Source organism: Lemur catta, chromosome 14 (genome assembly GCF_020740605.2).
Source record: "Lemur catta isolate mLemCat1 chromosome 14, mLemCat1.pri, whole genome shotgun sequence".
Classification (NCBI taxonomy): Eukaryota; Metazoa; Chordata; class Mammalia; order Primates; family Lemuridae; genus Lemur; species Lemur catta.
The window spans coordinates 18,024,133-18,096,221 of NC_059141.1; the positions used below are offsets into that span (position 1 = coordinate 18,024,133).

General features: G+C 37.5%; 1 long non-coding RNA gene across 1 annotated transcript; it reads left to right on the forward strand.

Moving 5' to 3' along the window:
• Nucleotides 1-36,489: 36,489 nt before the first annotated feature.
• On the forward strand, nucleotides 36,490-48,692 carry LOC123649850. The gene is made up of 3 exons (XR_006739160.1): nucleotides 36,490-36,510; nucleotides 44,744-44,956; nucleotides 47,275-48,692. It is a non-coding gene; the product is annotated as an uncharacterized LOC123649850 (long non-coding RNA).
• The last annotated feature ends 23,397 nt before the right edge of the window (nucleotides 48,693-72,089 follow it).

Sequence of the window (72,089 nt, forward strand, 5' to 3'; positions counted from 1 at the left end):
TCTCAGTATAATTTTAATTTGCATTTCTTAATGACTAAGATATTGAACTTCTTTCCTATAATTTTGTGCATCTTGGTATACATGCTGTTTAAGCTTTTCATGAAATTTTCATATTGTGTTACTTATATCTTTATTATTGATTTGTAGATATTTCTTACATATGCTCTCTACAGGTCCTCTGCCTTTCGACTCATTGTGAATGTTTTTCCCAGCCTAGGTCAGGCTGCCATGCCTTTTCATTTTCTTGATAGCATTTTTCGAGGAGTGGGAACTCTTAAAGAGAATTATTAAGATATAATTTACATACCATAAAAATAATTTATTAAAAGTAGACAATTAAATTATTTTACTAAATTTATAGAATTGTGCAACCATTTATTCAAGTTTTTGAACATGGCTATTTCTTAGGAAATTAAACATGAATCCCTTTGTAGTCTATCCTCCCTCTCACCCCCTCTTCCAGACAATCACTGACCTACTTTCCACAATGATTTGCTTTCCTGAACATTTCATATAATGGAACCATACAATATGTAGCCAATTTCACCTGACTTCTTTCACTGAGCATATTATTTTTTATGATTACCCATGTTGCATTCAGTCTTTCACTTGAGTATAATGTTAACTTTTTATTTTTTTAATAAATGTACTTTATGAGATGGAAAAATTTCAATTTCTACTTTATTGAAGATTTTGCCATTATTTCATATGATTGCTTAATGTTTTTCTATTGTATGAATATATCGTATTTTGTTTATCCATTCACCAGTTAAACATCTGGATAATTTCCAGTGTTTAAGCTATTGTGGATTATGTGGCTATGGATATTTGCATACAGAGCTTTTTGTGGACATATATTTTATGAGTAGATCTCTAAAAGAAGAATTACTGTGTTGTATATTAAGTTAACTTTTAATGTCTAAGGAAACTGCCAAGATGTTTTCCAAAATGGCTGCACAATTTTATTTTTCTAGCAGCAATATATGTTGGTGGTTCCAATTCCTCCACATCCTCAACAACACTACTGCATTTCTTTTTTTGAATTATAGCCATTTTAGTGATTTGCTATAGTGGATTTAAGAATCAACTTCTTAATAATTAATATTGAATGATGTTGACCATGTCTTTATGTACTTACTATTTATTTGTAAATCTGTTTTAGTACATATATTCATATGTCTCCTTCCTTCTGATTGTTTTAGATTTATTTTTTATCCTTTAAAAAAAAACTCAAATAGATTTAGGGGGTACAAGTTGAATTCCATTACTTGTACAGTAGTAAAGTCTGGGCTTTTAGTGTACACATCATCTGAATAGTGTCATTGTACCCCATAGGTATTTTTTCATCCCTCACCCCCTCCCACTCTCTTCCCTTTAGATTCTCCAGTGTCCATTGTACCACTCTGTGTGTACTTTTGTAGCCATGGTTTAGCTCCCACTTATAAGTGAGAACATGTGGCATTTATTTTTCTATTCCTGAGTTACTTCACTTAGGATAATGGCTTCCAGGTCCATCCAAGTTCTTGCAAGAGATATTATTTCATTTTTTTTTATGGTGGAGTTGTGCTCTATGGTGTGTGTGTTTGTGTGTGTGTGTGTATATATATATATATATATATATATATATACATATATTTCACATTTTCTTTATTCACTCATAGGTTGATGGGCACTTAGGTAGATTGCATATCTTTTCAACTGAATTGTGCTGCAATAAATGTACAAGTGCAGATGTCCTTTGAATTATGAGCTCTTTGGGGGGGGGGTAGATATTTAGTAGTGGGATTGCAAGTAGATCTGCTTTGAGTTCTTTGAGAAATCTCCATACTGATCTCCATAGTGGTTACACTATGATTCCCACCAACAGTGTACAAGTGTTTCTCTTTTCACCACATCCATGACAACATCTAATGTTTTTGACTTTTTATTAATGGCCATTCTAACTGCAGTAAGATGATGTCTCATTGTGGTTTTAATTTGCATTCCTCTGATGATTATCATGTTGAGCAATTTTTCATATTTTTTGGTCACTTGTATATCTTCTTTTCAAAAATGTCTGTTCACATCATTTGCCCACTCTTTAATGGGGTTGTTTGTTTTTTTCTTGATGAGTTGGTTGAGTTCTTTATAGATTCTGGATATTAATCCTTTGTCAGATACATAGCATGTGAATATTTATTCCTATTGTGTAGATTGTCTATTTACTCTTTGGATTATTTATTTTTCTGTGCAGAAGAATTTTAATTTATTCAAGTCCCATTTCTCTATTTTGTTTTTGTTGCATTTGCTTTTGGGATCTTTATTGCTTTAGGTTTAGTTTGCTCTTTTTCCAGGGTGTTAAGATGGAAAGTTTAGTTATTGATTTGAGATCTTTGTTCTTTCTTAATTTAGACATTTACAGTTATAAGTTTCCCTCTAAGCATTCCTTTAACTGAATCCTGTACATTTGGTATGGTATGTTGTGTTTTCTTTTTTATTATTATTATTTTTTTCATTTCAGCATATTATGGTGATAATTATTCTACATTGTGCAATTCTCATATACTGTCCTGGCTAGAAAGGAGTTAGTAAGGCTAGTAGAAGAGACATTAAACAACTAATTCTGAAAATCCCTCAAACAATTTTGAGATGAGAAAGTAACACCTCTCTGGGCTAATGAATAACATTTGTAATTTGGGGATCGAGTAGGATCTCAGATTGCTTTCTCTCATCTATAGAACACAACTGGCCAGGATGTTGCTTTATTAGTAGGGTACAGGTTTGTTTTCCAAACATAACCTTTTACTCAGGAATAATAAAGGTATTTTTGGAAGAATATTCCATGGTCCTTTAATAACTGAACTAGGTAATCTGCCATTTAGGACATTCTCTTGTTCATCGAAACACTAAAATTTAATGTCTGATATAGCTGCTTTGCTTAAATTTGCTCTTATCTGAGACTGATCTATGGAATAACCCAGAAGTTTCTTCCAAAAACACATCTTATGAAAGAGTGTGTAACAGAACTTTCCCTTGGACAATTTCAAAAAGGTTTAATTATTAATGAGTAATAGCTACTCTGTTATCTTCAAAGTGGTTCCATCATAGGTTCAGAAATTATCTTTTTCAATGAAGTTACCAAGAAGAAAATTATATATATATAATTATATTATATATAGAGAGAATTTTATATATTACATATGGTAGAATTTTTACTACTTTATTATTAAAGTTATCTTTTTGGCATTCATTTATTGACTATTGACTTCATGTACATTAGGAATGCTATTAGTTTTGTAATGCCTGCAAAGGAATCTGAAGACGTTTTGTCCTAAAATCAAACTGTCTACTTGAAAAGGTTTAAATTTTTAAAACAATTCAATTTTCAAAGTCCCCTTTCCTTCCTAAGGTCTCTATTTGAACTTTATAACAGCAACAGCAGGAGAGCTAGCTTGATAGATATTATAGTCACATAATTGAAGAATTTTAGGCTTAGAAAGAATTTTAAAGGTCATTTAATCCTATCCTTTTATATTATTGTTGCCACACAAAAATTATTTTCTATTTTCATTTTAAAATAACAGACTTTAACATTTGCAAAAATAAGTTTCTTGCATACTCTTTATTCAGCTTCCACAACTATAAATATCTTACACAACCACAGTTCCTTTTCAAAACTAGGAAATTAAAAGTGATATGATATGACCAACTACTCCACAGATGTTGTTCAAGTTTTGCCAATTGACCTACTAACGCCCATTTCCTGGACTATAATCTAACTCAGGATCCCATGATCTGTTTTCTCATCTCCTCAACTTCCTTTAATCTGGTGCAGTTCCTTAGTCTCTTTGTCCTTCACGATGCTGATAGTTTTGAAGTGTACTGGCCCCTTATTCTGTAGAAATGTTCCTCAGTAATAACCCGTTCACTTTCAAACTTAGGAAACCAAGTGTGGTGATGCCACATATCCAACAGCAAATTAGTGGTGAGCACCTTGTACGCGGATAGAAGACTGCTAACTTTATGGAAAGTTCATCCCAAGATCTCAGAAGGCCTGTCAGCTACTTCAGCGGGTGGTGATACGGGTGAATCAATGAATTTGTTCAACAATTATATAAGGGATGTAGTAGACAAATGTCTCCAGTAGATAACTGATTTCCTATGGAATCTTGGGTTTTGTGCTAAGTCCTGGGACTACAATGGTGTGACAAAAACCAAAATGGCCCCCGAGCTACAGTTTTGAGTTCCTTTTCTGTCCCCCTTTCCCCTCCAGGACTTTGTAGTTTTGGAGGAAACCATGGTGTATGCCCACAAAACATTTAGGACATGGCTAGTAGCAAAGTTCTCTTTCAAATGGGATTAGGATATTAAAGTCTAATTTTAAACAGAACAGGTGCTATGGAAGGTGAAGAAAAGGGAGCAGTTGGTGACTAATGGGAAAACTGTAAACACGCGCACACAGTGATCGTGATCGCGTGTGTACATACACATATGTTTATTTTTTCCACACACAACCCCACCCCCATCTCCGCTGCTGTCCTGTGTCTCTCTCAGCCAGGACACATCGCCTGTGCTGAGTTAGATCAAAGGGCCCATTTACAGAGAGTAAGGGGGAAGAGCAGGCATCCGCCTCCCCAGGACAGTGGCTGGAGTCCCCAGTGGGAGGCGGAGAGCAGGAGAGGGAGGGCTCGTGGCGAGCGCGGTCCGATCTCAGCCCGCAGCAGCACAGAGCTGTGAGCGAGGCGCGCAGCCCGAGACCCCCAGCAGCTCCAGACCCGCGTGCGTCCGGGTCCCGGAGACTCCGGTCCGGCCCGCGTGGTGGCGCCTGGCTCTGCGCGAGCGGCCGCCACCTACCGGCGCCGCCTCCGCCCGTCCCATCGCGGCCCGAGGGGATGGAGTTGGGGTCCTGAGCGCCTGCCCCCGGCAGCCCGCCGGTGGACAGCCCCGCGCGCCACCTCGGGTCCGGGACCCCCTCTCCGCTCCTCTCGCTCCCGGATGGGACAAGGCGCGGGCGGCGGCTCCCTGGGGCTCCGTTCCTCCGCGCCCCGGGCGTCTGCGGCGACTCCTCCTGGCTCCCAAAGTGCCGGCCGCACCGAGCCGTGGGAGAGGTGAACAGGCGCCAACTGGATAAGAAGCCCCTGGGGACTTAAGCTAACGGGACCCTAAAACTTCGCGGCTTCCGCATGGAGGAGCTGAAGCTGACACAGCGTGCGTCCGCGGTGGCGACGAGTCACAAAGATGCTCGATCGGTCTGACCGCAACCGCAAGTGAGTAACGCGGTGACGGGGCGGGGTCCCAAGAGAAGAGGGGCGGTGAGTTCAAGTGGGCTGCAAGTCGGGCGCACAAGGGGATTTGAGTCTTCTGACTTGGGAAGTGTGCACAGTAAAGCCTTTGCCCCTTTCCCAGGAACTATTTCTCCTTCAGGCTGTGCCTCCGTCCTTCCGGGACCTCCATGTTTTTCTCCAAACTCCAACCCTGAAACAAACAAACGAACCAACAAAAAAACCCGACTTTCAAGTAAGCACGTAAATCTCTACTTTCTGTTACTATGGCTTGTGGAGCTGAAGACCAGGTAAAGAGTAGGGTTTTATTAAGTACCTGGAATGTCGTGGCGAAAGAGTTAACTTTTCAGGCAGCCTGACGTCCCCTCAAGTGATTTCCCCTTCACTTGCTCCAAGTTCACTGATGGCTCAAGTCTAAGAGGACGTATTTATAGGTCAATTTGGAGGAGACAAAGATCGCAGTGGGCAATCACTGCCTTCCAGTGTAGTGCCTGTCTGTGACACTCAGCTGATGGATGCAAGTTACAGGGAGAGCCTGCACCATCTTTCTCAGGCCCCCGTGTGCGTGCGCGCGCGCGCGTGTGTGTGTGTGTGTGTGTGTGTTTGTGTGTTTCAGAGCTGGGGCTTTCCAGCTTGTGAATTAATTATTGATTGTTCTCCAATGTGATCCAGTCCTAGAAACATCAATATCCAAGTGACAACTGCCTGTTCACCAGTCATTGCCTGACCTCCTCTAGTGAACAGCAAAAGTAAACACTGGACCCTTTCTTATGGAGAATGGAATTACAGGATTCCAGAAAGCTGACCCTGGGGAGAGTGGTGCGTGGTGGGCTGCTGGCAGACACAGAGAAACTAGCAGCAGTGAAAGTTGGTGATTTTTGGCCATGCCAAGGGAAATTTTAGATTTGGAGGAATGAATCTGAAACTTTTTAATCTGTCAAAGCTGTCAATTTAAAGTGAACTTGGAAACTCTTACTGGCAGAAATACTAAAACAATAGCTTTGTTGGTGATGATGAAAGACCATTTAAAAAGTATGTGAAAGTTCTCCAGGCTACCATACAGCGGACAGTGGGAACATTGTAACCAAGGATGGGTAAAAATTAAACATATAAGTAAATATGCAGAGATTAAATCAAGAAATGGGAGAATTTACTCTTGGAGATGTGCAGAGATTACCCTGCACAGCGCCTGTCACCATGTCTTCATTTGTACTGGAATTGCCAGAAACGTTTCCAGAGACCCAGAGACGTGACATTTCAGCTATGCTCGTTGTTAGCTTTTGAAATAAAAGTGGTGAACAATTTAAAACAAATAATTACTCATTGGGAATTCTGTTAGTACATAAGTATAGATCGTATTGAGGCAAATCTTAACAGCATTCACTATCTATCGATGGCCCTGTCCTGAAAATATCTTCCGCTGCCCTAATAGCCAGCCTTCAAGACATAGGTTCTGTTTTATTCTATACAAGTGTGTTGAAGTTATTTCAGCAGAGAGTCCACCCAGCTCCTGGAGACCTTTGCCCTTACTCCCTACCTTAATAATCACATCTTTAATGTCAGTGTTTAATATTATTAACATATCACCACCAAAATACTCATCTCAGTTAAATTTGAATTTATAAAACTTTTCTACTTCCTTAGGTGAAACTGAAAGTTTCTGCCTTCAAATGTACACAATATGTAAGTACCATGAAACAAATAAGTTTTGGACTAGAAATATATGCTGTTATACCAACCTGCAAATTATCTTGTAACTAGTCTTAAAAGATTTTGAACTGAATGAGAGGGGGCAAAATGTATTTTTGCCAAATCAAATACTAGTGCATTTAAGAAATGACCGAAATGTTTTGCCAGGTTTTGTGTGTGTGTGTGTGTGTGTGTGTGTGTGTGTGTGTGTGTGTCTGTGTGAATGCCCAGAGGAGACAGTGTGGGTCAGGGTTTCAGAAGGGTGGCATGCAGTAAGTCTACTAAGGCTGTTGAATATGGTTAGTATTAGTGGGAGTGACTTAATGTTTGAGCATTCAAAGTTTGCTAACTAATGAGCTCTCTCTCTTCTCTGAAGTCTTTTATTTCTCAATGCCAACCCCCAACACACAAGTACACAACTTTTTCCAGGATATATGTACATGTTTTCAAAAAACAGGGCTGATCAATTTCATCTAGGCACATTCATCTGTCTGAGCATTCTGGAGAAAGTAAAGTTTAAAGTTATTATTTTTGTAAATTAAAGTGGGGGAATCAGAGGAAACTTAAATGCAGGCAACTTGGTGAAATGAAAGCAGACTGGAGACCTGACTTCTAGTCTTATTTATTAGTCATGTGCCCTCGACAGGTTATTTTAATAATGTGGATTTTAATTTCCTCATCTGTAAAGTGGGGTCAATGCCACTCAGAACTAATCCACAGAATCAGAATCAGATATGTGTGTATCATATCTTGATACACACAAAAGGATGTTAGTGTTGTGAAGTACTGTATACATGTGCATCATTGCCTTTCCAACACATTTTTTTCTCTAAGATCATTAAAGGAGACAGTTCATTAACCCCAAATGTAAGACCCAAATTGGAGACTTGTGATTTTTCACTTAGATATCCTAACCCAGAAAGAAGCAGGGCACAACATAAAACATCCTTTGGACCTCTCAGATTGTTAGCTAAAAGCTGTGGCTAAGAAAGACTAATGACTGCAATAACACCTGCATTGGAGGTACAGACTTATGGTAGTGATAGACTGCCCATCTGACTTTTCAGGAATTCTGAATGGTTTCCTTGCCTTGTTCCTTTCTCCTTCCTGTGCGTTTTGCTGATGCTCTTGGGGTAGCCTTTTGAAGATGTCACTTTTGCTTTACCTGTGACTAGTCCCGTCCATTCTCTGTGTGTGTATATGTTTTGTGTGAGTATATTGTATATGTGTGCAGTGGAATTCCCCAAATTTGAGAGCCTTCACTTAAATGCAGGTACTAATACTTATAGCCTTGTCATATGGAACAGCCTTTCTCAATGGGAACCTTTGCTAGTTCTGGATCCAATTGGGGAATCTTGTGACATGAAAGATACTGAGTACAGATAATTTCTCAAGAGCAAGAACATGTTGCCCCTCACTTCATACATCATGTGCTATGATCTGATTATATATGTTAATATTTAGTGCTTTGCATGTGTGTGTGTCTGCGTGTGTGTATTATTCTCTCTTCTATTGAGTTACAAAATGGTAAGCAGCATTAGCTAATTATTAATAATCTATACAGGATTCTTATTAGGTAGATGGTAAGCATTAATATCTCTTCTTCAAAATTTTATACTAAATATAACTTAAATGTTTCAGTTTCTCACTGCCCACCATCAGTGTCTTTTGTACAGGCAATGTTGTTCAAAAAGTTATAAGCCAAAGATAATTATGTGTAATATATTACTTAACTTACATTATTATGGTGGTATTAATACTGCATTCTTAAATTGCATGGCTGTCTGGTCATTTGGCATCTCTGTGTTTGCCTTCAGCTATTTTTAGTCATGACATGTATCAACACAACCTTGATAATTAAGCTGGGCTTTTTTTAATGTCTTACATTTATCATGTTTTTAATTTTCACAATAATCTTATGAGGGCAGGATTATCAGTCCCGTTACACAAAACTGAGGTTAAGAAAGGGTAATTGACTTGGCTAAGATGACACAAAGGGTCAGGGCTAGAGCATGATTTGGAACCCACATTGATCTGACTTCAGACTTTAATGTGGAACTTAGAAATCAGGTCCTTTTAAGGTCTTTCTGTGAAATTATTTTTTTTGGATGGATATCAGAGGAGGTTGGGCAAAGGCAAGTCCTGGTTATGGAAGTTCTATCTCCTTTTTTGAAAGAGAAATGTTTTTAACATGTGTCTGTCACATCTCATTCCTTACCTTCATTACTAATTACATTGTTCTCACATGCTGCTCCTTCATCTTAAGTCTTAAAATCAACTCTTGGGTGATTAATTGATCATTAGGTCATCTGAAAATGTTGAGATCTGGTCTTGTTAATACATTTCTGAGTTAGCAACACAATTAAGTTTTATTTTGAAATTGGCTGTGCAAACTGGGTTGGATGATTATTTGTGTAAGATTCTTTTCACCTGACTTAAAATTTTAGAATTGGATTTCTTTAGCAAACTTACATTTGTCCTTTTATGATCAGGGCTCTGGTACAAATCAAAAATGCAAACACAACATGGAATGAAAGGCAAGATGCTGTGGAAAAACAAAGTATGAAATGTGGAGGCAGACAAACCTATCTTCTATCTTAGACCCCCTTAAAACCTATCTTAAAAATAAGGAGCCTGCCTGCTTTCTTCTTTCTGGTGACACATGGTCAGTAGCTTCTCGAAATTCTCACCCAGTTCACACTCAATATATTAGTGTCTTCAACCTGAAAGTGTTGAGCACTTTGCACTTGTAAAGTTATGGGGAAACAAAGATACCACATTGATCTATGACCTTGACTTGAGAGTGAGCAAACCTCATATTTCACATGATTAGGTCTTTCCCACCATTCATGTATAGGTGAAATTTGAAAGCCATTGTTTGAATGAGGTACTGATATTTGCAGTAAGATATAAAGGGATATTAATTTGTTTTATGTCATCTTTGTTTTGGCAAACATGTAATATTTGGCTATAAAATACATAATATAAGACTAGAACTTAATTCTTTTTTTGGAAATGTACTGATATCTTCTAGTAAAGATACTTAAATATTGACTGTGGAAATGATTTACATCTTTTTTAGAAAGGACTCAAGACTGTATAATTGGGTGCAAAAATACATGGAGTGTTTTATTTATGATATTAATAATCACAAATTTTTAAGGGGTGTTAACTCTGTGTCAGGGAAAGTGCTAACAACCTTATACAAATTATCTTGTTAACTTTTAATTCCACAGATATTTTCTGAGCACCTAATATGTTCTAGGCACTGATCTAGGCTTGTATGTGAAGTGGTACAGAAAGTTATGAACATTCATATGAAGCAGTAGAAGATGCATATCATCTGGATGACAAAAGTGCTAGAGAATAAAGGTAAGATGGGAACCTTCTGGCTTGGACAGTTATGCAGGGCTGTGGCAAGGGGGTGCTTAAAATGCACCATGAATGGTAGGAAGAACTTTAAAAGGAGAGTTTTAAAATGACCATAAGCACAAGATAGATAAACGAACAAATATAGTGAGGAGAGGGATTAAAATCCCCTAATCTATAACATCAGTTTGGAATGAATGTAGGTATATTTCATGCCCAAGGAGAAATTGGAAATCTATGCCTGAAAAAAAAAAATCTATGTTGTCCCTTAAAGACATCATTGCCCTTTTTTAAAAGAACATTTAAATCTCATCTTGGATTATTGTTACTTCTTTGTATGCTGACTGATTTCTCATGTACAGTTTTCAGAAGAAAGAACTTCCTGTTGTTTAGTAAATTCTTTTAGAGATATCCTCAGCCAGGCTGCCCAGATTGCCATTTTGCTGCATGACTCTAAATTTGTATGCAAATTCTGTGGCCCGTCTTAATGTGTATCTTAATTATTACCCCATATCTCTAGAAAATGTGGAGGATGCTTCTGTGCATCTGGCAGGGAAACAGGGCAAACAGTATCCCTGCAGTGGCCAGTGGTGATGGTGGGGAGAGGCTTGGCCAGTGTGAGGAGGAACCAGGCTCCACGGTGCATAACGTCACTCCTGGGAGGTGCTGGCTCTGCTCAGATCAAACATGTGCAGTAGTCAAAAGGTTGGCAAGAAACAGAGGTGAAATCTTACTGTGCAAGGTTTATAATGAAAGAACAGAGCCTAATTTAAAATGTAGGTAGGGAAAGAAAGGACTTGAATACTTTGTAGGAAACCCTGTGTGTGCATTAAAGATCTCTATAGATCTCCTGAATGTTTTCATACCACCTTAGATCAGTAAGGCACGTTCTCACTTTTCAAAATGCTTCACTTCTGAAGAATTTTGTTACATTATTTCAGTTTTATTCTCATCATAATCCTCAGAGATAAGAAAGACAGATACCATTATTTATATTTCATGGAAGATGAAACAGAAGAACTAATGATTTAGCAGTATGATTTACACATGCCAGTTGTTGGAAGAAGAGTAACTGAAACTTAGAATACAGTATTCTGCTGATACCTGGACTTGCTCAGAGTTTTGTTGTGGTGGTGGTGTTGTTGGTTTTGCATTGGGCTGGGGACAGACATACAACTGTCTTCACAGTTTATGTTCTGGCTGAAACTGTTCTCCTGCCCATAAGAGATCACCACTGGGGAGAAGTGTAGAGATTGGGCACAGGGCTCCTTAGTCGATGTTCATCTCCAGCTAAGAGTTACAATATGGCAAAGGAGCTCAGGGGAAGAGGTGAAAACATTCAAGTTTTATTTTTAAAGCTTACTCTGGGCTCAGGCGAGTGGATTGCTTTGGCCAATAGGATGTTAATGAGTATTAGTCATGACGAAGCTTAAAAAAAAAATGCTGTATCAGTCCACCTTCTCCTGGAATCCTGCTACCATAAGTACAAGCCTAGGATAACCTGTCTTAAGGTAAAAGGCCACAGGAAGATAGCAAAGGTATCTCACACAAACAGCCTAGAGCCAACCAACTTCCAAACGTGAGGGAGCCCAACCAAGATCAGCGGAAATGCTCTTGCTACCTGTAGCTGAGCCAGACACGCAGTGAGCCCAGCTAAGTTTGGTCTAGATCAGCAGAATTGCTCAATTATTCCATAACCTCATGAGAGATAATAAATGTTGACTGTTGTATGACACTGATGCTTTGTGGTTTTTGGTTACACAGTATTCATGTGGCAATAGATAACTACTGCACCCGCCCATGGAAAGTGGTCAATAAATGTTAGCTGTTTATACTCATATTTCCTTGAATCTAAGGTGCTTGGATGATGGTGCCTTTTTGCTTTTTCCAGAAGCTTTCTGTGGAAAGTTTTTACACAACAGCACTGTAACTACCATCTAGCTGACAGTGACTATTATATTCCATCAACTCTCCTATGCATCCTGAATGAAGAGATGTTAAAATACAAAAATCATACCTATTATATAAAATTTCACAAAAGCTCCTCAAGGTACTGGTGATCTATGAGTGCAACTGAAGCCCCAGCTCCTTGGAGCCAGAGTGTGCTACAGAAATGAAGGTTGTTAGTTTGGTACAACATAGAATCAGAATTTCAAGGTCATGAAGACTGGAGGTACCTGCAGAGAGCATGGTGAACAATCCCCTCCATCAAAACAGACCAGTGCCATCCTCTTTGATATCCTAGGTGACCAGAGTGGGAGTGGTTTGGGACACTCAAGAGGGCTTCCAAGTTGCCGAAACATCACAAGGACAAAGGCTTGAGGAACAAGGCTTTCTTTTACACTTGCATTTTGAACGGTTGAAATATGGCCCCTAGGCTCTCTTTATGCTGAATCAGGATAGTATTTAATTATGCTGGCCATAAATAGTGTGGGGACAGCCAGGGAGTGTTTAAATACTTCAATTATGAGGACAGTCAGAGAGATTTTAAATACTACAATTAAAGGTACTCATTGTATGTTTTACTTTTTATGTTTCATAAGGGTTTGTGAACTACCCAGAGACAAATTTATATTTTATTCCATTATCTCAATCTTTCATACTCTTTTGTAGAGTGAGGTATATGGGCTTAATATTTGGCATTTATATTTTTAATGGAAGTTTATAGGCATTAATAGAAAATCAATAATGTGGTTTCATTGCTATTCATCATTTTGGACCAAAAATGATCCCCAGGTTGAGACCCACAATTGACTTCAGATAACCTTAATCTGATAAAAACAATTCTCTAAAACAGCTTTTAGACTATGAGGTTCATTGCAAAGATGAGTGTCCCCAAAGTGTTTGAAAAAATGATGGCACTCAGGGATACTGATTGCCCCTTCCGGGACAGAAGCTCTGAAGGGGGCAGTTCTCAGTCCAGAGAAATTAGCATGCTGTAGCTGGAGAATGTGCTGGTTCTGAATCCTCTTTCTGCCAAGAGATTCTTGTTACTCCCCTGAGCCATGTCTAAGAAAGGGCTTTTGCCTTAATAATGATCAGGCTTGAGAACCAAACTACTGAATCACCCTCTTCGTCTAAGATGCAGCTTTGATTTCCTGCCCAGATCTCTTGTGGTGGGTGTCCTGGGAGAGCAGAGGGCGTACCAGGTTGGGTGGAGAGAGCATAGGTTTTGGGGTCACAAAGCCCACGTGTTGAAGCAGAATAAGAATGAACATTTATTGAGCACTTTTTAATGTGCCAAGCTCTCTTCTAAGGGCTACAGTACACATTTATCATTTAATCTAATGCTCACAACTAATCTGTGAGCTGGATGCTATTAATAGCTCTACTTTACATATAGAGCTGTGGAAACTTGAGGCAGGGAAATTAAGTGACTCACAGAAAACCGTGTGGTTACTGAGAGGCAAAGACAGTATTTAATCCCAGCCTTCTCTGCTTCCCTCCAATCGAAGTCTTCCTCAGTTGGCATTGGTCATTTTCAGATTCAGACAGATTCTTCAGATGACCTAGAGAGCTGGAGCAGAGAGGGGTGTCTGTTGTTCCTTCATGAAGGAAACTGCCTTTGCAGTCACTCGCAGTCAAGTTCAGGACCTTGTTAAGGGTTTCTCAGGATCTAGCAACAGCAGGGTTTCAGGTGCATTGCATCAAGTGTCCAACGGCAGGGAGAGGACTAAATTCTTAGTCTTTGGGCACCAGTGGGTGAAATATCCTGCACGTATGAAGGGAAAGACGGGTCCGAATTCCCTTCCCTCTCTTGGACTCTGCCCTCTGCCCTATGGCGTGTGGAATTAGAGGACACATACATACTGGCTGGATTTGATACTAATTAGAAGAAATGTCCCTTCATTGCCATGTGAAAACAATGTTCATTAATTAAAAAGGTATTCTTTTCATGGTTGTAGCAGTTAAAATAAGAACATTGGGAATAGTATATCCTGAAGCAGAAATACAGTACAGTTATTTCTAATATTGTACTTCATTATCATAACTCAGTTTTTGAAACTGTACCCACTGTAGAAGATTTTAAGGTGCTTCTGTCTCTCTATCCTCAGAAACATCATATTTAGCTTTACACACATAGAGTGTGAAGTCATCTAATTGTTTTTCCTGCCTTTTGGCAATGTCAGGCAGGGACAACTTGTTGTTTTGTCAAACATCTGCTTTATTCTATTGATAAAATGGAATATATAAAAAATATGTCCTTTCCCTTTGAAAAATTAAGATGTGTTGGGTATATTTAAGGTCATATGCTACTGTTCTTGTTTGGTCACATGCTATTCTTGTTTGCAAACCACAGAAACCAACTCTATCATTATCAAAAACAGAATACATAATTAATCTAATTATATCCATAACCTTGCATAATTACCTTTTTTGTGGTGAGAATACATGTGCATGAAAACATCACATTGTATACCTTGATACAGGATTTTTATTAATTATATTGCAATAAAGCTGAAGTAATATTAGTAATAAATGACTTATATAAGATTTATACATATCATGTATTATATGTGTATATGTATATTTATACACATACACATATATGGTGGGAAGAGAGATTTTATGAAAAGCTATCATTAGCCCCAAACACAGGACAATAGGAACCACAGCTGAGATTCTACCAAAGAGACAGTATGATTCATGCACCTCTTAGTTTCATACAGTCTCTTACTCTTATAATCAATTGATCAAGATTTAAAGTCTTGAAAAAGAACAGGAGATAGTGATACTATGAAAAACAGCATAAGGAGGTGTTGAATGCTAGCTAGCAAAAACAAATAAATTTTTTCTTCTAGAAATAAATGTAAAACCAAAAACTGTATGTGTGTGTGTATGTGTGTTGCCTTTTATAACTTGTACATTTCTAAAATGCTGTATTTACAATGCATCCTATTTCATTTCTAAATGGGTAACCATCTATTTGTATAATTTGAAAGCTGCTTCTTGTCACAGCTAGTAATGCAAAACAGAGCCTCAAACTGATTTTGTTTAAAAGTAGAATTGTCCCATAATTGCTTTCCTCAAGGAAAGAGGCTGAATATGTAATTGCAATCCTTCGGGGAAGCGAATTCTGAATTTTGCCAGCAGGAGGCTCCTCTCTTGAATAGATCTTGATGGAAGATTCCATCACAGATCCCACTACTTTAACCAGGCAATTATTCCTCAAGAATTGAATTATCCCTCAAGAAGTGAAAGAGGGATCTTCTTTCTCTCTTTTTTTTTCTTTGTGTATGTGAGCATGTGTGTGATCTTTCTTTGCAACAGTAGTGTGTATGTGATTGATCTTTCTTTGCAATAATACATGCTATTTCAACCAAGACTAAAATGATTGATTTTATCCTGTTTTCCAAAGAATTAAATACCTTATTTTTGTTACTTGAGTGCTTGCGAGGAATCCTGACATTTTCTTTAAAGTCTACTCGTTGTGACGAGGCTTTCTTTGAGTACCACCAGCCCAGGCACATCCTCCCTCTTCCAGAATCGCACTGGGGCACGCCGACTGGGGTACATCCTCATGCTTGATATCCCTGCTCTCATCCTTGCCTGTGTGGGGTCACATGTCTTCTTCTAGTTCAGGCTTTCTGGCAATCCTTATGGGCTTCTGATAAGACCTAATCTGGTCTAATATTGAGGGAATTGATAGTGTTATTTGTTATTTAGGCATGTGAACTAGTGAATTACAAGCATCAAAAAAAAAAAACCACATAAATAAACAAAAAAACCAAAAGCCTTCCTCTCCCTATTTCCCTTTCAAGAAACATCAATATTTGGTCCTTATGGCTCTTGTGACCACCCTGAGAATCTGCCCAGATGAGTTGTTCACCGAAGGTGGCTGTAACTGAAGCCCAGAACCTCCAACTGGCTTGTAAATCAGAGCCAAGAAACTTAGGGAGCTTCCAACCCATGAAATCCAAGCTTGAGGATTTCAAGGCCCAGTCGAATTTTTTAGAATGACAAAATATGGAACTGAATTTGCTAAGTTAGCACATAAAATAAAAACAAAACAAAAATAAATAAAACATGAAAATCAAACTTCTAGCAATTAACAATGGATTGCAAAAAAGAAAGAATGTTTTGTCACCAAAAGGACAAAAGAACATAGTATTAAATTAAAGAAAAATGATTTATTTTTAATAAACTTAGCTTTAATTTTAATGAATTTTGCTTTATGTGAAACCTGCTATTTTTACAATTTTTTTTCTAATTTTTAAAACATGTGTCATTGAATCTTTCAGCATTATTCTCTACAATAAGGATAAATCTCACAAACTCAATGCTGAGTGAAAGAAGCCAAATACAAAATGGTTCATACTGTACAGTTTCACTTACAGAAATAATATAAACATGTGAAGCTAATCTCTGCTGGTGGAGGTCAGGGTGGTGATGTATCATCCAGAAGTGGAGGAGGGTGTCAGGACGGGAGTGAGGAAGGTGCATGTCTAGGCTACCAATGATGTTTTGTTTCATGATCCAGATGATCCTGTACACATCAATTCATTTTGTGAAAATTAAGCAAGTTGTGCACTATTTTAGGTGTAAATTTTGCTATATGATTCCTTAATTACAATAAAATTTTTAAAAAGATAAGCCAACATAGCCCAGTATAGATCTATGTGCTTTTGGAAACCACTGGTTCAGTTTCTCTTGTGACAGATGAGGGAACTGAAGACCCAAGAGGGAAACTACATTATGCAGCAAATCAGTTCCCCAACTGGGAACTGAGTCCAGGCTTCCTCTGCTGAGTCCCAGGATCCTGCCATGCTGCCGGCTTTTTCATCCTGAGATTATCCCTGTGCTTGAGGTGTCTCTACCAGGAAGGGCCTGGCTTACCTTAGCTTGCTTGCTCAGGTGCCGGCATGCAGTAGACGTGTGATACACACCCACTGAGTGAGGCTTAGATGGATGTTATCATCACCCATCCTCACCCCAAGAGCCAGGTGCCTCTTGATGGATAGTGGTCTTCTTTATTCTTGTGCATACCTAAGCCATTCTAGTATAATATTTCTTTAAGAAAAATATCTTCTCCAAGACAAAACTCCTCTTCTTGAACACTTGAAGCTCTCCGACCATTCTTGTTTTGTTTTCTTCTCTCACCTTTGCATCATCTATATCTTTTCTTTCCACTGGTTCTCCGCTTCTGCCTGCAAACATGCTCAATATCCCTTTGTTGTGGAAAATAAACAATCTAAACAAAAGGAAAGCAAAACAAACAAAACAACTCCTTTTCTGGTCCCTACAAGTGTGTCATGAGATAGTTATGGGTGTCCATCATGTGCCCATGTGCCAGACTGGCCCACAGTTGGGCAGACCCAGCCTTCCTCTCTAGTTATTTCTTTATGTTTTGAAAATTTTGAAGAATCCAAGTAATCCTTAATTGTTCCTGCTCATCTCTAGTTTTTTTTTTTTTTTTTTCCTCAACCCACTGCTATCTGGCTTCTACTCCCAAGCCTCTGCTAATGCTATTCTTTTGAAGAATGTCCATGCCCTCTTGGTAGGGCATCATACATCTGAATTTGCCTGGGATAATGTGCTTGTTATTCTGGTACTCATACTAATGGATCTCTGTTTTTAAATTCTATAAAATTCACAGATTGGAAAATAAATTATGTGGTCAACACTACCTCTTAGTAGCCATTACCGAGTGCTTGTTGTCACTGACCCTTCGTCTCATTGGGCACGGTGTGTATTATGGTCATGAACATAGGCTTTGACATAGAGCCCTGGATTCAATTCCTGACTTTCTTGTGTAGGAGCTGTGTGACGACTATAGGCAAGTTAATCACTCTGATTCTCAGTTTATTCATCTGAAAAATGGGAATAGTAATGGTAGTACCTACCTCAAAACACCGTTAGATGGATTCAATATAAAAGGTATCTAAAGTATGTTGTCCAGTTCCTGGCACAGAGTTACCATTCAGTAAATGGGATCATTTTCTCACTGTGTCTTCCTTGGAATATATCTCATGCTCTGCACACTCTCTTCTTATCTCTGGTGATGTTTCTTGGGATGCTTCTGTCCTCTCACTCTTTACTTACTCATCCACCCTCCCTGTGGTCCCTGTGTTTGATGCTATGTTAGAGCCTTACAATTAAGCCTTATGGTCTGGGCTGAGCAGCCAGACCCATGGGTTCATAATCCATAATCCTAGCTCTGTTACATTCTAGCAGAGTGTTCTTGGACAAGTTATTTTACCTTTTGTTGCCTTGGTTACTATAACTGTAAAATGAGGTTTATAGCAGTATCTATTTTCATAGCGCTGCCAACTTTAAAGCAGTTGTTATAAAGGTTCAGTGAACTAAGACATCTATCACATGCTTATCACAGTACCTGGAACAGAGTAAACACCCACAAAATGGTAATTATCACTGTTCTCAGTGCCCAGGTTAGAGATGTCAGCCTGTATTCCTTCTCACCTCCCTCCTCCCTGTATAAGAATCTATGATTAGTCTGTGTGTTTGTCCTCTGTGGAGCCCTCACAGATAAATCCGCTCCTTTCCCTTCATACCACATTACCCCAGTTCAAACCTTTGCTCTGTTTTTCTGACCTCCTAGAATAATTTGCTAACTTCTTTCCCTACCTGCATTATTTCCACCTTCAATTTATTGTGGATGGTAAAGCAGTTAAATTTTCAGTTCAGAAATCACATTTCTGAACATGTCACCCTTTGATACTAAGAACTCCTGTGGTTCTCTATTGTCTATAGATTTGATTGCAAACTCCTGCTATTCAGGCTCTCCTCTGTCTAGACTCCACATCCTTTTCAAACATTATTTCTCCTCTGAACACATTGCTGCACCCAATTGCCCAGCTAAACAGAGCATTACACGCTTTCTCATGTCTGACTGCAATTATCCCATCAGGGCCATTGTTTCTGTTGTTCTGTCTACCTCAAAATCCACCCCTCTGTCAGTGTCCAATTACTACCATGCTTTAAAGTGGAACACAGGTTCTCTGTTCACCATGACTTCCCTGGTGTGTCCTCTACCTCTAAAATGGAGGGATTCTCTCCCCACGGTATACCCCTCTGAGATTCTGTCTGACTCTCCCCAACAAATGCCACATTTTCTACCTTGTGTTCTGTCAGAAGACAATTTTTTTCCCACTAGAACAGCATCTGCAAATGCTCGCTTTCTCTTCTTGTTTCCCTGTCCTCTGTTCTTCACCAGGCAGTTTGCATCATTATGTCCGGGGAGGGAGGAAAGGGACTTGATTTAATTAACCCTGCTATGCAGAAATTGAATCAGGCTCTGTGGAGGCCATTGTGGAAAAACATAAAGGCCTCCATTTTTGCTTTGCAGGAACATAAAGCTGAATTGTGAAGAAAGAGCACATATACATGAAAATGACTTAAGCACATTCTCAGAGCAGCTCATAAACAGAGGCAGCTTAATGCAGTGCCCATGGAGTTTGTAAGTGCTGAGAGGGTGCTGAGTAGATATCTCATCAGCCTTGTGGTGTAATGGGAGACGGCTCAGTGGAGGAAAGGAGCTTTTAGGAACTGGAAAGTAGAGAGGGAGAAGCATTAGCAGAGAAGGGAGGGGAGGCTGTCCTGGCGGGTAGCAGTGACCAGGCAGGGCGCAGGAAACCCTATTTCCTCCCATGCCTGAGGGGCAAGATTGAACCACAGGGACAACTAACCTGGTTTGGGGAGGCAACGATATGTTCACGGAAGAAGGACCTTTCAAGTTTAGATCTGATGGATAGGTAGAGGTTTGAGTAGGTGAATGTTACAGGGTAGCAATGAGGCATTTTGAGGTTGGGGGTATGCAGGTTCTTGAAGGGGGAAGATGGCAAGTTTAACTTTACAATCAACTTGTGGTTTTCACCCTATCGAAAATAAAAGGCAAAAAAATCACTAATGAAAACCAGTTACTAGGATTATGTCCATATCTATTGGTGATAGGCTGCTGGTGAGGAACTGAGGTCCTTAGTCTAACAGCCTGCAAGGAACTCAATCCTAACAACAACCTCATGAGTGAGCACAGAAGGGAAGGCTCCCTCGGGTGATCCTTGAGATCACCACAGCTAGTCAACAGCTGGGCTGCAGCCTTAGGAGAGATCTTGAGCCAGAGACTTCCAGAGAGGAGCCACTCAGATTCCTGTCTCAAAAGGGATTGCAAGAAAATAACACGTATTGTTTTAAATTGCTAGGTTTGTGGTATTTGTTTTACTGAAGTAGACAATTAATATACTGTTACTTGCTGGGATCAGGAAACGTTCAGCCTCATTTTTGTGTATCTTAATTAAGTACTTGTCCAAAGTCCTGAAAAATAGTCATAAAATTTCTTCTCGTAATTTTCCTGAGTGAAAACAGGCATCAAAAAAACCATAAACCACACAGCTTTATACTTATTGAATTTTTTCATAGTCATAGAATTCTGAATCTGTGGTTGATTGACATGGCAGCATCCAGTTATTCAGAAACTCTACCTTAACATTGATTAATGCTTTATGTCAAAACAAGGCATCTGGGGTTATCCAACCTATAGTGTGCACTTTGAGCTAAAGGAGATGAACTGAAGAAGGCTGGAAGGCAACACTAGGAGAGCAGAAGCTGCTGCCATATATACATATACACACACATACACACACACACACACACACACACACACACACACACACACACACATATATATATATAATTTTTTTTTGCCTCTCCACACAGCCTTTTCTACTACTGTATCTCCAGATGGCATTTTTGGATGCTACACATGGTTCCCAGTGAATTTGTTTCCCTGGCTTTCTTTCTCTCAAGGGTCCCAAGAGAAGAGAGTGTTGATTAGTGATCTCCTGGCATCCTGGGGCAGCTCTTACATTAATATCTGAGACATTCCTGCCCTTGGAGAATCAAGATCCCTCTACACCCTCTGCCTCCCACCTCACCCATGGGGAAATATCCCTGCCAAGTACATTCTTAGAGATTCTTAAAAAGCACATACCCAGCAAAATTTTCTGGCAGAAATAAAGGCAAGAATGAGGATAGGCTATTTCTAGATAAAAATATAAGAAATATATGCATAGAAGAAAAACCAAGCCTATATAAACTTCCTGCTTCTTCCGCAGTCCCAGGGGCCAACAACCCAAGAGTTTTGTTTTCTTTCAGTTTGATTTAATGTCTTAATTATGAAATATTTGAAACTTATCCAAAAAGAAGAGAATGATATGATGAAATCTTATGTACCTTACCTGTCTTTCAGCAATTATCAACTCATTTATATTTTATCTAGATCCTTCATTTACTCGTTCCCTCAACACACATAGTGGACTATATTGGATGCATTTTCAAGAAACTATGCCATTAGTATGGGAAGGTATATATAATATATCCCAATTATATTTCTCTTCCTAGTACCATAGTGTGAGGTGATATGACTTTTCCTATATCTTCTGTTTTTAAGCATTATCATATTGAATCCTCACAGTGATGCTCTGAAGACAATACTAATTCCATTTTATAGGGAGGATCTGATCTGGTGAAATGAGGTCACTTGATCAAGGTTATGGAGCTGGTATGTAGTCAGCCCCTGATGTGAAGAGAGGTCTGCAAGGAAACTTATGAGAACTATTTAACCAATAGTTTAATACTGTTCAATCAAAAGAATTACAATTTCACCTTTCCTAAAATAGGCTTAATGTTTGTTTTTCATGCAAGAGGAAGCAACACAAACCCACGTATTTTTGCTCTTTGCTGGATTAAGAAAGTGGGGAGTCCAAGGTCTGGCAGTGCTCATGCTGAATGCACTTTGTAACTAACAGCCATACGTTAGCTCAGGATGTCCTATTGCTATGGCAGAGGATAAAAATAGGGAGAGAGAACAATTTATTTCAGCTCTAATCAAAATAAGAGCAAATGGATCAATGTTCACTAAATGAAACTTTGTTAGAATAGCACCTATTTTCTAAGTCCCATGGGCATTACAAACTGAAACAGGAAATGAAAAGCTATTAAAATAAATGATCCAATAGTGTTCTCTAAACAACTATCAGCACTTTGATAAAAAGGAAACTTAGCACCCACTTCTTTTGTATTCCTTAAGTTCAAACTCATATATCTTTCTTGGTAGGTCAGCACTAAATTAGGGTAATGAGTTCTAAATCCTAGGCACTATTATTTGAAAGGAAGTTGAAGTTCAAAACAAAACAAAAAAAGAAAGATAAAATACTTCTAATATATGTGAGTGTTATAGGAACTCTGTTGCTGGACCTGGAGGAAAGTTGAAAACAAGATAATAAAAAGATCCTGGTATGAGTCAATTAATACATTTTAATTTAATGTGCTGAATAAAAATTATTGATGTGAGATTCCTAGAATTTCCTTTTTTCCATTTTCTGCTTTCTTTAATCTCTTTTCTTCACTCATGTTCCAAGGAAGTGTCTTGGGAAAGGGCAAGAGGAAGAAGAAAACAAGAGTAAAATAAAAATAATAACGATAATGGTTATCTTTTCTAAAATTATATTTTATTGGTAACTAAAGTTATGATTGGTATGCAATTTTATAGGACTAGAGCCTTTTTAATGGGGTTTTAAGGAGGGTGGAGGAGGGGTTATTATTGTAGGTGTTTTAAAAAATATATGAGAGACACAAGTCATTTTATAGTTACTTTTGTATATCTATCTGGATTATGTGTTTTTAATGACCTCATTAAGGGGTTCTGGGCATGAACCTCGTGGGTCACAACTTTTATAAGCAATGTGTAGTGGTCCTAATCCTCCAGTCTGTAGGAAGAGTTAAGCTAGTTTGTTCCTCTGCTTTCTTTCCTCCTTTTCTGGCAGTAGGAAGGGTTGATTTAAACGCTTGCTCAGTGCAGTGGAAAAGTCCTGGATATTCTAAAAGTACAGTTCTGGTAAAGTAAATAAGTGTGTAAAGAAGGACTAACAGTTTCAAAAGACTCTGGTTTCAGTTTTTGAAGCTGTGCATGTGTTTTCTGCAATTAAAATTCCTTTCCATTCTTTCAAATTTGTGTCTCCCTAAGGAGGCTCAAAGCAGCACCTTCCCTCAAATAATTGCCTGCTTTATCTCCAGGGTAGGCTTATTCACAGGGACTGGGATTTACTCAAGAGGTGGCTTGTGTATTTGCAGAATATTTGACATCCAAACTTTTTTGAGTTGAGCTGTTGGTAACCTTGGAAGAAGATCTGAGGTCGTCACTGAGGATGAAGGCAGGGACTACTGCACGTTAGCAACCATGATTGGAAGCAAAATATGCTGCTTTCTTAGGACATTGCAATATGCCTGCCTAACACATCAGAGAGGTGACAGGGACAGAGAAAGAGGATGCTCTGATATACTTAACTGAATATAAATAGAGCACATGTATCCGTCATTTATTATAATACATGGCAGGCAGTGTGCGTCTTCACAACAATCCTAAGAATTATGTTGAATTAATATCCCCCATTTTACAGATGGAAGACCTGAAATTTAAATACCTTGAAACTATTGCCCCTAGAGTCTCAAATAGTAATTGTCAGAGCTGAATCTAAGTCTAAGACTATCCGATACTAAAGATTGACAGTTTTTTACTCTATTTTTCTACAATTCAGACTGATTAAGTGGTATTTATCACCTGTATAATGCTGGCTATCAAAGTACTGGGTTTTGGAGACATTATTATTGTTATGATCATTATTTTGAGACAGAGTCTCACTCTGTTGCCCTGGGTAGAGCACAGTGGCATCATCATAGCTCACTGCAACCTCAAACTCCTGGGCTCAAGAGATCCTCCTGCCGCAGCCTCCTGAGTAGTTAGGACCACAGGTGTGCACCCCCATGCCCGGCTAATTTTTTTTCTATTTTTGATAGAGACAAGGTCTCACTCTTGCTCAGGCTGGTCTTGAATGTCTGAGCTCAAGCTATCCTTCTGCCTCAGCCTCCCAGAATGCTAGGATTACAAGCGTGAACCACCATGCCCACATGGCGTATTATTATTTAGTAAGATTATATTAAATTACTTCTACGTGTCAGGCTTTTTCTAGATGTGCTGGAGGTCACAAAGATAAATAAAGTCCAATACATTTTCATGGAATCTTCAGTCTGTTAGAGTAAGTATCTCTAAATCAAGGCAGATTATAAATGACATAGAAGAAGAACAAAGGATCTTTGAGGGTTTAGAAGAGAGAGGGATTCTTTCAGGACAGTAGAAGAGAACTTGTGAACTGGCTGTCTTCAGTGAGAGGGCTTTAGAACAAAAATGAGAAGGATACAGTACAATTGGAATCTGAGCTAAAACCTACTCCTCAGAAGATTGATTTGATCCATCTATTCTTTCATTTAAAAATATTTTTGGATCACTTTAGTTCTTTTAAGTGTTAGTTAATGGATCCATTGCGAGCTATGGCAAGCATTAATTGAGGTGGTGCTGGAGGGGTGATGAGTAATTGAAAGAATTACGTGAATTTTCTGTGAGGTCATTTTCCTATGAGATGGCAAATTTGATGGCAACAACAGTACCAAAGGTGTTGTCGAGTATGTGGAGAAAAGGGAATCCTTGTACACTGTTGTGGGAATGTAAATTGGTTCAGCCACTATGGAAAACAATATGGAGGTTGCTCAAAATATTAAAAATATAACTACCATAGGATCCAGCAATCCTACTTTTCTGGTTATATAACTAAAATCAGTGTCTCTAAGAGATATCTGCACTCCCAGGGTAACTGCAGCATTATTAACAATGGCCAAGATATGGAAACAACCTAAGTGTCCACCAATGGATGAATGCATAAAGAAAATGTGGTATATATGTACAATGGAGTATTATTTAGCCTTTAAAAAAGAAGGGAATCCTGTCATTTGCTACAACATGGATGAAGCAGCAGTGTATTACCCTGAGTGAAATGAACCAGACACAGAAAAAAACATACTGTGTGATATTATTATACTAATATTTGAAATATAAAAAAGTCAAACTCATAAAAACATAGAGTAGAATGGTGGTTACCAGGGTCTGGAATGTGGTGGAAATGGGCAGATGTTGGTCAAAGGGTAATTGTAACAAACTTTCAATTACAAAGTGAATAAGCTTTGGAGAACTAATATATAGTATGGTGACTGTGGTTAATAATATATATATAAACACACACACTTGAATATATGTATTATACTTTTGAATATATACTTGAATATTTATATATTATTTATAATATATAAATAATAATATATACTTGAAATGAAAGATCTTAAGTATTCTCACCAAAAAATGGGGAGGTAACTATGTGAAGTGACATGTTAATTAGCTTGATTATGGTAATCATTATATATTAATATGTCAAATCATCACAGTATACACCTTAAATATATACAATTTTGTTTGTCAATTGGACCTCAATAAAGCTGTACAAAAACAAAAACAAAAAAAGGAAATAAAAATGCCAAATACCTGAGCATCTTGGCAGGCAAGAAGACTTCCAGGAGCTAGGTTATAGGTTCCCTGGGGCTAGGAAATATTCTGTAGAGTCAAAGCTATCATAGACAGCTCTGGAATTAGGGATTCTGGGAAGGTAGTATTGAAATACACTGTATGGTAAGGTATGTTATTTCACATGCTTTCACTTTTAATTTATGGACAGTTTAAACATGGTAGTTGATCTTCTCATCTCTGCTGTTGGGTTGTTATCATGTATTCAGGTTCCCAAATCTCAAGCTGTCCCAGTGTGGCCCTTCCTACTTCATACCTTGTGTAAGACTTGGATTGACTATGGTTGTGGTTAGGGAGTTTGAGAGTGGTAGAATAAACGACAGTTCAAAGGCTCATTCCAACTATCTACCTATTTATTTGCATACTTAAGTGTCAAAACTGACTCATTTTGCCTAATCTAATTACTTAACCTATTTTCTATAGCCACTTTCCCATCTACCTTCCTGACTTTTCAAAATATAATAAATGTAGATAAGTTAATTTCTTAAAACCTCTAAAAATGTTAAGGCTGTGCTTCATGGTTTTTTTTAATGTTTATTGAGATAATTAGACTCACAAACAAGTTGCAAAAATAGCAATGAAAATTTCCAGATACTCTTTATTCAACTTCTTCTAATTTTAATGTTATATGTAACCATCATATAATTATCAAAACTAAGAAGTTAACATTAGTAGAATGACACTAACCAGACTACAAATTTTACTCGGATTTCACCAGTTTTACAATAAAGTCCTTCTCTACCAAGATAAAATTCAGAATCCCAAATTCATACAATTGGTGTGTCTCCTTTGTCTCCCCAAACCTGTAATATTTTCTTAATCTTTTCTTCTTTTGTAAGAACTCCCAAGTTTGAAAGAGTACTGGTTAGCTATTGTGTAGAATATTTCTCAATTTCAGTTAATCAGATATTTTCTAAAATTAGATTGAGATTATTCATTATATAAAGGTCATAAGACCTTCTCAGTGCATCATATGAGAAGGTATTATTCCCCTGTTTGTAATAATAACTATTTTCCTATAATTATCAAGAATATTGGAGGAGTGAATTGCATGAGACTATGTGAATATCCTGTTTATCCTTCTTGCATGTTTCAAAGACCTTAAAACCACATATTTCAAGAACCAAATGAAATATCACTATGATGTTCCAATGGTAATTTTCTCTAATGGTGGTTTTCTCATTTCTTTTGTATTTATTAGTTGAGATTCTTTTATAAGAAACAACTGTCCCTTCTCCCTCATTTATTTATTAATTCAGTTATGTACTTACATTAGCATGGACTCAAATATTTATTTTATTCTTTGGATTATGATCCAATACTATTTTTACTTATGCTGCTGAAATTATTCTAGCTGTGCCCACTAAAGCTTTTTCATATTATTAATAGCTCCTATGCCCTTTCAACATGCATCCTTTCTCTTTGGCAGAAGTTGTGGGGATGGAGAGCTTCCTTACAGTCAGGCACCACACGGTGCTTGCTCCTAGGTCATCTTGTGTTTTGCCTGTCTCAGTCCTGAAAACAATCTTGTGTTTTCACAATCTTGTGAAAACAAACATTATTGCATTTAGGGCCCACCTAGATAATCCAAGGTAAGGTCCTCCTTTCAAAACCCTTATTTGAATCCCACCTTTTGCCATATAAGGTAATATTAACAGGTTCCAGGGATTACAATATAATATCTTTTGAGGGGCCACCATTCAACCACTATACTTTCCATCTCAGTTAAAGGCATTTGTTCAATAGGAGAGAGAGGAGAGCAATGTCCAATGGAGAGACACGATTCTGTGGCAGTGGTTGCTATTCCCTCCCCCACCAGATTTGCACCGCAAGGAACAATTTTCCTAGGACTTACCACAATTTTTTATGAGCACCAACTGTGGTTCCTACAGGAAAACACACAGAGTGTTTCACTTTTGAATTTCTGTCATTTTCAGGGACTATAAACTTTCTCACCAATGCATACTTGCCTTCCATCAATTTTCCAACCAAACTCATTAGTGTCCACTGGTGTCTGTCACACATGAGCCAGTGTTTGCATCTTGTCTTTCCTTGCAGGTTCCTTTCTCTCCATAGTCCCCACCCCCCACCCCCCAGTTTGTTGCCTTGTAATCCAGTTCTCTGATAGGATTAAGAAAAGTTGTCAACCTGCATGGGATATCATCATGGAGAAATATATTTTGTTAATTTGCTTTTGCTTGTTGTAAAATGACATCTTGCTGTTTTAATTTGCACATATCTGATTACTAGTAAAAATGACAATGATTCATGTTGGTTTAAACAGTTGAGAATTCCACTTAAATTTTTGTTTATGAAGAAGAAACTTCATAGCACTTAAAGAAGAGATGAACTGCTGAGAAAAACCATACATTTAACATTCCAGGAGCTATTTAAACATGGGCTAAGAATTATTTGGTAGAAATATGTTAAACCTAATTAGAGAGTAATATTTGGAATAAAAGGCATTCAAGTCTCTTTGAATTCTGACAGTGTAGGTCGAGATAAAAGGCCACATAAAAATAAGGTATATCTCAAAGTGCAAAAAGCTTTTCCCTTCCTGTCTGTTCTACTCTTTCTTCATTTTTCCCCCTCAAGAACAAGTTGTGGATATCTTTTATCTAAGTCACTTTCAGATTAGCAAATTCTACAACCTGCCACGTTTTAACCTAGAATTTGCTATTTCTCATCTTCATTGTCTTAAGATCCTATCTTTTCTTTTCTAAAAAGATTTTTCATGAATAAGGTGAAGTTCCATTTAAAGCCAAGTAGCCACAAGTCTTATGGAGAAGTGTGCATGAGAGATAACAAACTGTTGGCTAGATAAAAGCTGGATCTAATTGCAAACAGGGCCACTGCGGGAAATTGTTGTGCTAATTTCTAATGATGACCTGAGTAAAAGATTGTATAACATTGCATAAAACCCCTAAAATCTTGATTATCTCTGGGAAGATTTGGGAAAACAAAATTAGGAAAACAATATTTTTGTTTGATTTTTGATTTGATTTTGCTTACAGATTGTGATGCAGAGATTTGATATGTTAGAGTATGAGGATAAATACCCTGCCTAGTTCCTAAGGAGTCTACCAGTTGAAGTCAGAGGCAAAAATAACTATAGGAGCTATCCCCAAGGATTCATTCTAAGGAGTAAGATTGTATCATGCTTGTGAGTATGTTTCACATGTTATCAATACCAAGGTCCAGAGAAAAAGGAATCTCTTGGTTCCCATTTGAAGAAAAAGTAATCTTTCTATTAAGAATTTATTTTGGATTAGAGGGCAGAAATATCTTGGGGATGTTTTCATCTACGCAGAGATTAGTGAGGTCAACACTCTGCCTTACCACTTCAAAAAGTTCTCAAGAAGAAGATTAAAGAGCTAATATCATCAAAAGATCTATAGATAGGGAGTTGGCAGAACTGAACTCTTATCCTAATTTTATCATTGACTAGTTTTGTTACTGGTCAAATTAATCCGTGTCTATAGGTTCCTGGACTATAAAATGACAGACATAAAACTAAGTAGTCTCAAGGGCCGCTATAAAATTCTGTGGGGCAGTCTTCATTTCTATCTTAAAAATTGTCAAGCAAGGCAAGCTCATACCTTCCTCAGCAAGCTTTTTTGAAACGTATGGAGACAGTACGTGGTCTGTGCCATACTTAAGTATCTTAGTGTGTGTTGTTTAAGGAAGGTGGATCATATATATTTCAAGGAATTCCCATTCAGTCTTCCCCACCATGTTTGGTAATTGTTCTGTCAGACCTCAGTGGTCATGAGAATGTTTGTCACCTGGTACTGCTGTGGTTAAGAAAAGTCAAAGCATATAGTAGTTAATCTTATGGGTTCTGTAGTCAACTGGCCTAAGTTGGAATTCTTGGTTTCCTTTCACTGGTAATGTGACCTTAGGTAAGTATCTTAACCTCTTGAATCTAACTTATTTTCACCTATAAAATTATGACTAAGGTAAATGAGAACGTGAAATGAGGCCTTCCTTGTAAAGCATGGTGCTGGCCAATAAGGACAGTCTGACAAATGTTATTATTTTTATCCATTCAAACCCCTTTAACTGAGCTGTTTTTAGAAGTCATAAAGTTTTGTTTGATATATGACTCATGTTTCCAGATAGATTGTGGTATTAAGGTGTTTCCTTGCTTAATTTCCCTCCTATAAGGGTGGACATCATTAAATCAGGCTAATAAACTCTGACTCATATTACCTACCTCTCCTTCTATCTTACAAGGTTTTTGGAGTTTTTGTAAGATTACTTTACTTCACATAATAGTCCCCTAGTGAGAAATTTAGAGACCTAAAGAGAGTTTTCTCACTGATTCGTTGGCTTTTGTTCTATTGGAGAGAGATACCTCTATGTAGCCTATTCAGAGCTACCAGATTGTTAAAACTAGACTTGTCACCTATTTACTCCTTAAATATTTATTGAACACTTACTGTATATCATGTAACTCTAGTTGCAATAGTGGATAGTGAGAATATTAAGGAACCCAATTTTTCTCTTGCCTCAATGAGTGAAAGTCTGCTTATCTACCTGAATTCATCACCATGAATGTCAGAATTCAAATTCTCAGGAACTGTGAGAAATCTCCATGGGGTACGGCTTGTGGTGACAGGTTTGGAAGAGTCAACACTCAGACAGTCTCTCACTCCATGGACTCCTCTCATAAGTACTTGTGGAGTCCACAAGCTGAAGGAAGCAGCTTATTTTTTCCCCCTAATTCTCACAAAGTTCTTTTATAGTCCATGGATGTCCCTTTCTCTCAAGGTTTAAGTCTCTGAGGTTTTATTTTTCTTCTTCTGAGAGCTTGTACCTTTTGACCAACATCTCCCCATTTCCCCACCTCCCACAGTCTCTGGCAACCACCCTCCCACCTTCTGCTTCTGTGAGTTCGACAGTTTTAGATTCCACATGTAAGTGAGATCATTTTCTCTTTTCTGACCCTCCGCATAGAAGGAATATTGCAAATATGCTTTTTTTTTAAAATAAAACTCTATGATTTTATACTAATAAATCCTCTTTGGGTTTACCAAACCCCCACAGAGGCTCTGAAGAATTTATATGGAAATGAAGGCAGCCCTACATCTGCTTAATTAGACAGATGCACTCGTAAAAGGAAACAAGTGTCTGCTGGAACGGAAGGAGGATTGGGCTGGGAGGGGAATTCCTTTTCAGCTGTTCTCACAGGTTCATTTAGGGGTTATTGTCTTACAGGCTCCAGTCTCTTGGGTCACTACCCTACTCCACAGGAAAGGGGAGGATGTTCACTTTCACATCCAATAAAGTATTCAAATTAACCTCCCTCCCCACTGTGATATAATTAACGTCAAATTTAAGGAAAGCAGATTGCAGATTTCCAAAAGGATGGCAGAGACCTAACCACTTCACTGGTATTGAGTTGTATGTTAGAATCACCTGGGGAGCCTTAAAGATGATTATGGCTATGGCCACCTAAAACAAATCACTGCTAATTCGCCATCCTCTCAAAATCAACTTGAGGAGAAAGATATGGTCTCAGTGTAAAAAAAAAAAAAAAAAAAAAATCAGAATTTGAAATTATTGGCCTGTGTTTTCCACTGGGCCTGTTTGAACAATTTAGTAACATTATTGGGCCAAATTAAATTTGCTAAACCTTGTTTTTTAACACAAACATTCATGCAAGTGCTCACAAACACGTAACACACAACATAGACAAGGCACAGAGAGACAAACACCAGCGTGCTTAGAAGTTGACACTACATATTAATAGATTCAGACACACATTCAGGATATAGATTTTTTTTTCCAGAACTTCACAAACAGTCTCATAGTCATAAACACACTCAGACACACCTAGACACAGAGATGTCATAGGACAGAGATCCACAGACACAGAGAAACAAACACAGACGCATACATATCTGGATGCATTCAGAAGGCAATTTGTATAAACTCAGCCTGATACACACAGAAAGACCATCAGGGCTATGCAAAAAAGAGAGAAATAAGAATCACAGGATGAACTTCATGGTATGCAAAGTATATCCATATAAGGCTATTGAAAAATTAAAAAGAAAAAGAATCACTGAGATAAACTTAGACACCTAGCCCACAAAAACCTAAGAGGAGACATTATACATTCAGGAATTCTCCAGAAGTTTTCGTTTTTGTTTTGTTATTAGTGTGGGCAGGTTCTTGAAGTAGCAACATTGGGTGTTATTTGCTGCCTCTTGATGGATGTATTTTTGCTGAGATCACTTACAAGCTTCTTGGCTCCTTGCCCAGGCGGATCGTATAGGAGGCAGGGTTGGAATTATAGCCTTCAAAGAGAAGAATTATTCACATTTTATTGAAAAGGAGATTCTGCTGAAATTTTCCTCTTATGGAAACCTGGAAATTTGCATAGCAAGTAAAGAATATTTCACTGGGTTTGGATGCTGACAGAGCTTGAGACAGCAAAACAAAACAGCCTGTAGTAATGGTAATTAATAATTACTGTATCTGTAGCCTTTTATAATATAATAAATTTTCTTGTAACTACCTATTCAGTGAATCATGTGACATGGCTGTTCAATGTGATCTAATTTGAACTTCAGAGCAACCAAGTGAATAAGAATGATTATTATCAACATTTTACATTTGTCAAAATTAATGCCAAGAGGTAACATTTTTGAGGTCATCCGGCCACTAAGTTGCATGTTTGGAAGTCAAATACATGACTAACGGACACAGTCTGTGCTTTCAGTAACTGTGTGACTCTGACCTCTGCATGCTCTGAACTTGGGCTAGATCTTACTGCTCTTCTTACTTTTCATATGAGAAAACTGAATATCGGAGAGGCTATTTTATGCCAGATTCCCATGGGCACACACAAGACTGGAAACTAATGTTCTGATTCCTGTTCCAGGGCTGCTTAGAAAAGTAAGACTGTAGAGCATTCCATGGGTTATATGCAAACTGCATTTGATGAAGAGACTGAAGCTTAGAAACCATGATGGAACTAAAATGGCAGTGGCCATGCCTTGAACATCCTTAGAAGAAGAATGGATTCCCGTAGAAGGTAATGGGGTCAGAAGCCCTCTCCACTTCTCTCTGCTTCTTTATTGCTTCTCTGAAGATTGTGAAACGGCTCTCCCTGGCATTTTGGCTAATGATATTTCAAAAAGCTCTCGGAGGGCTTTCCATCCTAACCACAATATAATGGAGGTATGGCCTTGATTTCAGGAAGACATTTTATCCATTTGCCATTTTCTTAAGCTGTGTGCCTGGCTGGAATGATGCATGCTCAATAAGTGGAAAATCGTCTTGATCATGTTGTAGAATTTCCTCTAAATTATCTCTTTAGAAGCTGAGGATGATTTTGAAGTCCCCTGTTATTCCACAATTTTTAAACACGTATCATGTGCTTGACCCTGTGATAGCCTGTGTGTGTATCAGAGTTGGAGACCTGTTCTCAAAGAGCTTGTGCTTTGAGGAGAAAAAATAAGGATTACGTGTTATGAAATAATTAGAAACCATTGGACCGCATGTTCTCAATAAGGCAAAAATTGGTTCTGGAGGAGGGGCAAAATTTATTAAATAATACCTGGTTTGTGGCTCTCCCTCCAAATCTCAACCCTTTATCTGACAAAATCTGATTCCTTGGTATTCAATGCCGTGTATAGGTGATTAGGGGGGAAAAAAAAGTTGTTTAAATCTCCCTACAGAGGTGATAATGAAAAAAAGGTTGAGAAATACTATATTAGAGTATACATGTCATAGCTCCATATTATTCATTTAAACATTTCAAATTGTTGCCAGTTTTAAAAATCAGGAGACTTACATAACTTAAATTCCTTGTTTCTTTTAAAAAGACAAATCAGAAGATCTGGCAACTTTGAGTTCCCACGGCAGAAATTGGCCAGATCTGTGGAGCAGCTTTACCATTTAGGTTATATATTTAGCCACTGCAGGTATCTATGCACATTTTCAGGATTCAGAAAAAAGTAATTACAAATTCAGTGACAGATGTTTCAGCAGTCCAGGGATAGAGAAGTCAGCAAGGGCTTGAGCATTAAATAATGTCTTCATAAAGGAAGTAGAAATTAAGCTTCCTTATAAGAAGTCAAGATTCCATAAGGGAATAAAGGAGGATGATTGAGTGGAGGGTTCATAAGAAGAGGACAAGATTAATGCAATAGTAAATTCTGGTGGACAAAAGACTAACTGTGCAAAGTAAAACTTTTAAACATTTAGAATAAAATGTAAGATGTTACATTTACAATCTTAGGCTTAGAAGAATTTCTTTTAAATGACACAAAACAGGACAAACCATAAAGGACAAAATGGACAAGTTTGAATTCAATAAATGAAAAAACATCTGTTCATCTGAAGATAGCATAAACAAGGTAAAAAGACAAGCAACAGACTTTGAGAAGATATTTGCAATGCATAAAACTGACAAAAGATAAATATCCAGAATTCATGGAGACCTTCTACAAATCAGAAAGGAAAGAGATAAACAACCCAGTGCAAAAATGGAAAAAAATGGGCAAAATGTATGAAAATGTCATTCACAAAAGTTATTAAAAGACCAATGGCCAATACATACACAGGAACATACTCAATCTGACATGGTATCAGGAAAATGTAAATTAAAACAATAGGAAGATATAATTCCATTCCCATAATACTTACATAAATCTAAATCAAATGATTCCTAAGGGCCAGGCAAGAACATTACAAATTTTGAAATTTCATACATCATGGGAGTGGAAGATAACTCTTTTGGAGGTCAATGGACAATATTTAATAAATTGTATTGTTTACATACTTATTGACTCAGGAAGTCAATGTAGGTATGTTCCTTGAAGAAATTTTCACATATGTGCAAAAATGTATGCTTGCATGTCTGTCATATCATTGTATAGGATTGGGGGAAAAAATTGAAAACATGTTAAGTCATCCCCAACTGGAAAAAATTTGAATAAATTGTAATATATTCACAAAATGAAAAACTATAAGATAGTGAAAATAAATGTAACAATATAACACATATCAACTTAGCTAAATCTCCGAAACCTTGAAAAAAACCAAATTGTGTAGAAATACACATAGTATTATAATTTTACTGAGTATAAAAGCACGTAAAACAGAAGACTGAATAACATAATCTTAGGGAGGCTTTTGAAATAGAAATGGTTTGTGCAGGGAAGATAAGGTTGCCAAGATCTGGCACTGGGAACATTGGGGCCTGGAGCAGGGAAGCATGTGAAAAACTGCACTTTGTTGTAACACTTTGAAAATGGCTGTGCTTTCACTGTCTGATCAAGCAACCATTGACAAGCTGTCTTTACAAGTCTGTTTCCTGGAGGAAAATAGCCATTGTAGATTCATATGGAAGACAGTAGTTTCTAGTTTCAAAAATTTTATCTGAAGAAATAAGACAATCTTTGCAGAGCAGCCAGTCCTATGAGAAAGAAAATCAGTGGATGTTCTCTTTGATATGGACATTGTGTGGAGGGAAAGACTTTGGCTCCCATAGGTCATTCAGTAAAATGGGTAAACTTCACCCCTTTGTTCAGATTCTTGCAGTGACCTCCCTGGTGTCACCGCCCTCTCTGTCCATGCCTGCAATCTCTGCCTTTTGCATGCATAGAAGTCTCCCAAAAGCCATGCCTTTTCTTGGCTTGAAAATTTTATTCCCCTTCTCAAAAATCCCTGTACTCTTACTTCCTCTGAGTAGTGTCTGAATCCTGCAGCCTCTGAAGTTTGTCTTATTATTACTGTATTTTTCCCTTTTAAATAGACATTAAATAGGTTCATAGAAAAAATGAGCAGAAAGTACAGAGAGTTCCCATAAACCCTCTGCCACTCCCCACACATAATCTCCCCCACCATCAACATCCCCCACTGGAGAGCTACATTTGTTACAACTGATGACCACAGTGCCTTTGTTGATGCTGTTTTTTACTTCCTAGAGCATTTCTTCACTGATATCTATGTATGAAAGCCTCACCCTGCTATGAATGCCACCTCCTGCAGGATGCCTTACCTGACCTTCCCCTCAATTCAATGCTCTCTCTCTCTTGCTTCTGCTGATCCCCTCAGTGGTAAGGCTGGCATATTCTCTCTGTATGTCTGGGCTATTTTAATTATAAGTCATTGGACACTAAACTGGGCATAATTAAAACCAAAGGGGTATCCATTGGGTTAGTAAACATCCCCTTAAAAAGGGACAGAAGGGAATGGTGTAAAACTATAGACAGGGGAAAGCAATTAATGGAATTGCTACTGTATGTACTGGCCTCTATTTAATATGCACCATAGCGTGCTCACTTTGGAAGCACATGTACTAACATACACTGGATCATCAAATCCCCCAGCGGGTGGTGTTAGCTTCCCCACCACCACTGCAGGAGATGGAGAGTAAACAGAAATTTAAAGTAAAATAAAAGTAATTAAATTTAATGTCTAACAAAAACCAAATCTCTTTCAAAAATAATAGTATATCCATGTAATAGATCATTGTACTATTGCAGATTACAGTCTAGAAGACTATTGGATGACATGAAGCAGGTCGTAATATAGTATCCAGTGGGGAAAAAGCAGGAGACTGCATCACACATGCACACACGTCTGTACATGTGATTGTAATTTTTCAAAATGTGTTTATTTATACAATGTAATAACTGGAAGAAATTATATCAAACTGTTGAAAGCCATCTGTAGGCAGCCACTTAAAACATATCCCTTTCTGTGTTTCCAGGTCTCCACAAAAAGCTTCGCAATAATTGAATAACAGTAAGTAAACAAATACTTAAATAAAAACTGAGTCATATATGCCACGTAACTTTTCCAAATTAAAATAGCCGTAAGAAAGTGGTTCATCTGCGATTGGAGCCTAAGTCTGTATATTTTCCTCATTATATCATACTGCCCCCTTATAAGGATCCTTGACAACTTGCATGCCTCAGGTAAGATTAAGATCCAGGTAAGGATCTGACTCTCTTTCTGACTTCAAAACACACCTTGAGGACCCTGTCTCTCCACATCCAGTTCTGCCCTAAGGCAAGTGTTCATTTCTCCTGGGCAGTAGTGGGCACAGGACCCAGATCCTTTGGACGTTGCCACTTTGTTACCCAAGGGGCTCTTCTTTTCTTACCTGACTTCCCTGGACCTGGTTTGTTCAGAGCGACCACAGGGTACGTCTGCCTCCTCTTACCTGTGACCATTTCACAGCCTACATCTTTTCCTGAAGGCATGGCCTTGCATTATCCTATACAAGACCGACACACATCAAACACTCCTATTTTAGGAATTTCAAGGTTCTCAGCTTTGCAAAGGGAAAGGCCAACACCGCTCAATCTAAAGTGAACTGTCAACAATTTGTTTTCCTTAAAAGATGAGAGTATTCAGCTATTGAGTTTCCATTAAAGACTTACTTGTAAAGTGCTAATAGATTTGGGAAAGGGACCGTTTTCCATTAGTTTAATTTAAAAAATGGAGATTAAAGTACTGATCAGTTGGAGCTACCTCAGGCTGCAAGTGTCACATCCATTCAGTTCCCCAAAATGACTGAATTCATAGGGTCTCAGGCCCTCAACCTAGTCTCCAGCATCTTGTCTCCCTCAGGCAGTTTCATTCATCCACTGACCCTTCAATCACCTGTGTCCACCATGCTGCAAGATGGCTGGCCCCCACTTTTACCGACAGTTATTTTTCAGGGTAGACTTTTTTTCATGTTTCATTTGTTCTGTGGAAGGTAAATACCATTTTGCCCCGAGAGATATCATTCTTTGCCCACATCACATTCTGTCCATGGGTCCATTAACAATTGGAAATGATTCCCAGGAGGGAACTTCTCCTTAGAATACGGGTGGGTAATTTGCTATTGACAGTATTTTCCTTTGGATCAGAGAGCCTTACTTGTGATGAATATTCTAAGAAGATTTAATAAATCTAAGAGAACTCCTATGTATTTACCACACCGTGCCTTAATCTTCATAGTCCTTTATACTTATCATCCTCTTTCTTACACATTTTGACATTTTTCCTTTCGTATGGGATAATGAGTCTTGCTGAGTGGGTATTATCTCCATTTTGTATGTGAGAAAACTGGGGTTCAGAAGGATTAAGTAGCTTGTCCTGCTTTAGTCATTCACTGCCCCTTTCATCTCCAGACGACTGCCAGGGGGATTGTATTGCTTTCCTGGGGTGCCATAACAAAGCGCCACTAACTTGGTGACATAAACAACAGAAATGTATTGCCTGACAGTTTCCGAGGCAAGAGTCTGAAATCAAGGTTTTCCCGGGGTTGATTCATTCTGAGAGCTGTGAGGGGAGAATCTGTTCCACGTCTCTCTCTTTGGCCTATAGGTGGCTTCTTCATGCTCATGCGGTGTTCTGCCTGTATGAGTCCATTTCCAAATATCCCCTTTTTAATAAGGATACCAGTCATATGGGATTAGGGCGCACATATGATCTCATTAGAATTCGATTATCTCTGTAAAAACCCTGTCTCTAAATAAGGTCACATACTGAGGTACCAGGGATTAGGACTTCAACAATGAATTTGGGGACATTTATGGAAAGAAGTCTGACTAAGACTCTCCTTAGTGGTTATGAGTTCTTTCCTGATGTTGGCCTTGTCTCTGGCCTCAGTCTAATCTCTTACCACTGCACAATGGAAACTGTAGCCATACCAAACTACTTAGTAAAAATACCTAATATTTATTGAGCACTGTGCCAAGTATTTCATATGTGCAAATAATGTAAACTTTTGCCAATCTCCTTATTATCACCTTATTATAGATTCACTTATTCATTCATTCATGCAATCATTCATTCACTCAAAAACTTTTTAAAATACCTATTATTGGGAAGCTTTGTCCAAATTGCTGGGGGTACAACACAGTTGCCAACAAAATAGCAAAAAGAAATCCCTGACCTTGCAAACATATATTCTAGTGAAGGAAAGCAAAAAAAAATTAATTAAAGCATTGCATGCTATATAAGACAACAAAGAATGCTGTAGAGAGAATTCAGACAGGAATGGAGGTATGTCAGGGGCAAATGCAATTTTTAAAATTTATACAGAATAACTTTATACTTATGGAAAAGTTGAAAGAATATTCTGCATCCACATTCCCCTAATATTATTCTAAATAAATCCAAACTAATAAAGAAGTTACAAGAAGAATGCAAACAAGCCATGTACCTACCCCCTTGATCCAGAATTTCCAAATTGTTCATCTGCCAACGTTTGCTCACAATCTCTCCCTCTTCAATCTCTTTCTCTCCCTCCCCGATAAATTCCCAGTGATGCTTCCAGTTCCAATTGTCCTTGTCTCTTGGGCACGCGGCATACCACTTCTGCCTGCTCATTCTGGGGGCCCCGCCCATTCACGGGTCCATTCTTCCTGCCGCCTTTTCCGGACCCCACTGTGACATTATTGCTTCTGCAATCCCTCCCATTCCCTCAGTCCGCATGCTGCCAACCTCGAAGGGAAGGAAGGGAAGGAAAAAGACAGGAAGAAAGTTTAATACAAATGTAGAAACTGAAGCTTAGAGGATTCATTTGTGCAAATTCACCCAGCTAGTGGGTGGTAGAGCTTTTTTATCTGCCGTGAGAAATAGAACTAATTCTTGGCCACTGTGTTGTATTTTCTCATCTATTAAGGGGGAAACTGAGGATTAGAAAGGGTAAGGAACTTCCTGGCTATTTTAAGACTTGCTGCCTGTGCAGCATCTATAGCCTGACATTCTGTTTCTTTTCTGCTGTCCCAGAAAATACATACTCTGCAAAGTTCAGAGCAACCACTGCTCTTGTGTAAAAGTGCTTCTGATCTTCCCTCATCTGGATAAAGTTGAGCACTCCTGTCTTTTCACTTCTGCCCCTGGTCCACTAAAAGCCCTTCTGCAGGCTTCAGTTCCATCACCTAACACATTTCAGGACACCTACAAGTCCGAGGGCTAAACTAACTACAATCTTAACCGGCTAGAACTATTTATAACGAGCACAGCAGACAATTATAAGCCCACCATCCCCACCCAAAAGGAATTCACTATGCTCCAGACTGTGCAGTTGAAATATTAATAGTTATCATCCAATTTCTTAAAGATGTGTTTTCAAATGTATTCATTGCATGCCAAGGGCTCTCCAATTCCTATTTCAAATAATTATTTATTTCCTTAAACATAACATGACTAACATGTTAATAAAATTTGAAACAAATCTAGACTTAGTATAAATAATGCAATAACAGTATGTGTTGTTGGGCCCTCATTTCTGTTGACATTCTCTGGAATCTCACTGCCCTTCCATCTATCACATGTATATATTAATAATACTATAACGTCTTTTCTTCTTGCTGGATCATACTACTGATAACCCTTATGTAATATGTATCTGTTCCTTCAACAATCAGTATTCTCTAGAGTTGTTATTAGGGTAATATTCATCTTATCTCAATAAGAACTTGGCTATGCTTTTACCGTATACATCAACATAAAAGTTCAATTAATTTCAAAGTATTGAGCACTGAACTCTGCTATTACAAATTACAGGCTAATTAATGCTCCTTTACTTGCTCATTTATTTGGAATCTTCTCTTTTTTTCTCCCTGTCAGAGCCAAGTAAGTATGTAAATTCCATTAATTGTTTTTACTAACTCATTAAATGGATTATAGAGCAAAGTAGTAATTTTCAAAATTATAGCCATCCAACACCTACATTTGAAAAGGATGCCACATTCTAAAAGATATCGTTAACTAGACAGTAAGTAAAAACTGCAGGGAGAATTCTTCACAGCAATGTATGTAACGATTTTATTTTAATGAATTTCTGAAATAAGATAAATTTCTTGAAGGACATATCTAACCTTGAGATTCTATGAAATTGCAGCTAGCCAAAGGGTGAAAAGAAATATATCATTTAATATGTTTAAATATGAAGATTATGAGAAGCTATCTAAAAAGATTTGAACATAATATAGGAACACTAAAATGTGTTGTGAAACTATGAAAATTTATTTCATAGTTTTAACAACTGATCTAGTGTTTTGTTCCCATTTTATAGATGAGACACTGAGCCTGAAGTTATCCAGTAATTTATGCAATGCTCCCCTGATGGGTCCAGCCTGAGGGAGCCATGAAAAAGGAACATAAGGAGTTAGAAGCACCAAAGGCAGGTTGACATGCCTGGCGCACAAGGGCTGGGACACAGTGGTCTGAGCTGAGACCCAGGCTGAGTGCACTAAGGGTGGCACATACAGAGATTTCTAGAAAATATTAAGCATCTGGGGCTTCGCTTCATCTGTTATGTTTTGAAAAGATTACTCTTGCCACAGTGTGAAAGGGAGGATAAGTGGGAGAAAAGATGCCAACTATTGCCAAAGTCCCGGGGAGCTGGTGACAGTGTGGACTGCAGAAGGGGGGGATAGTCAGTGGGAGATGTAGTAGGTGAGTGATGGGCGTCACTCATGATGTCAGCAAAAGGTGACAATGAGGGAAAGGGACATATTGGGATGATTTCCAGGTTTCCAGACTTGCTCAGCTGTGTGAAAGGAGGCCCCCTTTCTTGAGGCAGAGAGCACTGGAGGAAATTAGCAGGGAATTTTCTGCATTTGTTCTAGGCCATAAAGAGTTGAATTATGACGTGTGGAAAAGATATTTGAAGGTGCAGATTCCAAGTTCAGATCAGATATCTACATTGAGGATATAAGTTTGAAAGTCAAAGTAAGGAAACTTTAAAAATAATTTATTTCAGTGTTTCTCAAAGTGTGTCTTGAACTACTTACATCAGAATCCTCTGAGTATCTGTCTCATGAGTCCATGGTTCTCTGGCTTTAATATGCCTCAGAATCACCTGGGTACAGAGTGGTGAGGAAGATGAAGACTCTAGAGTCCATCTGCTCTGGTTTGAATCAGCTCTGACATTTTCTAGAATGAATTTGAGCAATTTGATGCTCCTGTGCCTCCATTTTTCTCTGTAAAAAGGACATAATAATACCTACCTAGTTGGGTTTCTCAAGGATTAAATAAGAAAATAATGAAATAAACCAAAATAAGTTAACTTATATAGAGATTTTAGAACACTTAGTGGCACTTAATAAACAGTCAAAAAAAAAAAAGCAGGGGGGTCTAGGCTACCCGTTATTATTTTCCAAGGAATTTTTTTAAATGAAGATGCATGGACCTCAACTCAGGCTTTTGATGTAAAAATCAAGTTATAGAATAAAGTGGACATTTCAGTGTGGATTTGGTTGTGTTTCAGACTAGAGAGAGATGATGAATTAGAATTCCGTAGTTCTGGGTAGGACAATTCTGGACCCTACCGTACCTATTAAATCACAGCGTCTTAGTTCAGAGGACAGGAAATGTGTGTTTTGGAATAAACTTTCCAGGTTCTGAAGATGCTGATCCACTGCCAGGCTTGAAAGTGGTTATATTAGAAAAGATCTTGTGATGCTTGTTGTCAGGTCTAGGCGCCCACCAGCGTGTGCAGGCCCCTTTCACAGTGACATTATTTTGCTGGGAAGTGTGTGGCCATGCGGGAAGCACACTGAGAATCAGGTATAAGCATGTGATTAGCGCTCAGCGGTGAACGTGAGTGGAAGTGATGTCTGTCCCTTCTGGATGGCGGCTTCTGAGACGCAGTCCTGTCCCTTCCACCGTTTCTCCCCTTTGGCTCCCGAAGCGTAGAACAACAAGCACTAGGGGGTGCCGTAGCCACAAGATAAAACGAATCAAAACAAGGAACTGATGACAGGAGGACAGTCTGTTGTTACATGAATGAGAAAAAGGCTCACACAAATGAGGAAAAAGCTTTAATATACTATGTTAGGAAACCATTGGAATTACTTGATACGGCATTTGGTGTTTCCCTGATAGCTGCTCTTAAACATGAGACTTTTCCTCTAAACAATATTTATCAGAAGCCTATTGATGAAATGGATAACTCCATCACAATCAATGTGCTAGACTCGTATGATACAATGAATAAAAGGATCTTTTGCTTGGTTCTGGGAACATAATTCTATGTCTGAAAAATCTCAATATTTCAGTTGTTTCTGGTTGTTTTCAGTTTTTATTTTTATTTAGAGTATAGTGATTAGAAAAAGTGTGCACTTGGAGGAATGTTACATTTTTCTAAGTAAAAATATAATATAAATTAGTGAAAACTGGTAGCTTTCTGTTTCGTATCACAGCTCTTTGATAGCTCAGGAAAGGTTTCAGTGGTTTTGTATCCCTGAAAGCAAGAGATTAGTCTCTCTTCTGTATCTTTTCAGACAACCAAACACCTGTTTTTGTAAAATACAGGAATGTTGTTTGTATCTAGATCATTACCTAACCTAATAAAAAATTTCCAAGCAGTGTAAACATCAATATTCATGAATTATTATTCTTTTAAGAATGTCAGCTCAATTTACATATAGATTAAACTTGAAATTTATGAAATGTGACTTTCTTTCATTCTGATGGCTTAATACTGCTTGTATTTGAGGAGTAAGTTTCCTACACGAAATGCTTTCCGTTTTTCCGTGTGACTGAGGCCACGAAGACCCCATATTTGGCAGATCCCATAGCGTTAAATTGCAAATTAAATCTGAGACTGCAAGGGAAGGGTGTTTGGAAAGTGAGGCTTAGAAATGAGAACAACATGCAGCTAACACACATGGCCTGAGAAACGCATAATGAAGCTTCCTCCTGTGGACAAGGGGTTTACAGAGAGCAGGTTTCATTTTCAAGACCATATGTTTGATGTCAGCCTCTGATCACCACCCACTCAACTTGTTCTTTGCACGGAGATGAGGTTAATCTTCTCTCCTGGAATTTTCTTACATGAACACGCATACATGTACAAACACACAAACACATCCCTAGACTGGACCCTTTCTCCCACATAGCCTGACTGTAGGCAAAAATGAAATCACATACTGAGGGCTTTTACTTGCAACTCAGTGACAGAATCTAACTTCTTTGGCAGACCCCACAACATTAAACTGCAAATTGATTTTGAAAAGCAGCGAAAGGATGTGGCAGAAAGTGACTGAGGCCTGGAAATTAGGATGATGTAGAGTTAACACATGTGACCTGAGGAATTCATAATCATCCTTCCTGCTTGCTAATGAGGGTTTACAGACAGCAGGTTTAATTATTGAGGCCGCATGTTTGATGTCAGCCTTTGATCAGCACCGACTCAGCTGTTCTCTGCATCGAGAAGACTCTAATTTCCTTTTCTGGTAGTCGCTTACACACACACACACACACACACACACACACACACACACACACGTCTCCCACGTAGCCGGACTGTGGGTAAAGCACACACACACACACACACACACACACACGTCTCCCACGTAGCCGGACTGTGGGTAAAGGAGAAACTAGACCCTCGTGTTTTCACCTTGATGTTTTCATGCCTTACATCAGAATGGCTTTCCCCCTGTCTTTGGTGACAAATCCTAACTTTTTGTTTCTTTTTTGTTGTTGTTGTTATTTTTTCCCCAAGGGCATGTGATTTAGCATAGTCAGCTTCTCAGTGATCACTGATTTCTCAAGAAACAACCACATATAATAGAATCCAAACCCTATGCTCTTCCTAAGTCTTCCACTCCCCTCTCTGACATCAGTGCAGTTCCTTGACTTTTCTAAACACTAGTTTTCTCAACTGTTAAAGGAGTTGTGATAGGCTGTAGTGTAGACCTTCTCAAGTTGTTGGGATGACGAAACAAGATCATAATGTTTCTTTTTCTTATTTCTAAGTCTGTGTCTGTTACTTGTTCTACCACTGTCACTTAATTACTAGGAGAACCAGAGACAGGTGTTTTTATTCTTATAGGGGGACTTTTATAGTAGTGTCCAGCTTAACTATCCCAAATGGACTAAGAGCAGGTTTAGGGGGTTAAAATGGGAGTTGGGGTCAGTGGAAGAAAGGAATAAGAATTGACCAACAAGTCATGCACAGAATATTAATAAATCAATCAGAGAGTTTTGATTAATGTGTTATTACTCAGCATATGTTTTCCAGCCCAGCAGACTCACTTTGGAAAATACGGAAATTCTTGGACCTGATTTCAGGCTCACTGAAAAAGCAGGTCTGGAGTTGGGGCCTGGGAAATTGCTTTCTGAACAAAATTCCCACATGGATCATGGCACACATATAAGTGAGAACCGCTGGCCCAGTGTGTACCAACCTGCAGTGGAAGTTTTAAATGCAATATAAATAAACAAAATATTAAAGGTAAATGGTTTTCATTTTAATATATTAACTAAAAATACCTTCCCTCAAAACATCCACATCCAGAGCTGTCCTTTGCTGTAGCTCAACAGAACCAGTTTGAACTCTTTTCCCAGAGACTGAAGAGTGATAAAACGCAGCCCTGGCAGGTTTAGAAGCAAAAGTGTGCTTCAGGCCATTGCAAATACCACTTATAAATGGAAAGCTATAACTTATGAATAAATAAATTAGAAAATCAACACCAAACCAGTGAGCTCTAAAAGGAGCCTTGAACTTCTATTCCTCAGATCCAAGAGCAGTTATGGAATTGACAAAGTAAGTCACAGTCTTTGCAATCTCCTTTAGAATTATTGCCAGCTCTCCAAAACAGGTATGAAATGAAAGCCTTTCCTGGTGGGAGAAAAATATATCTTTTCAGTTCCAAGCCAAAAGCTACAATTAAAATGTGTTATCCGTTTTCCCCACTTCTACATATGTTTTAACACTTCATGAGGTTGTACCATTTAACACTCAGGTTCCAAGTTGACTGGTGCTATATTATTGATTTTTGTTTTTCATTAAATGAAGGACAAGCATCAATATTGTCTATAAATTTGTTCTCAACCACCAAGAGTCAGCACTGAAGTTTTATTTTGTCTTGTTTTGTTTGGGGGAAAAAAAGCCACCAAATTTCTTGATTTTTTAAATTTTTTTTAGATTTTATTTTTTTAATTTCAAAATACTAAGGGGATACAAATGTTTTTGTTACATGGGTTACATGGATTGAAGTTAGGGCTTTTAGTGTGCCTGTCACCAGAATAGTGTTCATTGTACCAGATAGGTAAGTTTTATCACTCACACCCCTCCCATTTTCTCCCCTTCTTGGTTTCCAATGTTCTTTACATCTGCTCATACAGGTGTGTAACCACTGTTTAGCTCCAGCTTATTAGTGAGAACACTTGGTGTTTGTTTTTCTATTTCTGAGATACTTCACTTGGGATAATGGTCTCCAGTTCCATACAAATTGCTGCAAAAGATGTCATTTCATTCCTTTTCATAGCTCAGTAGTACTCCATGGTGTGTGTGTATGTGTATGTGTGTGTATATATCTCTCTCTCACATATTCTTTATCTATTTGTGAATTGATGGACCCTGAGGTTGATTACATACCTTTACAATTGTGAATTGTGCTGCAATAAACATTCGAGTTCAGATGTCTTTTTGATATAATGATTTCTTTTCCTTTGGGTAGATACCCAGTAGTGGGAAGCCCCAGGCTCAGATCTGCCCATCCCCCATGGGCATCAACATTTAGCATGCAATCATATAATTTGTAGGACTGTTAATTTGATTTTTTAAATATAAAAATGATATTGGCTTTTCATAGGTGGTTCTAGTAAAATATTTACATAAATATTTCAAATGATTTGATTTAAAGAAAATATTAAAAACAATAACAATACAGATGGACTATGAATATTGTCAAAACCAGTAAGGTATTACCAAAATGACTGAAGTGGGCAACAGTTGCCCTAACTCTGGGGCCTCCCTGCGTCCCTGGGCTTGGGCCTGCCTTTCTCTTTGTCTGCAGCAATGCCATTGCTGTCTGTCTCTCCATGTGCCCTGAGCCTGCCTCTTTCTCTCCCCTGCCTGTGCTCTCTGCCCACTGTCCCATCCCTCCCCTCCCCACGTGGTGCTTCTCGGACTGTGGCTTTACATAGCTCTGTCGTCTGCACCATGCCCGGAGATGGCAAAAATATGCTGATAGTCTGCGAGTGGCTTTCTGTGTGGAATAATTGCTGCTTTTTCTTGTTGCAGTTAGATCCCTAATGAAAAGCTCACAGCTGCTTGCTTTATTCATCACCTCTGACTGTTCCCCTGAAAACTACTGAAATTTTTCCCAGTCTTCTTTACTTATCAGTGTTGGTTCCAAATGAGTAGATGCTGACAGTGGTTACCAAAATACAAAGGGGTGACAACTTGTTTCATAAAGGAATGTTGCTTTAAACTGAAGGGCATTTGTTGGTTTTATCTCATCTACCCATCCCAATACAAGCACCCACCTCACACACACGCGCACACACACACACACACACAGTCTTTCTTGTGATTTGGAACTTAGAGCAACCCACAGCCTATGGATACCAACGAGAGGTTGGTGAGCTGATGAATAACTGAGCCCTCCATTGGAAAGGAGATTCATACCACTTCTCTTGAGGGTGGGGGCTTAAGAATGGGACATGGTGTGTGAGTATGTTTGTATGTGTGTGTGTGTGCACGTACCCACATGCTATATTGATAATAAAGGATAATAATTTTTTCCTTATTTTTCCTTATCTTAGCTCCAAGACAGCTACCAAACTTCCTTTCTTCACTCTATTAGATGATTGGGTGGAAAACTGGATTGTAAGGGAATGAGAGGAATATGGCATCGTCAAACTATGTTTCCATGGAAGTTTTCATCAGAAGCCATAGTAATAAAATTATTTCTAAAAGTATAAATTTCATAAAGTCATGTAAATCCAGGATGGGACCTGTGCGGAGAGGCACAGAAAGGAGATGGCTGTCAGACACAGAGTAGAAGGTCCTCAACCCTGACTTTTCCTCCAAAAGCCTCATTTCTATTAAAAGACAAAGAGAGAGAGGCCAATGCACAGATGCGTTCTGAATTAATCTCCAAGAAGAAAGCATTCACCGATCCCTGCAAGACAGCTCCTTGCAACAGGCTTTGCACTTCACAACTATCAAGACACTCAGGAAAGCCCTGGATAGAACGGATGCCTCCTCTTCTCCAGCAAATGAGCCATGATGAATGATGGGAGAGCCCTCTGGGCCGCTGGGGTCTGGCCCCGCTATTTATCTGCACAAGTTGTGAACCAGCCTGCATCCTTCTTTACCCTGTACCTCTGACCTCACGTTAGTGAGACAAATATATTTGTTGCCTCTGCTGCTCCCTAAGTCTCAGCATCGCCACACTATACATGACTTATGGTTCACTAATTCCAGTGTCCTTTTTCTGTCAGAGATGATAAATGGAATGGAATATTTGTCAGCCATACAGTGTTAGGGCTGTGTCCCGCTGATGTCTAATATCTCTTAACCTGTATGGTGAATTGTTTAAAACAATCTGGAATCACTTTGTATGTTCAGTCATTTCAAATCTTAGGTCAGTATCGATGTGGATAGGATGCTTTTCGCTTTCTGCCACTTGCCTTAAAATTGTTTAGCTCTTGGAAGTGGTACCTTGTGAACATCCCTTTTGTCTGGTGAAGGGGAAATGGGGAGAACAATGACCTCAGAGTCAGGGACCTGAGTTCTCTTCCAATCATTAAGTTCCTGACTTCTGAGTGATCTTGGAGGAATATCTACCTAATATATATATTTTTAATCTCATCTGACAAATGGAGTAATAAACATTGACCTCCCCATATTATTACTATTCTAAGGTCTTAGTTAAAAAAATGAGTGGAAATTTATATTATTAGTTAATGAACTTAATTCACATTCCATACAAAATCATTTTCAAAAAATTTTATAGTCATATTTTAAATTACCTCTACTAATTACATGTATCAAAGTACTACATGGCATGGTAAAAGAAATCTGTAGAATTTTAATGAAAAGTAACAATCCCCCCCCCCATTGCTACTTGCCTGAAGACTCTCTCCCTGGAAGCTTTTCAATTGATAATTTTTGGCTTTGAATTTTAATGATTTCTGTTTTTAAATGTGTTGGGTGTTGCTTCATAGGTGTTAAGTAATAAAAGTCTGTATCTTAATTTATTACTTAGTCTTTTTTGTCTTTATTTTCTATATTTTTCTATCGTACCTTCCAATACTTCTAATTATTTTTTTCACACAAATTTCTTTCCACAGAGAGAAATGGAGTGAAAGGAAAAGGAGGACCTTTCCCCCTTCATTTCCTACATCCTGAGCTCCACAGTTTCCTTGCCTCTCTCCAGAGGGAGCGCTGACCTGAGACCACAGGTCACCCTGCACACTCACTGATGGGGACATCAATGGGAACACTGGGTCCCTGTGTGATAGTTTTTAGAGGGTTATTTAATTATTCAATGATAATTCAAGATATGCAAAATCATTCAGAACCCCCTTCCTGATCAATAATTAGCCAAGATAAACGAAGATAACTTGGTGCCCTCCTAAATTTAATAGTCTTTCAGCTGCATTGAGAGTTGCTTTAACAATATGTCTTTTCTTTTTTGCCAGCCTCTGCCTTCAGTTTTAATAGGAGCACAATTAGACCTGGATTCCAGCAACTGTCAAAATGAATAAGATGAAGCATGAATTCCATTGCTTTATCCTGCTGCATTCTGAGTTTCTTTTCTAAAGTAATTATTCACAGGATGTAGCACTTTGTTTTGTTTCTCTATGGCAGAGGATGAAGACTCACTATAAATCAATGCCCTGTTCTTATCTGGAATTACATAGGAAGAAAGCTGTGAAGATGACTGGAGACGTTTGGGAGAAGGAGAGATTTCTTACAAGGAAAAGTGAAAAGGATTGCTTAGCTTATACTAAAAAAAGGTGCCGGAGAAACAATGCCAAGGAATACAAATGAAGAACCCACATGGAGGAAGCCAATAGTGTATCTCTGTTTGCTGAAGAGCAATAAATATTTTAAAAATAGGTTTAATTTGGATTAAAGCAAAGCCTTGTGTTGAGTGCAGCATTTAATCTATAAGCATTCTGTTCCATAAGACTAATTACACAAGTTTTCTTCACCAGAATAAATAATAATAATAATATGTAGGAACAGAATAGAAATTGTGGGTAAATGAGTTGGTTCAAAATTTGCCTTTTCTGTTACCAAGTTATAAAACTACTATTATGATAAAGACCCATTTTCTCTCTGATTTTGGAAATGGTATTAATAAACAATGGCACATATCATGCCCCAAAAGAAGCATATGTTATGATAATAATACCATCGTCCATTTGAATAGTGTTTTTAATTTTGAATGTACTTTGAAATTTCCTCACCCGACTGAATTTTCTGAGACTCTGTTGTGGGACAGCAGGTGATGGTGCTTTATCTTCTTGTTACCTCTTAGCTTTGTGATAATTCACCTGGAGGAAAAGTGACCCCACTTCACTTTAAGCCTAAATTCCATAGCATTTCAGCTAGAAGTTTAACCTCTGAACAAAGTGTTTGCTTGTCTTCTTGTTAAAACCAATTAAGAAAAATAGCATTTCCCTTACGTTTCTGTTTAGGTAATCCTGCACCTTTCTTCAAATCCATGTAAGATTCCTTTCTGACAAGAAGTCTTCTATAATTCTTCTTATTCCATTCAAATATCCCTTATATTTTTCACTCCTAGAGTCGATGAGAAGAGTTTGGAACATCTTTACTATTTTTAGGGTGTCCTGAATTCGACACACAGTATATTGATATTAGCTCTTCAAAGAGATTATAAATATTATCAGGCCTCACATCAAATCTTGCTGTCTCATTTATATATGAATGACCTACAAGTTACTGAATGCTTTAAACTTCAGGCTTTTTTTAAAATCTATAAAATATTTAAGTAAATAAACCTTCCTGTAATGGTTAGTTGACTTTTTGTGTGTGTGTCCCTCACTAATCAATTCTATTATGATAGACCTACCAATCATAGGATCCCGCCACCTGGATTTTAGGGTTTGGTAAGTGACCCCGGACAAGCCAGCCAGAGAAGTCTAAACCCCTGGAGTGAAAAGGATGGACACGTGATCTGAAGTCTTCCTTGGACCTTCTCTGCTAGAGCAGCCATAGGCAGCATTCTTGCATCTGCATTTGCTCATCTTCTTGATGGAGGAAACATGACTATGGGACAGGAGAATGAGTCCAGGGCACAAAAGGTCAGTGGGAAGAGAGTGAACAAACAGAGAATCTAATAATGCCTAATCCACCAATGTTGCTAGACTCTTTACCTTTTTAACCTCCTCATTTATTATTTTACTTTAAATATTTTTATATTTAATAATCAATCATTAATATTTAATTTTATTTTTTGCTTAATCCACCTTGAGTTGCCAGACTTTTCTTGTTTATAATCTGAAGAGTTCTTATTAGGGATTACATCATAGGGTTATGGTTAAATAATCTGTCCACACTCAAACAGCTAGAATGTGGGAAACCAAGTTTTTCACTCAGATCTGCCTGACTCCAAAGTCCACATTCCAGGACACTGTGATTTGCTGCAATATCGATTTCTCTGTCCTCCAGAAGCAGTGTTGTTGGGCACATCACTGAGTGATCTTATTCTTTCCCAATAGTCTCATCATATTTCTTATTATTCCTAAGAAGCCTAGTGTTGGTGTGACCTAGTCACTACAGAGGGACAGGTTTCCTTACCTCCAAAAAGTAGTCTTCTATTATTGGGTGAAAAAAAAGATGCAAAGACCAGAAAGATCCCTGGTGAGTGTTCTGGAGTGGCCCTGATGAGATGGACCCTGGAGATGTCTATCAAGATGTCTTCATCTTGGTTTTCTATTCTCTGGAACATGCCGAACTAATTAACCTTTTGATGGGTTGCAGGACTGCCTTCCTGATAGAATTCTATCAGGGGCCATTTACTGAGTATTTGTTTTGGACTATTCTGTGGCTTGCAGATGTCTTTGAGAAAAGGCGTGTCTTTCTGCTTTTCAGTCTTCAGGGAAACATAATTGATTGTCTTGTTTTAACAGCCATTCCTTCTCCCCAACCAAATTTCTGCTAAGAGGTAGTGAAGATAGAGGCCATTTCCTTCTGGATTAAAAGTCCACAGTTTGATGCCAGACTGAAATATTTTTGCAAAAGTTTTCATGAAGCTTAGAAGGAGTGTGCGTGCATATGAGTATAAGGGTGTGTTGCTGTGTGCATGTGTGTGCATTTCCTGTGGCACCTGAAAATCCATCAGCTTACAATGCCATGACTTAAACTTCCTGGACAGAATTCCTGGTGGGCCCATGTATATATCCTGAGGTTATATCTTATATAATTCCCTTCACTTGATTGCAGGCACCCTGTTTCTTGCTCTTAGAATAGAATGTGGCAAAGGTGACGGGAGTTCACTTCTGTGATTTCGTGATTATGTTATATTATGTAAGAATCTTCTTGGTAGCTGACTCACTCTTGCTCTCCTGCTTGCTTTGAAGTAGCAAGTTGCCATGTTGTGAACTTCCTATAAAGAGGGCCACGTAGGAGGTAACTCTGGCAGCCTTTAGGAGCTGGGGGTGGCGTCCAGGTCCAGTTCATCGCAAGAAATTGAAGCCCTCAGTTCTACAGCCACAAGGAAATGAAATCTGCCAACAACCTGAATGATCCTGAAAGGGAATTCTTCTTCAGGAAAACATCCAGATGAGTACCCAGGCTGGCCAATGCCTTGAGTGCAAGCTGGTGAGACCCTGAAGCAGAGGACCTAGTTAAACTATGTCTGAACTCTTTACCCACAGTATCTACAAGACAATACACCTATGTTGTTCCAAGCTGTTACGTTTGCAGTAATTTGTTATGTAGTGTCACATAACTAATGCAATAGATGCCAACTTATGAACAGATTATAAACGTTTGTATAAAATGAGGCATTTGAAGTCAGATCTTCTGGTTTTGAATATTGAGTGCAGCCTTTACTAGCTATGTGTGTTCTTCAGAACCTTATTTAATGTCTGTGAGCTTAGCTTAGGCTTGCTAAACTGTAAAGAAAAAAAATTACAAACATGTAGCCTTAGTGCTTAACTGACAGGGTGATTATAGACTTCACATAAGCTAGTTCATGTAGTAAGCTCCTAAGAAATGTTGCCTATGTCTAACCCTCTGGGTAACCTCTGGCATCGTTAACATTATTTCCCATAATACTTTATGAATACCTTTATTTCAGATTCTGGTATTATTCATTTAAAATCTCCAGGTAAAGTACAACCAGCTTCACTAACAAATAGCCTTAATAAATAATTGTCAGATTTGTGAATTCATGAGTCTACATTAGGGGTTCTGAGCACAACAATGTGGTGTTTGATGATCTTGACAAAGCAATAAATTATGTTTATGTTTACTCTTTCAATCCCAAGGCTAATTGATGTGCCAAGAGTCTAAAAGAAGATGAATAAATAAGTTCATTACTAAATTAAAAGCTGAGTTTTTGCAAATGTAGTTTACGGAATTGCTGACCACCAGATGGGTCATGGATGGTCACTGACTGAATACCAGTGTTGTCTGATGAATAGAATGTGACCTTTATCTCAGAAACATCTAGGTTTAACCATCTAGGAGAGATCTAATACATAATGAGCATAAATCGGGAGGACTTAGTTTTCCCGAAACTTGAAATCTGATGGAGTTACCTTTGATGTATATGACAGATCGCTAAATATGGACATATTTTCCTCCCATGCTGGTATGCATCCCTGTCTTCCATGTGACTTTGCCAACCCTTTCTTTAAGGGGTAGAGTCCACTCGCTAAACCTTGAAAGTATCTGGCCTTATGACGTGGGTAACCAGCAGATTTTGTCTGAAGTGTTAGGAGACTTCCAAAGCTAAGTCTTGAGAGGACTTGCAGCTTTCACCTTTACACTCTTGAACACTGTCCTGTGACCAACACCTAAGGAAGCTGGGCCAGCCTTACGGGGAATGAAAGCCCACGTGGTGCACTGAGGTTTCCAGATAGCAGCCCACAGCCACTGTGGGCTGCATTAACCCAATCCCAGGCTAACGCAGCCACAAAAGGGATACCTGGAAAACTTGCACAGAAATCACAGTCAACATGCAGAAGCACGAATACTTAACCATCTATTAAGCCATTGCCTTCAGGCAATGTGTTACACAGCAAAAGATAAATGAACCCTCCCAACCCCAAACTCACACACACACACACACACACACACACACACACACATGCACACATGCACATGCAGCATTAAGGTTAACTGTTAGCTATTCAATGACTCTGATGGTATGCTTTCTACCCTGTAGATATATGTGGGTTAGGGGGAAAAACAAGCAAAGAAACAAAAATTGAGAAGCATAAACCCATTTTCTGATGCCCTTTTCCCTATATGTAAAATGAATGTCACAGTGTTGTGAGGATTGCACGTATAGGGCCCGAAACACAGTAAGGGCTTACCTGGTTTTATTTGATTCTCTGATTCCTCATGTTTCCTAGACTCCTGCTTTATTCCTGATATCACTGCATTATAAAGTTTTAGCTCCAATGGGTGCACTGTTTCTCGTGATTTTTAAATTTGTTTTGTGTATGTGTTTTTAAATCCAAACCTGAGGAAGGAATTAGAAATTCATTCAAACTCCAGTCTGGATGTCAGTCATTGTTAAAGAAACGTTACTCATTTTGTCTTTCCTGCAACCCTTCATTTTGAGAACTGCTGCTCTCTGATACAACGTCATAAAGGATAGGGTGTAGTAGTCAGTCAAAGGCCCTGCCTCTTAATCAGAGCAATCAGAGATCTCTTTTACAAGCGAGGTTTAGATGCCAGGAGAGGCAGGACCTCTGCCCTTCTGAGATCCCCAAGCTGTAACTCGTCATGTGAATCTGGAAGGCTCATTGCCTTTCCTATCAAGAGGAGAGAACCTTCCAGAGAATGAAGGTGTCACACAGGAAAGCAAGGGGAGAGAGAAATATAAATAGTATATTCAGATGTTATTCCTCTATTTCTTAAAACATAATTTGAACCCTCAGATCCAGCTATTTCTCATGTATAGATTTTTCAGATGAATTATTATTTTTTCCTTTAACAAGCTTAAAACTAGGTGTCTATATCTCTGAGTAAAAAGTTGTATGATTAATATACTAACATAGACTTTTCTGTGGATTTGCAACACATGAATTGGATTTAAATCTTTATCTCTTACAATGACATGACAATTTTATTTTTTTATTAAAGGCATTTCAAGTATCAAATCAGCAAGGTGCTTCTTTGGTGGGTACAGCAAGGATTTTCCCAAGGTTCTTAAAATTACATCCATGGATGTATCACCCCAGCCTCTTATGTGCTAGCATTTAACTTAAGATTGCCACGTACAAAGTAAAAGGGCTACTCTGGTGTGTGTGTGGGTGTGTGTGTGTTCTCAACTAATCCCCCAAAAATGTGTGATAGAAGTTGTATAACTGTTTCAACAGTTCCAGTCTCCACTGCTTGTGAGACTTCAGGGAAATCACTTACCTTTTGTAAATACCTAATCATCTCCATTTCTAAAATGAAGTGTCTAGTGTTAATATAAAGTGCTATAAAGATAAGGAAGTAAGATATCTCCACCAAATCAAGAAGTAAATAACTTTGAAGACTCTACAAAAGGAATTAACTCTCTATCTAGAAAGTGTACTCAGTGAACACTGACCAGTCTAAAATCATTATTAACCTGGGCAATGAACATGTGGGTTCAAAACTATGACCTAAAGTACCACAAGCAAGTAAATGAATCAGTAAAGAGAAAGTGTGTATGTGTGCCTAAATATGTATATGTATATGTGCATATATTAGTTTGCAGATGCATTCTATTTTTGGAATTTGTAGTCCCAATATTTTTATTTCAAAATATTAAGTGGGTAAAAAGATTTTTGTTATATGAATATCTTGTATAATGTTTAAGACAGGACTTTTAGCGTGTCCATCACCAGAATAGTGGTCACTACAGTGAACCTGTAAATCAATGTTATCATTCACCCCCCTTCCCACCCTCACCCCTTCTTAGTTTCCAATGTTCTTTACATATCTTTGTGCCCAGTGGTGGGATTGGTGGATCAGATGGTAAGTCTACTTTTATTTCTTTGAGGAATTTCCATACTGTTTTCCATAGATGTGCTAATTTGCAGTCTCACCAACAGTGTATAAGCATTCCTTTTTCTCTGCATGGATATCAGCATCTATTATTTTTTGACTTTTTATTAATGGTCATTCTGACAGAGGTAAGGTGTTATTTCCCTGATGATTAGTGATATTGATGATTTTTTTCATACATTTCTTGGCCATTTGTCTATCTGCTTTTGAAAGACTTCTGCTCATAACTTTTGCCCACTGTTTGACAGGGATGTTTGTTTTTTTCTTGCTAATCTGTTTGAATTCTTTGTCAATTCTGGATATTAGCCCTTTTTCAGATGTATAGTTTTCAAATATTTTCTCCCATTCTATAGGTTGTCTAATCATTCTATTGATTATTTCTTTTACTGTGCAGAAGCTTTTTAAGTCCCATTTCTTTATTTTCATTGTTGCTGTATTTGTCTATGTGGTCTTTCTTATAAATTCTTTATCTAGGTTGATGTCTAGAAGAGTGTTTCCTATGTTTTCTTCTAAAATTTTTATATTTTCATGCCTTACAGTTAAGTCTTTTATCCATCTTGAATTAATTTTTTTATATGGCTAGAAATAGGGGTCTTTTCATACTTCTGAATGTGGCTATCAAGTTGTCTCAACACCATTTATTGAGTATGGCTTCCTTTCCCCAGCATATGTGGTTATCTGCTTTGTTGAAAATCAGTTGATTATAGTTAGATGCTTGTCTATTCTGTTTCATTGATGTATGTCTCTGCTTTTATACCAGTACCATGCTGTTTTGGTTACTATAACTTTGTAGTACAATTTCAAGTCAGGTAATGGAATGCCTCCAGATTTGTTCTTTGTGCTTAAGATTGCTTTGGCTATTTAGAGTCTTATTTGGTTCCAAATGAAACAATTATTTTTTTCTAGACCTCTGTAATATGATGTTGGTATTTTGATGGAGATTGCATTGAATCTGTAAATTACTTTGGGCAATATGGACATTTTGACAATGTTGTTTCTACCAATTCATGAGCATGGGATGTTTTTCAAATTGTTTGTATCATCTATGATTTCTTTCCTCAGTGTTTTGTAGTTCTCCTTGTAGAGATCTTTCACCTCTTTGATTAAATATATTACTTGGTATTTTATTTTCTTTGTAGCTATTGTAAATGATATTGAGACCTTGATTTGACTCTCATCTTGGCTGTTATTAGTATATAGAAATGCTACTGATTTATGTACATTAATCTTGTAACCTGAAACTTTACTAAATTTATTCATCACTGGGAGTCTTTTCCTGTAGTCTTTGGGGTTTTCTAGATACAAAATCATATTGTTAGCAAACAGGGATAGTTTTCCCTCCTCTTTCCTGATTTAGATGACTTTTATTTTTTTCTCTTGCCTGATCATTCTGAGTAGGATTTCCAGTACTATGTTGATTGGAAGTGGTGACAGTGGGCATCTTTGTCTTGCTCCAGTTTTTAGCAGGCATGCTTTCAACTTTTCCGCATTCAATATTATGTTGGCTGTGAATTTGTTATATATGGCTTTTATAATTTTGAGATATATACCTTCTATGGCTAGTTTGTTGAGGGTTTTTATCATGAGAAGGTACTGGCTTTTATTGAATGCTTTTTCTGCATCTATTGAGATGATCATAGGGTCTTTGTTTTTGCTTCTGTTTATGTGGTGAATCATATTTATTGATTTGCTTATGTTGAATCATCCTTGCAATGGGATGAAACCCACTTGATCATGATAAATTATCTATTTGATGTGCTCTTGAATTCCTTCTTGCTTGTAAGGTCTCTTCTGCAATGTTAGCTGATTTTTCCTGGCACAAGGAAGTAATGATCCCAAGCTGGTGGTGAATAGAGGCAGAGCTATACAACACCTGAGTGGAATAGGTATGAGGGTTCTGAGTCCATACTTACACAGGCCCTCAAAGACAAGTTGCCAGGTGAAGCATCTGGAAGACAAGACCCTATATCCTTAGATATAGATCCACTTCAGATTCTCTGCTACATACATAGTCAGTACAAGACCAAGCTTCCTGCCTTCATGATAGCTCTGCTTCAAGGTAATCCAGTTTTCACAACAGCTCAGACAAAGAGGATACCACAATAACCAGATTCAGAAATGAAGGCCTTACCCCAATTTTTCAGAAACAAACTACATCTTCAGATGCTGTGCAGCTCCAATATTCTCTACAGAGAATATTGTGATGGTTAATTTTGCGTGTCAACATGACTGAACCACAGGGTGCTCAGACATTTGGTCAAATATTATTCTGGATCAAATATAATTATAGATGAGATTAAGATTTGAATTGGTAGACTGAGTAAAGTAGGTTGTGGGCTGGGCCTCTTCCAATCAGTTGAAGTCCTGAATAAAACAAAGAGGCTGCCTCCTATATGTGAGACAGAACTCCTGCCTTGACTATTTTGAGGAGGAATGCCATATTTTTATTGCCTTGGTACTTGAATCAAAACATCAGCTTTTCATGTGTATTGAACCCTTAGGCCTCTGAACTGGAACTGTTCTATCAGCTTTCCTGTATCTCTAGCTTGCCAACTGCAGATGTTGGGACTTAATCCATATTCACATGAATGAATTCTTTATTTTATATATATATATAAATATATATTTTCTGTATTATATATCATATATATCATATATCATATATTTTCTTTATTATATACTATATAATATATATTTTATCATATATTATCCATAATATATATTTTTTCTTTGCTATATATAGAATAAAGAATTGGTTCATGTGAATATGGATTAAGTCCCAAGGTGAGTGTGTGTGGTGACTGGCAGGAGGAGCACGCATCTGGAAAATGGAATGGGAGGAGAGTTTTCTTCCCCTCTGAACCCACATCACTGAGCCAGGGAGGGGCAAATGCTAGCTGACTTCCAGTCTAGGAGTGGACCAGGAGACTGTGTAATAATGGCTTATTTCCATCTTATTATGCTTTGTTCCTAGATAGGAGCTGTCCATCTCATGATCAGTCAGTTTCTCCTGAAGGGCAACTGTGAACCCACTCTGGTGGGGTTTGTGGGGGAAAAAAAGAAAGCAGAAACCATTTGCCTGTTTTCAGGGAGTTCTTGGCTCACAGAAATCCCAGACTCAGTTCTTGAATATAATTGAGATCAACGATCTATTTTGTTTGATGAACAAAGTGTTTAATGCTTTTAAAATAGTTTGTCCACAATTGAAACTCGGGACATTTTAGCTATTGCTTCGAATTCTAGCTTTTTTAAGAATGGAAAGATCTCACACACTGGGCTTGAATTTCTGCTCACTTTTGATGGCCATACACTCTCCAGTTTCCGATGTTCTCTCTGTTTTGTTATACTCAGGCTGCCTCATTTTTCTCCTTACCTGCAGGGACTTGATATTGTAACACCTTGTCTTGAATCGTTGGTTAGAATGACTTCAGGAAGGTAGTATTAACCAGAGGAAAAGAACTGACAAGGACTGCAGTCAACTTGTATAACTACCAAATTAGAAAGATGCTAATGACCTTTTTAAATACCTTGCTTTCTTGCACTTAGCCAACGTGTGGAAATAATAGGCTTTCAGCACCAGTAACAAACAAGGTGTCACAACGGAAAAGGGAAAGGATAAAAATCTTGCTTAAAGATAGCATAAAAAATGGTCTGTTCTTTACAGACTTATCGGTGGCTTTCTTGTTTATTTAGTCTTGAATTTGCCCTGCCTGACTCAGTATCTGCTATTGAAATGAAAGAAATATTTTGGGAGTGAAAGAATGAAAGATTTACTCAAAGGCATATGATAGCAGTAATGAAAGTTAACTTTATTAGATTTCCAACTTCAACCTGAGATTGCAACTTTAAAAGAATGCATCATAAATGTGGAAATGTACATGATCAGTCTTTATTTTTGCCTCTGTTAAGATGAATAAAGTTATTTTATGATGCAGAGAAGAGTATCCATGTGCTCTCAGCATTATATCTCACTGTCTTCTCTCTCTACCTCATGTCACAGAAGGGACTGCTTAGTACACATTTCTTCATATTTTACAGAAAAAAAGAAGACACTCTCTGTGTCAGTGATAGCTGGGCACGATAGAGATCACAAACAGTCAGGCTTAAAAATATATGAACTCAAGTATTCCTAGTACTTTCCTGGTTACTCTTGAGAACTACAAAACAATGGGAAGCTCTCTGACCACAAGCCAGTGTGGTGACTGCTGTCTTGCTTTTTTTTTAAACAAGAGCTTACTATGGCTTTTATCTTAAAGTATCTTAAGCTGAACCCTGGTTATCTTCAACTCCTTGGGAGAGAAGGCATTGTCTTTTTAGCTGGGGCTTTCTTTGCAGGTGTTGGAGGGACGAATTAAATAATTTGAAAATATTTGGTATTTTAGACATAATTAGGACACAAAATCAGTAAAGAAAATAAAAATAGATGATCGGCAATGAGGACAAGTTTACATAGTGGGCACCTGAGGGTTGCTATGATGGAGGAAAACCTAATTAGTTGTAGAACAAAAAAGAAAAATATATATATATGCAATTGACCTTTACCACTTCTGAATTTATGGCCCAAAGGTAACATGAATCAGTAAACCAAGCTTCCTCTCAATATCTTCATCTTAACAAGATGTTCTTCAGAGTGTCAACCTCTCTTCCATATGAGCAACTGTGACAATCAACTACAACTGAGACTTTTCTTAATGGCAAAATTCCAGAGAAAAGTTCCTGTAAATTCAATTGTTGAAGTTCCTGGAAATGCCCAGGTTCTAATGCCTCTCATGAATTGAGTATTCAACTATTTATTGGATTCAATGAGAAACCCCAGCACCTTTGCTTATATTGCTAAGGTTGTTGTTTTCTTTTGTGACCAAAAATATTTAATGCATATTCCAAAATCCACATAGTTTTTAAGTAGCTGCTGGGGATTTGAATGAATACCTATGTGACTCCAAGATGGGGAACTATTTCTGCTTACACTCAAACAGTATTAATGATGGCAGCTCTTTAATTAAGAATAATACTCTGTAGGTATTTGGTTTAAATAATAACATTGACATATTTATAATTTCTTCCTTATTCATTTGTTGTTGATTTAAATCTGTATATTCAATTCATTTTCTTTTAGTTTAAATGTGAAAGAAAAACATCATAATCACTTGGAAACTTTTTGTTCTCACTTCACTCCTAAATTACCAATAACAACAAAAAACTTCCTTGAGAGTTTGAAGACTCAAGGGTTTCCTTTTCCTGAAGTTTTGTGGAAAAGGCAATGTTATCCAAACATTTCAAGTAGGTGAATGTTGTGATTCCTTCCCCCAGAAAGGAGCTGGCTCTCACACCCAATTAGTTAAGCAGTACACAGGGATCCCACAAGAGTGACTGATAACACTGGGCTTTTCTTCCTTTTCAAAGATCATTTTACTTTTGGAATTAAAGTCACTGATCCCAGCTCACCAGCAAACGTCTGCTGTTCATTGATAGCCCCCTCAGGTGCTCATTTCAGCTCGTCACTCTGCTGTGAAAGCATCTGTGTAGCTTCCTCCCCGAAGATGTTTATTCCAAAATGACATGCTTGAAGCGCAGGCCTCACAGTATAGGTTTGCTGAAACCGGCAAACTAATTTGCTCTTTCCTTATTCTTGAATGGACTCTCCTGATGCCTTCACCTGTTCATGGTTAAAGTATATTTGTTTATTATTTTTGAGCAAATACATATTAATGTATTTAGTGAGGAGCTTGAGAAAAAAATGTGTTTATCTGCAGTTTACTTAAAGCAAAAAGGCATGCAATTCCTAATCTGAATAATTTAGTTAGAGGAATGATTATGACAAGGTGGATTGAGTTGCAACTGTCACATGACCTCTGGTAGTACTTCTTAGAAGTGATTCCTATTAATATATGCATAAATGTTGCCCTATTCAATTAGTAGTCCCTTGAATTATTGATCATATACTTAAACTTACTGAAGTGTCTTGATGTTTCAGTGGTGTTGAAGGAGCTGCATTAGAATGATGCAATCAAAATAGGATAGGATAATTAACTGTGTGACATTCAACAAGTCACTTGACCATGCTGAGCCTCATTTTTTCCATTAGTAAATAAAATACCTCCTCCGTCCTGCCTCGAGGTTATCGTGATGCATAAATGAGCTAACACATGTGAAAAATACATGATGAGCAGCATGTGTAATATGTAGGTTTGATATTACTGTAGCTATCTATTACTTTTTGATTGGAATTTGTTTAAATAGACTAGGCTCATTTTGTGAATTTGGAGAAAGCTGGTTACATATTTGCAGCAGGGAAACATCTGTTTTATAGACAAATTGTCTCATTCCAGCTTATTCTCAGTAAATCACGACTGAAAGAGTACTATATTTTCTGAAACTGTGAATTATTTATAATTCGAGCCATGTAAATATCCATAGAGTTTCATGGAAAGCATAGCATAGTTTCCACTCTTAAGCTGACAAACCACTGGTGGACTCAAGACCAACACCCCTCAAATAATGGTGCTCAGTGGAAGACATTGGAATTGTAGCCTGACCCTAGCAATTTGAGATCATTCTCTTTAACTTTTAATTCTAGATATTTATTTTCTATAATACTCCATATCTCTCTTGTCTATTTCCCCCATGCATTTTCTGTTAAATTTGGCTTTCAGAGAAACACTTCCTGTTTTTAAAGTATTATTTTGAAGGCTCTCCCTCGACTTTCTGTTTTTCTTTGTATTTATCTTTACACAAGCATCATACTTTATTTTCCATCTGCTGGTTTTTTATCTGTGCTTTTTAAAATTCATCATCTAAATTTTGACCAGTAATTATTCTGTAGTTAGACACTTGGATATTTCACTTCCTTGGCTCATGGGGATAACCTACACAGAACTTAAAATCAATCTGAATCATCTGTCTTTTAATCACTTTCTGTTATTAAAATGTGTAGTTGTGTAATAATATTAGAAGAATTATTTTTTATATGGAACCCAATGTCCTTCTTCATTGATTAATATTGTAAAGTCTGGAAGGAGGGAAAGCTCTGACAAAGTTCATATTTATTACTAAAGGCTTCTGCTTCAGTAAATTGTGTGAATCTGGACAAATTACTTATTTCTGAACCGCAGGTTTGTGATTCATTGTATTTTTCTGACTCATTTTTAAAGTTTGTGTTAGAGTCAAATAAAAACTCTTCTTAGTCATAATGTAATCTGTATCTGTGAGGAAGTATATGATGACAATGCCCTTTGTTTATGATGAGTATTTACTGAGTACTTCCTACGTGCCAGCTGTGTGAGATAGTCTGTATGCATTATCCCACTTGGCCTCCCATTTGAGACTTACAGAGAGGTTCAATTGCTCAGGGTCACAGACATTATTTACATTAATATCTGAGAATTTAACCTCTTAACCACTATGCTATATGGACCCTAACTGGAGAGATCTTTAGGATGAACTTGGCAAATATTTATTATGTGCCCTAAATATTTAAGTAAGAAAAGATCACAAAAATCCCTGCCTTAATACAGCAAGTTTTCTAAATAAAGATGGAGAGATATGTATTTTCATATTCCTTGATCACTTGGATTTATAATATTAAGAAATGAACAAATTCCTTGTCCTTTCTGGGTCTCAGTTTCTTTATCTATGAAATGAGGGATTATATGCCAAGGACCTTCAAGATAAGGCACTTGTTAATAGGAAAAAAAAAAAAAACAACCAAATTCTATAAAATAATTTAAAGAGATTTATTCTGAGCCAAACATGAGTGCCTGTGGCCTGCAGCCTCACAATCTCAAGAGTTCCTAGAAAGTGCACCTGAGATGGTTGGTTTATAATTTGTTTATGGAGATTCATGGAGACAGGAATTATAGGGAAAATCATAAATCAATATATACATTGGTTTGGCCTGAAATGGCTGGACATCTCCAAGCAGGACTTCACAGATTATAGGTGGGTTCAGAGATTCTTTGATTTGTAACTGGAAAAACAATAATGCTTTGTCTAAAGACTTGGTGTCCTTAGAAAGGAATGCTTGAGTTAAGATAAGATGGTCTGCTATCTCTCATGTGCTGCTATATCAGTCAGGTTGGAGAGTGAGCCCTATTGCACCAACCAAATTAAGGGGAAAAATACAGTTTAAAGAGATTTTACGGTTTGCAAGAACGGATTTAACCTTTGCCTTTCATGGCCTTAGGTCCTGTTTGGCATTTAGTATCTTGTTGCCACAAAGAGTCTGTTTTGTCAGTCTTATGATGTCTGTTTTAACATTAAATCTGTTGTGTTTAAACGCCCAAAGGGGTAGGCGTAAGGGGCATGTCTGACCTTTTCCATGATGGCTGGGAACTCAGTTTTAAGGTTTTTCTGGGGTCCCCTTGGCCAGGAGGGGTCCATTCAGTCAGTGGTATGATTAGGATTTTATTTTTGGTTTACACAATCTATATTAATGAAGCTCTGAAATATTTTATGTCCTTTCTTAGTTGCTGCCCTCAACTCAAACCATATTCATGATACTCATAACTTAAAAAAAATTCCATATACGAGTGAGATCATGCAGTATTTGTTTTTCTGTGTCTGGCTTATTTCACTTAATGTGATGTCCTTCAGGTTCATCCATGTTTTCATAAATAGCAGAATTTCATTCTTTTTATGGTTGAATAATATTTCATTGTATACATATGCCACATTTTCTTTATCCCTTCATCGGTTTTGGGGCACTTGGGTTGATTTCATATTTTGGCTATTGCAAATAGTGCTGCAATAAACATGAAAATGAAGTTATCTCTTTGACATACCAATTTTATTAAGGATATCTTTGAGTGCCTATTCTGTCACTGATACTAAGGTAGCACTGTTCATACATTAATATACTTGATACTCTGAACATCACAGTTTTATTATACCCATTTTACAGATAAGGAAATGGAATATGCACAGAATCAGGCCTGTCTCGTTCTAAAGTGTTTATCCCCTACCCTCCTACACCAATATATGTCATTCTCTATGCAATTTAAAATTAATATATTTTATATATAGTTACTCAAATTTGCCTGCTTCTGAATTGAAACATCAATTTAGGTTGGAAATGTGAATAAAAACAGGAAGAACAAGGTAGAGATGTTAAGACTGGATTATTTAAATATGACTATCTTCAAATGCCATATGTATAATACTAAATACGGAATTTGTTAACTCCCTAAAAGATTTGATTGGTAGAACTTCCAATGTTTAACTCTCTTGCAATTCCTCTTCCTCCTAAGACATAATGAAACGAGAGCAATCCACAGGATCATCTGGTTCAGCTTTTAGACAAATGGCCATTTGCAAACAGTTGTGCTGTCCTGTCCTTAAGACTGCACCTGTTCAGACCTGGGCCTTTTCTCTTCTAAGGCAAGGACTCAGAGTCTGGACCCCAATCCTTTGAAATCAGATATAATGATTTTCCATTTTCAGATTTCATAACTTCACACAAAGTCTGGCATATAGAACATTCAAATTATGTATTTGCTGAATGTGTGCTAAATATATGTGTCTGAATATTTTGGCACTCCCAAGAGGAGATTTTTTTCTTTCATTTCCATAATACTCAAGATGATTCTCTCCCCATCCTCACTCCTGCTCTCTTCTTCTTGTCTTCCCTCCTTCCCTCCTTTTCTCCCTCTCTCACTTTCTGTCTCCTCCCTCCTTAATTTCTAAAAGGCCACTCATACATTGGTTGATACTAAAGAGGGTCCACTCTTTCTTTCCGCTAATGGTAATATAGGCTAACTAGTGGAGGCTGCATGAAACCTTTTTGGAAAATCATTTCATTATTTGTTTATTCCACATGTTGCTCTGCCTTTTATTATCTCTAGTCTCAACTTACTTTCTTCCACAACTCTTTAGCTTTATTTAGTTCTAGAGAATTTTCTGTTTTATTTATGTTTGTGTTATAAGAATTTGTTTTATTATAGGATTCCTGTTTCCTCCTTCTCCGGGATACCCAAGATTGTGGGTTACTGCAATGTTTTCCTTCCCAAGGCTTCTGCTGCATAGGCCGGTACCATCCATGGGAACTTTCTTCAAAGGTTAGGAAGGGAAAACGATTATATAACAGCTGGTTGAAATATATCAAAGCACTTGGTTATTCTGGCTTCTACCACACCAGAGGAATATTTTACCTCTGCATAAAAGATTCTCTTCCCTTAATAACTAAGTTCTGGCCAACAAACATGAAAAAATGCTCAACATCTGTAATCATCAGGGAAATTCAAATCAAAACCACAATGAGATATCATTTAACTCCAGTGAGAATGATCTTTATCAAAAAGTCCCAAAACAATAAATTTTGGCATGGAAGTGGAGAGATAGGAACATTCATACACTGCTGCTGGGACTGCAAACTAGTGCAACCTCTGTGGAAAGTAATACGGAGATACTTCAAAGAGCTACAAGTAGAACTACTATTTGATCCAGCAATCCCATTACTGGGCATCTACCCAAAGTATAAAAAAGACATTCTATAAAAGAGACATTGGCACTAGAATGTTTATAGCAGCACAATTCACGATTGCAAAGATGTGGAAACAACCCAAGTGCCCATCAATACATGAGTAAATTAATAAAATGTGGTATATGTATACCATGGAGTTCTACTCAGCCACAAAAAAACAATGGTGATCTAGCACCTCTTGTATCATCCTGTGTAGAGCTGGAGCCCATTCTACTAAGTGAAGTATCACAAGAATGGAAAATCAAGCACCACATGTACTCACTATCAAATTGGTATTAACTGATCAACACTTAATGTGCACATATAGTAATAACATTCATTGGGTGTTGGGCAGGTGGGAGGGGGGAGGAGGAGATGGGTATATTCACACCTTATTAGTGTGTACCCTCTGGGGGATGGACTCACTTGAAGCTCCGACTCAGGTGGGGCAAAGGCAATAAATGTAACCTAAACATTTGTACCCCCGTAATATGCTGAAATAAATAAATAAATAAATAGGTCCTGTTATTGCTCCAACCCTGGAGAAAGACCTCACATGATGAAACAATAACTGAGAATAGAATGAATCAAATTATTTTTGCAAATTCTTCATTGTACCAGATATGCTTTTTCAATAGTCTATTGAAATGACATAGTTTAAAAAAACATATAATTCTCCCTTCTATTTTAATCCCATTTCTATCACCTGTTGTCATTCTCTATGAAAGATTTCTTTATGTGGGCATTTGTTGGCCTTGTTCTCCAAGTTACCCGCCTGTGAATGAGAACATTGACACCAATATGGAAATGAGTTTGAGAAGCTGTTTTGGCACAAAGAAATACATAACAGTTCATGTGAATTGTGAAGATTTACTAACAGTCATGAATTTCTGCCAATTTTTAAAAGTCAGACCAATTTAAGCTGAATAGAATGATACAAATATAAGGATATTCAAAGGCCATGAAGCTGAGGCAACGTTGAGGAAAGTGACAAATTTGCTTTGAGTTAGTACTGAGTGACAGACATTAATAAAATGTAAGAGTAACTCTTTATTTCATTCAATGCTAGACTTCTGATGGAATATTGTTTAAAAAAGCAGGTCATGGTTTATAGTGAAAACTTGCCTTAAAAAGATTAGACTTAGCAGATTGATATTGACCCATTTAATGAGTAGTAACAAACATTTCTTTTCAGCAGCTTTGCATTTGCACATTTATCTATCTCGAAGGCCAATTCAATAAAGTCCCTTATTTGACATTACCTTCCTATGTCCTGTGGTATTTGCTTTGGTTGGATTAACTATGATTGTTGATAAAATTTCCTGAGGGCATTGGTATACTTGCCATTGCAGAATGATTTCTTTTACAAGACTTCTTTTTCTTTGTCACTCTCAACACTGGTATCTTTCCCATTGTGAAATGACCTGCCTTTGCAAGCAGGAAGATAACTGTGGTATCTGATTGTACCATCACGTGATAACACCTGCTATGCTTAAATAACTTTCCAATTATGTGACCCTATTCAATATTATGATGAGGGACCAGAAATGACATTTTCTCAGGTATCTTATCAACTTCTGTATAGAAGTTCTAATCTTTTCATGAATAGCAAAATTAATCTTTTGGTAACACAAACACTGAAGCCCCTGAATTTTGAAAAAGAAGGTTCTGACCTTTAAAGAGTATGCAGGCTCTAAACTTCCAATTATATGTGCCAAATCATTAAAAATGAAATAATAATGTGTATATATATTTGTGTTCATAATTTCCCAGGCTTCAGTATATTTGTAGTCATACATTTGTTTCTGATTTCTAAAACTAAGGTTTGAATATCTTTTCAATAAGCAGAATAAAGTAGAGCAATGAAATAGCTTAATGTATCCACGTCTTTTTTTTTTCCCCTGCTTTTCTTTGCTCCTTTCTACCTGGTCTACTTCAATACTCTTGAATATGTAATGCATATTTGAGATGCAGCACAGCATAGAGATTCAAAATGTAGACCCTGAAAACAAGTAATCTGTGTTCAAGCCTCCAATCTGCCTAGGTGGCTGTGTAGCCTTAAACAAAACTCAATCCCTCTATATCTTAATGACCTTATATATAAAATGTAGATAAAGATAGCACTTGCTCATAAGATTGTTGTTAGGATTAAATGAAATAAAATATGTTTAATGCTTACTTAAGAGTGTCATTTATTAATATCCTGCCATTACTATATTTGGTGGCTATCTATTGATTTGGCTGCACAGCATTTTTCTTTTTTTTTTTTTTTTTTTTTGAGACAGAGTGTCACTTTGTTGCCCGGGCTAGAGTGAGTGCCGTGGCGTCAGCCTAGCTCACAGCAACCTCAGACTCCTGGGCTTAAGCGATCCTACTGCCTCAGCCTCCCGAGTAGCTGGGACTACAGGCATGAGCCACCATGCCCAGCTAATTTTTTTGTATATATATTTTTAGTTGGCCAGATAATTTCTTTCTATTTTTGGTAGAGACGGGGTCTCACTCTTGCTCAGGCTGGTCTCGAACTCCTGACCTCGAGCGATCCACCCGCCTCGGCCTCCCAGAGCTAGGATTACAGGCGTGAGCCACCGCGCCCGGCCCGCACAGCATTTTTCCTTGGAAACAATTCTTTGAATTTCCTTTGGCTTTGTTAGACTCCTATTCAGGGTCCTGCCCAAGTCAAGGGGTGAATATGTGACCCTCCTAGGCCAATCAAATATTCACCCCATGTCATTAAAAAAATTACAATACATTTTTGTTCATCCATGTTCTATAGAAGTAGTCTTTTTTTATTTTCATAGATGTGCAGTGTCTGCTTATAGGAATATATCACATTTTCTTTTCTACTGTTGATGAACATTTGGATTTGATAATCATAAATAAAGCTGCCATAAGCATATGGTATATATATTTTGATGAGCAAATGCATTTAGCTCCATTAGTATCTACCTAAGAATTGAATTATTTGATCATAGAATACCATGTATAAAACATTACCATAATAGAGTCAAAGATTTTCTGAAAGGAGTTAAATTGTATTTCTACTATCATTGAATAAGAATTAAAGTTGTTCCATTTCATTGTAAATTTTTGGTATTGTTAGTCTTTTTAATTGTTATGTAAGTTAGAATGTAGCAGTATTTCATTGTGATTTTACTTTATATTTTCTCGATGGCTATTTATGCAGATTTTCATACAATATTTTGTCCATTTGGGTATCTTCTTTTGTGAAGTACTTGTCAAGTATTTTCTTCAGTTTTTATTGCATTGTCAATCATTTTCTTAATGATTTATAGGAATTCTTTATATATCTATATATGGGTCCATTGCTGAAACATTCATTGCAACTACCTTCTCCCAAATGATGGTTGCATTTTCATTCTTTTAATGTTGTCTTTTGATGAGCAAAAGCTCTCAATTTTATTGAAGTCCACTTTATCTTTTTTTTTTTCTTCCTTTTCCTTTTTGGTCAGGCCTTTAGTGTTCCGCATGAAAAATCCTTACCTTCCCCAAAGTCCTGAAGACAATTCTGTATGTTTGGTTCTAGATTTATTATTTGACCTTTCACATTTATGTCAATGAATCAATATCAATTTAAATTTTGCATATACTGTGTATTCAACATCATTTATTATAAGACTATATTTTCCCCATAGAATTACAGTAGTACGTTTGTCACAAATCAAGTGATTTTATCCATCAGCTCTGCCTTTGGACGTAAGTATGTTCAATTGAACTATTTTTGTATACTTAGTCCAACATTTACATTGATTTAATGTATTCTAACTGTATATCTCATTTCTGGTAGTTTAATAACCCCCTTCCCCAGCATTGATTTCTTCTTTACAAATGCCTTGGCTCTTCTAGGCCCCTTGTATTTTCATATATTAATAGAATTTAGAATTAGCACCTCAATTTTCACAAAAATAAAGTACTGGAATATTGATTGGAAATTTTTAAAAATCTGTAGACCAATTAAGAGGAATCGATATTGAGTCTTGCAAAGTATAAACATGGTATATCTCTTTTTAATTAACATCTTTATTTTCTTTAAATATTTTATAGCTTTCAGCAGAGACTTTTTGCATATATTTTGTTAGATTTATTAATAGTTATATGATGGCATCTTAAATGGTATTTTATATTTAGTTTTTTACTTGTCCATTGCCGTTACTATGATTTCTATACTGACTTTGTGACAAATCTTTTAAATTTTCTTTATGCACATTTATGAGAGTTTTTTAAAATACAGTCTTTATATCATTTTTACCTTTGTCATATCACAGTGGCTGGAATATCTAGAAAAATGTTAAGTCAAACTGGTGAGAGTATATACGCTTGTCTTGTTACCACCTTCAGTGAGCAAGTGGTAAGCTTTTAATTTCTAATTTACTGAGAATTTTCATCACAAAGAGTATTAACTTTCAGTAAATGCTTTTTCTGCAACTACTCAGGTGGTCATACATTTTTTTCTGCCTTATGTCTTTAATGCGATTTTAAATTATTTTATCCAGTCACCTAAATCATCAAAAACTTTAGAAGAATATTGTTAATGACATCACTCTGTTGTATAGTTTGATGTTTGCATATTTGAGGTATATCCTCTTTTCTATTCCTAATATTAATAATTTTTGTTTTTTCCTCTTTTTTTATCATTCTTGCTAAGAGTTTAATAACTTCAAATAACAAATTTTGGCTTTGTTGGTTTTATTTCATGTTTGCTTTTTATTTTAATAATATATGCTGTTTATTATTTAATACCTTCATTTCCTTGAGTTTAATTTGCTGTTCTTTTTATGGCTTCTTAAGAAAGTCTTAGATAACTAATTTGCAACTTTATACAATTCTAAACATATCCCTCTAGGCACACTTTTAGTGGTGTCTAGTGGATTTTGAGGTGATACTTTTAATTTTTATTTTGTTCAGAATATTTTCTAGTTTTCTTTGTTACATCCTCTTTGACCCATACATTATATAGAAGCATGCTTGTTAATTTGCAAAAAGTTTGGGGGAAATTTTAAATATTGAGAAAAGTATCACAGGGAAGAAATGGTCAAAAGTGATCACATGAAATATCATGGCCCAAAGAGGCTGTCTTGTAGTCTGCCATCAATATTGTCACAGCTACCATGTCCCTGATGTGCTTTTCCATAATTTACTGAATTACTGCATATTCTTGCAATTAATTCTTCTTTTGCTTACACTATCCCAAGTTGCTTTCTGTTTCAAAGAACCCTCTAACTGTGCACAAAATATCCTGTTCTAAAATTCCTTGTTATCTTTCTATTCCAATGTTGCCCAATAGCCAAGATCCAATTTAAATCATGCTTCATTTAAGAAAGTCTGTAGCCTCTTGATGTCTGATAACAGAAATCTAACACCTTTTTTTCTATGATTTAGTCATTATGTTGTTTTATAGTCAATTATTATTTAGCATTACTTTCTCTACCCAGACTCTTTGAACTGTTAGGAAGCTTAGAAACTCTACAGGACATAAGATCTTGGCAAGGTAGTTTGTCCATACTATATTTTTATACTACCAGCGATTGAGAATTCACTACTTTAAGAAAGCAAGCTATTCAATGGCTGGGTGGCTCTAATCATTTTTAAAGTCTGTTAAATAAATATAAACAGTACTTACTAGGATGCATATCTGTGTATACTAGTTTAGTTCTCTTAATTACTACAGTATCTACCTCTTTCTCCTCAGAAAAAAAAAAATTGCAGATATGTAGAGTGTTACCGCATCTACACTGAATCTTGACGTTAACTCTTTTTGCTCCATTAATTGTTTCTAGAAGGAGATGGCATCCAGGCTCCTGTCAACCTGCATGCAGACTCTGAATTGTATTACATTTAAACTGCCAATGGCTTTCAACTGATAGAACGAAGGATGTCACTCAAGTTGTGTTCTGACGTATATAGGTTAGAGTG